General features: G+C 37.1%; 2 protein-coding genes across 5 annotated transcripts; one reads left to right on the forward strand and one right to left on the reverse strand.

The window, feature by feature from the left end:
• Window positions 1-13,032: 13,032 nt before the first annotated feature.
• Window positions 13,033-21,134, reverse strand: LIG4 (DNA ligase 4). Of its 4 annotated transcripts, XM_003270168.4 has the most exons (3): window positions 21,056-21,134; window positions 20,127-20,199; window positions 13,033-16,893 (listed from the first exon to the last, which is right to left on the reverse strand). In XM_003270168.4, exon 3 carries the CDS (start codon window positions 16,863-16,865, stop codon window positions 14,130-14,132), a length of 2,736 nt encoding a protein of 911 aa, XP_003270216.2. In that variant the 5' UTR covers window positions 16,866-16,893; window positions 20,127-20,199; window positions 21,056-21,134; the 3' UTR covers window positions 13,033-14,129. The 4 variants fall into 4 exon arrangements, with proteins under 4 accessions (XP_003270216.2, XP_003270219.2, XP_030669540.1 ...); XM_003270171.4 differs by lacking the exon at window positions 20,127-20,199 and having other exon boundaries at window positions 21,056-21,133; XM_030813680.1 differs by lacking the exon at window positions 21,056-21,134 and having other exon boundaries at window positions 13,033-16,813; window positions 20,127-20,394.
• Window positions 21,135-23,982: 2,848 nt separating this feature from the next.
• Window positions 23,983-39,884, forward strand: ABHD13 (abhydrolase domain containing 13). Its single transcript, XM_003270173.3, has 2 exons — window positions 23,983-24,263; window positions 34,799-39,884. The coding sequence occupies exon 2, from the start codon at window positions 34,819-34,821 to the stop codon at window positions 35,830-35,832; it is 1,014 nt and encodes a 337-aa protein (XP_003270221.2). The 5' UTR covers window positions 23,983-24,263; window positions 34,799-34,818; the 3' UTR covers window positions 35,833-39,884.
• Window positions 39,885-72,089: the final 32,205 nt, after the last annotated feature.

The raw sequence follows: 72,089 nt of genomic DNA on the forward strand, positions 1-72,089 counted from the left end.
TTTCTACAGACCCATCTGACCTCTCCCCTCCTCCCCAGGCTGCTCCTCGCCAGGCCAAGCTACTTCCCCATTCTTCCTCAGCCTCCGCTCCTCCACCCTATAATCTTTTTATCACCTCCCCTCCTCACACCTGGTCCGGCTGACAGTTTCGTTCTGTGACTAGCCCTCCCCCACCTGCCCAGCAATTTACTCTTAAAAAGGTGGCTGGAGCTAAAGGCATAGTCAAGGTTAATGCTCCTTTTTCTTTATCCAACCTCTCCCAAATCAGATAGTGTTTAGGCTCTTTTTCATCAAATGTAAAAATCCAGCCCAGTTCATGACTCGTTTGGCAGCAACCCTGAGACACTTTACAGCCCTAGACTCTAAAAGGTCAAAAGGCCGTCTTACTCTCAAAATACATTTTATTACCCAATCTGCTCCCGACATTAAATAAAACTCCAAAAATTAAATTCCGGCCCTCAAACCCCACAACAGGATTTAATTAACCTCGCCTTCAAGGCGTACAATAATAGAAAGAAGTTGCAATTCCTTGCCTCCTCTGTGAGACAAACCCCAGCCACATCTCCAGCACACAAGAACTTCCAAACGCCTGAACCGCAGCGGCCAGGCGTTCCTCCAGAACCTCCTCCCCCAGGAGCTGGCTACAAGTACCAGAAATCTGGCCACCAGGCCAAGGAATGCCTGCAGCCCAGGATTCCTCCTAAGCCGTGTCCCATCTGTGCGGGACCCCACTGGAAATCGGACTGTTCAACTCACCTGGCAGCCACTCCCACAGCCCCTGGAACTCCGGCCTAAGGCCCTCTGACTGACTTGTTCTCAGCTTAGCGGCTGAAGACTGACGCTGCCTGATCGCCTCGGAAGCCCCGTAGACCATCACGGACGCCGAGCTTTGGGTAACTCTCACAGTGGAAGGTAAGTCCGTCCCCTTAGTCAATACGGAAGCTACCCACTCCGCATTACCTTCTTTTCAAGGGCCTGTTTCCCTTGCCTCCATAACTGTTGTGGGTATTGACGGCCAGGCTTCTAAACCTCTTAAAACTCCCCAACTCTGGTGCCAACTTAGACAATACTCTTTTAAGCACTCCTTTTAGTTATCCCCACCTGCCCAGTTCCCTTATTAGGCCGAGATATTTTAACCAAATTATCTGCTTCCCTGACTATTCCTGAACTACAGCCGCATCTCAGTGCCGCCCTTCTCCCCACCCCAAGGCCTCCTTCGCGTCTTCCTCTCGTATCCGCCCACCTTAACCCACAAGTATAGGACATCTCTACTCCTTCCCTGGCAACTGATCACATGCCCGTTACCATCCCATTAAAACCTAATCACCCTAACCCCACTCAACGCCAATATCCCATCCCACAGCACGATTTAAAAGGATTAAAGCCTGTTATCACTCGCCTGCTACTGCATGGGCTTCTAAAACCTATAACTCTCCTTACAATTCCCCCATTTTACCTGTCCAAAAACCGGACAAGTCTTACAGATTAGTTCAGGATCTGTGCCTTATCAGCCAAATTGTTTTGCCTATCCATCATGTGGTGCCCAACCCATACCGACTCTTTTGTCCTCAATACCTTCCTCCACAACTCACTATTCCGTTCTCAATCTTAAAGATGCTTTTATCGCTATTCCCCTGCACCCCTCGTCCCAGCCTCTCTTCGCTTTCACTTGGACTGACCCTGACACCCATTAGGCTCAGCAAATTACCTGGGCTGTACTGCTGCAAGCCTTCACAGACAGCTCCCGTTACTTCAGTCAAGCCCAAATTTCATCCTCATCTGTTACCTATCTCGGCATAATTCTCATAAAAACACACGTGCTCTCCCTGCTGATCATGTCCAAGTAATCTCCCAAACCTCAATCCCTTACAAAACAACAACTCCTTTCCTTCCTAGGCATGGTTAGTGCGGTCAGAATTCTTACACAAGAGCCAGGACCGCACCTTGTAGCCTTTCTGTCCAAACAACTTGACCTTACTGTTTTAGCCTAGCCCTCATGTCTGCGTGCAGCAGCTGCCGCTGCTTTAATACTTTTAGAGGCCCTCAAAATCACAAACTATGCTCAACTCCCTCTCTACAGCTCTCATAATTTCCAAAATCTATTTTCTTACTCACACCTGACGCATATACTTTCTGCTCCCCGGCTCCTTCAGCTATACTCACTCTTTGTTAAGTCTCCATAATTACCATTGTTCCTGGCCCGGACTTCAATCCAGCCTCCCACATTATTCCAGATACCACACCTGACCCTCATGACTGCATCTCTCTGATCCACCTGACGTTCACCCCATTTCCCCATATTTCCTTCTTCCCTGTTTCTCACCCTGATCACACTTAGTTTATTGATGGCAGTTCCACCAGGCCTAATCGCCACACACCAGCAAAGGCAGGCTATGCTATAGTACAAGCCACTAGCCCGCCTCTTAGAACCTCTCATTTCCTTTCCATCATGGAAATCCATCCTCAAAGAAGTAACTTCTCAGTGTTCCATCTGCTATTCTACTACTCCTCATGGATTATTCAGGCCCCCTCCCTTCCCTACACTTCAAGCCCAAGGATTTGCCCCCACCCAGGACTGGCAAATTAGCTTTACTCAACATGCCCTGAGTAAGATAACTAAAATACCTCTTAGTCTAGGTAGACACTTTCACTGGATAAATAGAGTCCTTTCCTACAGGGTCTGAGAAGGCCACCGCAGTCATTTCTTCCCTTCTGTCAACATTTTCAGTTAGTTTCTTCCCTTCTGTCAGACATAATTCCTCAGTTTAGCCTTCCCACCTCTATACAGTCTGATAACAGTCCAGCCTTTATTAGTCAACTCAGCCAAACATTTTTTCTGGCTCTTAGTATTCAGTGACAGACCAAAGGTCTTTTAAAACACACCTCACCAAGCTCAGCCACCAAATTAAAAAGGACTGGACAATACTTTTACCACTTTCCCTTCTCAGAAGTCAGGCCTGTCCTCAGAATGCTACAGGGTACAGCCGATTTGAGCTCCTGTATAGATGCTCCTTTTTATTAGGCCCCAGTCTCATTCCAGACACCAGACCAACTTAGATTGTGCCCCCAAAAAACTTGCCATCCCTACTATCTTCTGTCTAGTCATACTCCTATTCACCGTTCTCAACTGCTCATACATGCCCTGCTCTTGTTTACACTGCCGGTTTACACTGTTTCTCCAAGCCATCACAGCTGATATCTCCTGGTGCTGTCCCCAAACTGCCACTCTTAACTCTTGAAGTAAATAAATAATCTTTGCTGACAGGACTATGCTGAATTTCCTTAGGCACTCTAATTAAATGTCCTAGGTCCTCCCAATTCTTAGACCTTTAATACCTGTTTTTCTCCTTCTCTTACTCCGTTTAGTTTTTCAATTCATACAAAAGCGTATCCAGGCCATCACCAATAATTCTAAATGACAAATGTTTCTTCTAACAGTCCCACAATATCACCCCTTACCACAAAATCTTCCTTCAGCTTAATCTCTCCCACTCTAGGTTCCCACACCGCCCCTAATCTCGCTTGAAGCAGCCCTGAGAAACATCGCCCATTCTCTCTCCCTACCATCCGCCAAAATTTTCGGCATCCCAACACTTTACCACTATTTCATTTTACTTTTCTTATTAATATAAGAAGACAGGAATGTCAGGCCTCTGAGCCCAAGCTAAGCCGTCATATCCCCTGTGGCCTGCACGTACATATCCAGATGGCCAGTTCCTGCCTTAACTGATGACATACCACCACAAAAAAAGTGAAAATGGCCTGTTCCTGCCTTAACTGAAGACATTGTCTTGTGAAATTCCTTCTCCTGGCTCATCCTGTCTCAAAAGCTCCCCTACTGAGCACTTTGTGACCCCCACTCTGCCCGCCAGAGAACAACCCCCCTTTGACTGTAATTTTCCTTTACCTACCCAAATCCTATAAAACGGGCCCACCCCTATCTCCCTTCGCTGACTCTCTTTTCAGACTCAGCCCACCTGCACCCAAGTGAAATAAACAGCCATGCTGCTCACACAAAGCCTGTTTGGTGGTCTCTTCACAGGGACGCGCATGAAATATATAGTAATAAAAGGAGGTGCATTAGAGAAAAAATGCATTTGTCCTTTCTTGACTTGTTATGCTTTACTCTTTCAAAATCCAACTATGTCCTCTTTCCTCTATTGAAATGCCTTTTTTGAGTACATGCCATGGCAGTCCTCACACTTCTAAAAGCTATTCATCTCTAAAGTCACAGATCATATGCCATTTTTGGTTCTTTTCTTTTCATGAAAGAAAGCAAATGTTTGCAGCTGAGTGGTTTTCTGAGACTGCTTCCCACCAGTAGAATTTTTATGGTCCCTCAGACTCCTTTTATTTTATAGTCTCTCTGTTCTTTGTACTCCAAGCTGGTAGTGTTTATGCTAAAATAATTTTCTCAACAATATTGGCTCCTGAAGATTTTAATTGAGTTTGTTCCACTAAACAAAAGCTACACAATAGATCAGCGCAATATAAGTCTTCTTCTACTTCATCTTCTTGCTGAGATGGTGCATTAATCTGTTCTCATGCTGCTAATAAAGACATACCCAAAACTAGGTATTTATTTTTAAGAGGTTTACTTGACTCACAGTTCTGCAGGGCTGGGGAGGCATCAGGAAACTTACAATCATGGAGGAAGGGGAAGAAAACGTCCTTCTTCACATTGCAGCAGGAAGGAGGAGTGCCAAGCAAAAGGGGAAAAAGCCCCTTATAAAGCCATCAGATCTTGTGAGAACTCACTCACTATCATGGAAACAGCATGAGGGTAACCGCCCCCATGATTAAATTACCTCCCACTGGGTCCCTTCCATGACATCGGGAATTATGGAAACTACAATTCAAGTTGAAATTTGGGTGGGGACACAGCAAAACCATATCAGATGGCTTAAAGACAACATACTTAACTTTCCTACAGGCCCCATAGCTTGCTTGTGAAGATCTAAGAGGATCTCTTGAAAGGATTCTGTGAAATTGAATAATCTGATCTTTAGGTATATCTGAGGTTATAGCAAAGTTTGCACAATCATACCTCTGGAATTTTCTGCATACCATATTTTTGGAAGCAATTTCTTAATTTCAGCAGTTTTTGCTTTCTGGGGATGCTGAGAATTTTCAATATCATCAACTTGCAGTTCTTTTTTGTTTAAAAGACAAAAACAGATTTGTTTAAATCTTACCATATTTTATAAGCAACAAGAAACCAGCGCTTTGCTTGAAAATCTCTGTGGCTCTATAACTGAGTTTGTCACCTACAAGTTCTGATTTTTACATAACTACAGGAGACAATTTGCCTAAGGATTTTACCACTATATAACAATGATCCCTCTTCCCTCACTTTCCAATAATATATTCCTTGCTTCCTTTTGAGACTTCACTGGCAGTGACCTTGAAATCCAGACTTCTAATAATAGTCTGCTTAGTAACTTACCCTTCTTGTGTTATACACCTCAACGTTCCTTCTGACTCTACCATTTACTCTTTTCCCAAGTCACTTTTTAGGTATTTGTTAAGCAGCACCCCACTTCTGGGACTAAAAATCTACATTAGTTTTCTACTGTTGCTTTCTCTTCTGAAGGTTAAACTAGGGAACTATTACTGCCCTACTCTCATGACTGTTGCTTGAACTCAGTTCTTGGAGACCGTGAGATCCATGTTCTGTCACATCTTCAAAGCCAGCAAGGAGTGAGAAGAAGGTTACACCCAGCTAAGTCCCCAGACATAATAGAACCATGTAAGACATTCCTGCTATGAACAAACTTAATACCTGACCATAATTAAAATGGCTTTTTATACCACTAAGTTTTGGATCAACTTGCTGTGTAGTAATAGTAACTGGAACAATATTCATAAGTCCAATTTTTGTTTCTTTAATAAGCAAACTCAGTTGAATTCTCTTTAAATAAATTATGAAAGTAGCCATGCTTTGTTGGAAAAAATTTTAAAATAGCATACTATATCCTCTTGCATATTTAAATATATGCTAAACATTAACTGTATGTTTCAGCACCAAGAATATATTAAAATACTTTAATTTTCTGATTTTTAATTTTTGCAAATTGGACTTCCAAAAAGTCAAGTGGACTAGATTTTTGAAAAAGGTCATGGTTTTTCTCTAAGTGGCTAGAAAAAGAGAATGTTTGGAGTTCTTTGTAAAAACAACTCTACAAATAAATACATTGAGGTTATGAATGGTGTTCTATTACTAAAAAGTAAAAGGTAAACTGGATATGATTACCAATATAGTTTCTCCTTTGTGTAACATTGCTTTTGGAACTGCTAGGAAAAATTTGATATGATATATAAGAATTTTGATCAGGTGAATACAATTTATTAATCTGGTGACAATTATCTTGGTATGTATTTGTAATATTATGTACATGCTCTTCATTAACTTGTGTTGTCTTAATGTACCTTACTTTTCCTTCTTTTATTAAATATATATTATGAGACAAATTAAGTTGTATATGATTAGGAATAAAAACTATTCAAAACTGAATAATGGCCATAACCTCTATGTCAGCATGGGATGTTCAGCTGAATGATGATATGATTCAGTAAATGAGTCATTCGCCACTTGTCAGCCTCAACTATTACAAGTGCTTACTGAATTTCTACTAAGAGGCTTTCAAATTACTCAATTTTGAAGGAAACATTATTAGTTATTTATCAATTTATATAAAAAGCCAAAGATATTAAAACCATTACTAACTTTAATGGAAACTTCTTTGTACACCCTTGAGGTTCCCAAACTATCTGTTGAATAATGATGCTCTACCCCAAAGCCAGACACACTATAAATAGCTTGTTGTCACTTAAGACTAAATTACATAACTCACAGCATGCTCTACAGCTGTTACCACTACCAACTTTCCAGCAGAAAGGAAATAATTAACAGAATGAAATAGAAAAAAAGTCAGTACACTTCTTTTGGTAATTTAGTTTCAGAAACCCCAAAAGTCTTGCTCCAATAATTGTAGAAACCACTGTTAGAGTCATAAGGAAAGAATGTACCTTACTCCCTTAAATTATATAAGGTACGAATTTCAGGAATTCATAGTGCTGAATGATATTTTTGTCCTTAAATACTAAGACATATATTTTGTAAGAATTTGAAGACTCGTATTAGTCACTGAATTCAATTTCCTTTTATATCTTGCAAGGGTACCCCTTAAATCTAACAGTAGCTGCCAGATGTCTATCTATTCCTTAATCAGCAAGTAGAAAAATCTAAGAAATGCTAGTGCTTTTCACTAAGAGCATCAAGAGCTTTGGCCATTTTACCATCACTATTTCAAACTGGGTAATTAAATTCCAGCTCATCAAGAGTCTCAAGAATTCATGATTTTTGTTTCATTTATTTATCTTATCCCATAACAGAAAGCATGTTAGCACTAATATAAAAACAAAACTCAGTATTATTTGAGCAACAATCCTCTGCCAGCGTTATGTAAGTAAGGTTTGCCTTTTAATCACTAGGCAATGCTGCTCCTGAATTTTTATACACAGTCTCTCTACAAAAGGGAGAGAATTCCATCTAATTGTATTCTGGGGAAAAGGACATGATTATTTGTCTCAAAGGTGCATTTGTTTAGGAAGTGGTTTGTTCATACATATATTGATGTTAGAGATTAATGAAAGTATCAAATCTATGAAAGACATTTTATTTACATAAGATAGAAGAATCTCGTGTATCCAAACCAAAGGTTGATGGAAATGAAGAGCCGTTCCTTGGAAAAACCATGACTTGAAAAAGCCATTGCTAGATGCATGTATACAGATTCCCTCACCTCCCCAAGATCACTCTATCAGCTGGCCACCCAGTCCCATCTCCCAAACCAACCATGGATACTAGCTCAAGATCTCACCATAAAAATAAAAGGTCAGGCAGCTGAGGCAGGAAGATTGCTGAAGGTCAGGAAGTTGAGATCAGCCTACACAACATAGCTAGATCCCATCTCTACCAAAATTTTTTTTGAAAAGTTATCAGGGCATGGTGGCATGTGCCTGTAGTTCCAGCTACTCAGGAGGCTGAGGTAGGAGGATCGTTTGAGCCCAGGAGGTTGAGGCTTTAGTGAGCCACGATTTCAACACTGCACTCCAGCCTGGAGGACAAACCAAGACCCCCATCTCAAGTAAGTAGGTAAATAAATAAATATAAAAGGTGCATTAATAAATTAATTCAAGGTTGCCAGTAAATGGTTCTTGGATGTACCACAGTGTTAAAGTTGGAAATGACCTCAGAGATCATCACATTTATGTCCTACTGAACTACCAAGGACCAGGAGGTTACGTGCCTTTTAATGGGTTAGATTTAGGGAAGGGTGATGTCGGAAGAAGGCAGATGTCCCAGACCTCTTCTTGCTCCACCCCCGCCAATGCTGACTTAATGATATTTTATGTGGTTCAATATTTTATGTAGTTTAATATGTTTTATGTTACATATATTAATTACTTCTATGGGTTTAAGTTTCCAATAGCACATAGATTTTTTTTCTTTTATATCTGGTTCCTAAGTTCTGTCAGCTAATTTCTGAGTTTTTCCAGTTCTGAAATAATACGTTGTTCTTTCACATCTTGTATTTAAAAAAAAAATCTTTCAGATGTTTTGAAGCTACAGGTTACAAATGCTTTAGGGGCATTTCTTTCTTATGTGAGTTCATTCTCTGTGGAAATGTATTCTTTCAATTACACTATTTTCTTCTTATTTGTGTAAATTTAGCCCCCATATCATTTGGTTCCTCGTTTTTAGGTTAGCTTAGCTCCACTGAACATCTGGAAGGAAATGTAGTTAATGGTAATTTTTCTAATGTCACAGAATTCCTACTTGTGTTGCTTTTCAGAACCATAATGGTTTGCTTCCTAAAATGTTGGCTGCTTCCTCTTCACCTTCATGTGGACCTTCTATTTCCTTTGTCTTTCTGTTGCCCCTATTTTGCTCACCTTTTATTCCGTTCCCACCAGTTTTTCTTCATTATCAGCTCCTGACTTGGAAAGCATCAATGGTGGCTCAGTTCTGAGAATTCATAGGTACCTTCAGATTTACCCAGGGCTCCTTTCCCTCACCTGCTATTCCACTGGACAAAATCCCTCTTAGTTTCAGGTGCTGCTCTCAGTCTTGCCCACTGTGCTTTCCAGTAAATCCCTGCTGACTAAGGAGTTTCTGCTTTTCTCAGGTCCGTCTGTTTTCTTCACACACATATGCATGCCATGCAAGTATTATGGTCACCTGTCTGTTTTCATCTATTCATCACTTAGTCCTATTGTAAATGTTGTTCACGGGTTTTTGATTGCTATGCAGTTGTGTTTCATTCCTGTGTGGGAATTTATAGGAATTCAAAAACTATGATGCCACTGCCACCATCATCCTAAAATCCCAAAAGCTACCGGCTTTTTTTTTTTTTTTTTTTGTAGCATTATCTCTTTTAAGAATTTTTATTTAAATTATTTTTGCTCTTATTGCTTAAAAAAGAATGCTTTTGAATTTCATATACCAATTTTTTATTGCTGCATTTAGTCTATTAATACAGCTACATGCCATAATATATATATAATATTGTATTATCCTCACATTTCTTAAAACATTGGAAACATTTTCTTGCTCCTCTAACTGCAATATTAATTAAAATACATTATTGGGATGTTTTATCTATGTAACTATACAATCAATAGTTGTTTCAAATATTTATTTAAATAATTTTTTGAAGTACAATTTACTCAGAGTAAAATGAGCAAGTCACATGTTTAAGAGTCTCAGAATAGGTATATCACTTTAAAAATCACCAGTTTTCCAAAGTGGCACCATTGCATGTTCCCACTAGCAACATATGAAAGTTCTGGTCGCTCCACATTCTATGCTATTTTTGATAGAGGGTGATATCAAGATTACTAAACCCTAAGAAATGATTTTGGAAGGCTTCCATGTTTTTTCTATGCTCCGAAATTTTTCAAATATCAAAGGAAGCATGTGTTCCATCAAAGGCAACCTCCTCATGATGTCTATCAGTCAGAATTACTAACGCTTATTTGGTTCATCTAGCTGACTAGTTGGGTGGATTATCTTTTTCCTTCAATGTTCACTCCAAATACATAACTTCAGAACATGATTATCATTTCTTCCTGGTGAACGCTATGTAAGTGCCTGCGTTCCTTTAGTGGAACACCCAACAAGCTCTTTAATGTTTATGGGGTGTATCAATGAAGAGGTCAAAGACTTTGTTAGAACATTATATATGTAATTTTAAGAGTGAAAAGCCAGAAAGTGAAACTAGAAGTTTAGACAATTCTTAGAAATGCTTGCATGTGAAAAGAAACAGCCAGAAAATATATGGTTTTGAAATGCTGAGGGAAATAGCCTCCAAAGAGGAAGAATCAGAGAGAGAAGGAAACATGAATTTTTCTCTTTCCTCTCTTTATCCACTAAAATGTAAACTCAGCGAAGGCAGGAATTTCTGCCCACTTTGATTACTGCTGTTTGTCCAGGACTAGGACAAAGCCTAGAACTCAAGAGGCACTCATATTTGTGAATCATTAAATAACAGAAGGCAAGGTGGGGACTCAGTCAATAAATACTGGGGAAGAAGATAACTTTTGAAGCTGATGGATAAGTTTATGGCCTGAATGTGGTGGTCTCACAAGGTGTATACTTACCTCCAAACTCATCAAGTTGTATACGTCAAATATGTACTGCTTTTTGTATGTTTATCATACTTTAAGTGGTCTAATAAACAAAAAAAATGATATAAAAAAAAGCCTTACACGAGAGGCTAAAATGTCTTGCTTACAATTCTTCGTGCATTTATCTTGAGCATACTACATATTATGTAGTGTGGCATTTCAGACCTTTCAAAATCTACCCTAGACTACTTTAACCTCTCTCTCTCCCCCACCCCTAAATCTCAATGCTTTACAAGTATTTCCACACACTTTTGTATCCCCTATGGCTTTATTTGTAATCTCTCCTCTGCCAGGAAAAACCTTCCATACCACTATGCCTGATGAAATTCTACCCATTTTCCCCCAGTTACTCACTTACTAACCTGGGTGTGGGTAAGAATAGCAGGTAAAATCCAGAGTCCTTAGTATGTGCAGGGGGCTATGGTTCTGTCCTCAAACATTCTAATAAGACAGGTGTCATTTGCATTTGAAACTTGAGAAACTAAGTTTCAAAGAAGTTGTGATTGCTCAAAATAACAGATAATTGGTGGCTGAACTGTAATTGAGCCTGGAATGACTTGATTCTAAAGCTTGTGCTCTTTCCCCTATACCATATGACTTTCCAGGACAATCCATCATTCCTTTAACCAGGAATACACTTACCTTTTGTATTCCAATTATCTTTATCTGTCAATACACTGTGAGTTCTGAGGGCAGGGATTGCTTTATCCCTCTTTTTACCCAAAGGGCTACTAATGAGAGTAAGAACTTATTCTACTGAATGAAAGTGAATTGTAGTGTTGTTTACAGGATACATTCTGGGGCTCAAATAATTCCATGTCAGACATTTTAAACACAATGTATTTTCCCAAAAGTGAGAATTCCAAGGGGCCAAAGGAGCCCTGTTCACGTAGATCCCAGGTCAAGCACATGAGTATAAGGCAGCTACTCTAGCCACCTTACTTTCAAAGAAGTTGCCATCAGCCTGAAATGAACTCCTTGAGGACACTTCTAAGTCATCACATACATGGAATAGGGTGGAGCGGTTCTTGGTAAATCTGCTGTCCTGTTTTCTGGCAAGAAAACCATAGCCCCATAGCCTTGGAGAATTAAGAACCAAGTGTGTTTCTCAGTTGGCTTCAGAATAGTTATCCTGTAAATAGTTGACCTAGTGCCTTTATTCATGTACTTTATTCTAGTGGCCCCTGTAATCCCAGCTATTTGGGAGGCTGAGGTGGGAGAATAGCTTGAATTTAGGAGGTGGAAGTTGTAGTGAGCTGAGATCACACCACTGCACTCCTGCCTGGGAGACAGAGTGAGACTCTGTCAGAAAAAAAAAAAAAAAAAAGGAAAAGGAAAAAAAAAAAGATGGGGGTGGCATGGTGAAATAGTCTAAAATTTGAACAATAATGGGCTACATAAAGGGCATTCAATGAAATATTGCACAACAATTTAAAATGATGGAGCTATATTTTAGTGAATTGTAAATATTTTCAAAATTCATTGAGAAAAGCTGATTAAATGAAGCATATACTTTGCTTTATACATATGTGTTACACTAAATATTTATTTTGTACTTTTCTTAAGTTTAAAATTTTAAATACAGCTCATGGGTAATGTGAAATACAAAGGCTCTTAAAGAGGAAATAGATTGGCACCAGTCAAAAATTTTACTGACACTGGGCCAGGCACGGTGGCTCACGCCTGTAATCCCAGTACCTTGGGAGGCCAAGGTGGGCGGATCACGAGGTCAGGAGATCGAGACCATCCTTACTAATATAATGAAACCCCCATCTCTACTAGAAAAATACAAAAAATTAGCCAGACATGGCTGGGCGCGGTGGCTCACACTTGTAATCCCAGCACTTTGGGAGGCCGAGGCGGGTGGATCATGAGGTCAGGAGATCGAGACCACGGTGAAACCCTGTCTCTACTAAAAATACAAAAAAAAATTAGCCAGACACGGTGGTGGGTGCCTGTAGTCCCAGCTACTCGGGAGGCTGAGGCAGGAGAATGGCGTGAACCTGGGAGGCAGAGCTTGCAGTGAGCCGAGATCGCGCCACTGCACTCCAGCCTGGTGACAGAGCAAGACTCTGTCTCAAAAAAAAAAAACCTCGCCAGACATGGTGGTGGGTGCCTGTAGTCCCAGCTACTTGGGAGGCTGAGGCAGGAGAGTGGTGTGAACCCAGGAGGCGGAAGTTGCAGTGAGCCGAGATTGCACCACTGCACTCCAGCCTGGGCAATAGAGCGAGACTCTGTCTCAAAAAAAAAAAAAAAAAAAAATTTTTTTTTACTGACACTGAAAAATCTGTGTGATACAACTTATGAATTGTTTTAAAAAGAATAGAACATAAGAAATTATTTTAATAGTATGTTAAATATTTTATTTAAGAAGTATAACAAAATCACATACATTTGTTCCACGGTTTGGATAAAATTTCCAATAACTTTCAAATAATGCACACATAGTATCTCACGGATCAAATTCCATTCATTTCAATATGGTCATGAGATAGGCTGTATTCCAAAATTCGGTACATAAATCCATACATAATATATACTATATACATTGACTTTAAATAATCTAACTATAAAAGTCATTTTTAAAAGTCAAAGCAATTTATTTCTAATGAAAGTTACAATATGCATGCCATACTGACACCTATTCAATAGATAAAATCTAGGAAAATCTCTTTTTTGTGAATACTATTTATACTGGAATGCAAATTCACATAAAAATACTTCCTTTAAAGCATGTTCTATTTCATGCAAGATAATTAAATGTGAGCTTTTAAAATTGCAAGCTTTATTTTTAATCAAACCCATTCAATTTTAAGTTTTTAGATCATTAAGTCTCATACAACTTCCTCTAATTTAGCTAAAACCATCATTGACAGGGTTTTATTGTTACATTTGGCCTTAACTTTAAAAAACAAATTTGTTTACATTTCACATTTAAAGGGACATTTTAAACCCTGAGTAAAAAGACATATTTTTACAAGTCCAACTGTAACAATTCTACCCTATTTTCTTGCAATGCTTTTTTTAGATAAAAACTATTATTAAAGTTTTGATTTTTTAGAATATACTGTTTAGAAGGTTAATGCTTTTCATGACTTTAAAAGTTTCTGAATGTATTTTATTAGTATCTAAGTAAAAATTCTAGATTTCTATATGGATATTCTAAAAACACCTCTTCTTTAGACTGTTTAATTATTTCACCTTAATCATAAGAAATCATTGAATACTACACTCTTAAGATAATTTTTCTTTCTTGGCTTTGGGCTATTGTCTTTTCAACCTTAAAAATTAAAATTATTGTTTTCCTATATCTAATGATACTTTTTAGGCGTAGATTTTTAAGATACAAAAATAAAATGTAGTTTAGTATTTTATCATTACCACCTGCTGCAATGATTCTGCCAGATCAGAGGCTTTCCTCACTAGGAAACCTAGCTTTAAATCAAATACTGGTTTTCTTCTTGTAATTCACACTTGTCTATTGAATCAGTGACCCAACTTTCTTTTAGGATTTTAAACTTCCTCTTAAACGTTCTTCTAAAAGCTTTAAAATCTGCAACACGACTATGATCTTCCCCAATGATTACATGAGACACTCCCTCAGCTAAACAAGAAACTACTTTTGCTCCATGAAACCGAAGCTCCAAGGCTTTAACAGCTAACCTTGTCCCCTCATTTTTGGTACTCAGGTCATTAATAACAGCATACAAGTCCAAATAAACGGTGTGGCGTCGAAACATACTGAGAGGACAGCAATCCCAGGAATACCGACATTCTAAATCAGCAATCAGAGAAGTCATTTCTTCAGGAGTCTGCTCATTAGAATTTTTAATTCCTGAGAATACTTCCTTCAGTTCGTTCAAGTCTGTATTAACGAAATAACTATCACCATAGCAATCATATTCACGGGCAAAATGTTCTTTGGTTGATGGGCACATATGAATCATAAAGCGAGGCTGCCATGGCACAAAGCTTTTGGTCTTAAAACATTCTAAAAGCCATGCAGGCTTGACAACATCATGTTTATTTGACACAATTATGTTTTTCACTCTGATGTTCTTAGACCCTGCAATTACACAGTACGTGTCTGGGCCTGGATTTTGTACTATATAACCACCAAATTCTGCAATTCTGTTCTCCAGGTCAGGCTTTGGCTGGCTATCTGTTCCACTCATAACACAAAACTCTACATCTTCAAATATATTAGAAATTTTGTTAACGTTGGTAAGGTTAGGTGCTTTTAAGTGCTCAATAATTCCAATAACTTTCTTCATCTTTGGGGCAGCTTTCCGCTTTTTTTCTTGTGGTTCATCATCACCACCTACATAAAGGTGTTTAGATGCGAGCTTACCAGATGCTTTCCCCCTAAGTTGTTCTAGGTCGTCCAGGGTCATGCACTCATGCCACTCTTTGTCATCTCTTATCTTTTCAATTCGTGGAAAACGCAAGGTGCAGCCAGTTTTATACATATCACTGGGTACGATCTCTGCTGCCTTAATCTGAACAATGACAGAATTACAAGGTTCAATGTACACTTCTGGCTTCTCTGTTCCACATAAAATGCTACTTGGTGGAGCTTTTTTATGAAAAGGCTTCCAATACTTGGCCAATTTCAAACCCAGATCATACAGTTCTTTCATGGTGTAGCCAGAGCCAACACGAGAGAGAGTATGAAACACAGATGGCTTCTCACCAGGAGGGGGCTTCTCTGCTACTGCACACAAAAAATGAGACATCATTCCACCCCGTGATCCTTTACCCCAATATCCTCCAACAATTAAAATGTCCAATTCATCTATTAGTCCACTGACATACTCTGGTTTAATTTTTAACCACCCTTCACCTCTTTTGTCTGGCTTGTAGATGGATAGAGGTTGTTTTATCATAATTCCCTCTTCTCTTTTATCTATTGCTTCATTCAATGCATCAATTACCTCATTCTTAGTATGAGCTTGTGTTTTCTGCACTATTTCTATTCTACCTGGAATTGGTGTAAAAATATTACTGAGAATCTCATACCTCTTTCTCAGAGTCTCATGCCCTAGCTTTTTATTATTAACCATCAATACATCAAAAACACAATAACAAGTTTGTAGATCAGAATCCTCTACCATTCTTTTAATATCAAACTTAGTTCCCTTTTGCATGAAAGTTTGTGTATTAGGATTATAGGCCATCATCTCACCATCAAGAATACAGATTTGTATATCTGTTTTGAATGCATTATGAATGAATGGGGTAAGAGAACCTTCTGTAGGAGAAGCACCAAACTGATCAGTATAGTTATATCCATTTCGAGAGAAGTATTTATATACATCTCCATCTTTGTGCATTTGCATACGTTCACCATCTAGCTTGGTTTCTATGTAGAAACTCTGATGTTTCATATCCTTCTCAATGTGCTCAATATCTGCAATAGCAGCTAGCATTGGTTTAAAGGCAGAAAATAAAGTGATAGAAATATCACTAAGTCCTACAGAAGGGTCATGCAGTTGCCTACAGACTTTTTCCAGATCAGTAGTGACATTATGCAACTCAGCAGCATCATTATGAAAAACAGAAAAGATAGTTTGCTGACTAACACCAAGCTTTAAATCCTTTATGATCATCCGTATAAGCCACTTTTGCTCAAGTGCTGAACTCTGACTTATAAGTTGAAGAAGGCTCTTTTTTATTAGGTCTTTTCTTTTAGCAGAATTATTGCTGGCAATTGAGTCTAAAAGGTCGTTTACTTGCTGTATGGTTAAACTTCCTTTCTGTAAACATCTTGGCTTCAACACAAAATATGCAATCATTGCAAAGTCTCCAGCATCTCCATGAGTTCCAGTGGGTGTTCTGTAGTTTAAAAGTTTGAGGGCATCTTTTCCGTCTCTAGGTAAATTAAGCAACTCAATATAAAACTTAGCAAGCATAGTTTCTTTAATTCCATAGGCCATTCTCTCTCTTTCTAGCTGAGGAAGAATTAGTCTCATTGCTGGATAAAAAGAGTCTGTGACCTCTTTTTGGTTCTTATGAAGAGCATCATGAAATTTTCTCCAAGAATCTAAAAATTCCCTGAAGTGTCTGATTTTTTCTGCACGTCCTTTACTTTTCTGTATTCGTTCTAAAGTTGAACACAAATCTGCAAAAGGAACATGAGATGCAACAGTTTGTGAAGTTTGTGAGGCAGCCATCAAAGCGGTGACGAATCTTCTCGTTTAACTAGTAAAGCAAAAAGAGAATAACTTTAAGTAAAAGATAAGATTCATAAATATTTAATGTAAAGATCTTACAAAGATCACTGAGATCATAATAAATGTTTATTAATGTTTGCTAAATAAAATAGACCAATGCTCTAAATGATGTATATTTTCAACCTCTACATTTAATAACCATTTTGCTCCAACCCTAATTTGAAGTTATTATGAAAAGTATCATCAGCTGTATAGCTGTATTTCCTGTATTTATAATACAGAAATCATTTTAATTTTCTCCTTAAATTCCAGTTATTCTATAAATTATTTAGCACATAATACAAACAAATATTGCTAACAGTGGTGACAAAAAAAAGTCATCAGGCTTAATTCACTTCACTTCTGAGCTCCTGAGGGAAAGCCTTTCATGTATGTCTCTTCTTTCCCTGTCAGACTACCACATAGCACCAGAAATGAACTAGATCTTCAAACAGATGTTTTTAACAAATTACCCGTTTGCTGAATTGAAATTTGACTTCCTAGAAATCCTAATCATAGGCAGGGCCCTTGACCAAAAAACAAAACAAAGGAAAAAACTGGTACCTTCTTCTTCCAGCCAAACAAAGCCTACATCTATGTTTCCTTTCACTTCTTCACTGCTAGCTATGCCAAATCACACCAGCATTCAGTCCCAACTCAAAATGCCCTACCCAAAAAATCCTCACTTTATCTATTTTACCATAGTTACTTACTGTCTTATAAGTATAAATGTATTAGTATGCTTCTTTTTTCATATTTCCATGCCAGTTATTCCCTAAGTATTTAATGACTACATATGAGATGTGCTACATACACTGTGCTAGGGGAAAATACTTCATGTTTCTGCTTTAAAAGAACATATATTCTGTAAAAAAAAAAAAAAAAAAAAAAAAAGAAAAGAAAAAAAGGTGGGGGAGTGTAATGGAAACTGAGTATAATAAAATGCCAAGTGCTTTAACAAAATAAAACAAACGTAAAATGTCCTGAAGGGAGAACTTTTCCCTAAAGTATCTGCTAAAGTCAGAGAACAAATAAAGGGTACCTTGCAGAGCTAGGGCTAGAATGTTTCCTAAAATTTCACAAGTGTAAATTTCTTTACTTTTAAATATTCATACAAGTTCTACTGGAAGATAAATATATTAGAGTAATTTTAATATGGTTTAAACGATGTAAAAACGTTAAAATAACTTTCCAAAAAAAGATTTTAAGTAAAATGTATGCTCCATGAATGGAAACTATGTTTTATCCTGTGGTTTCAGACACCTCCTGGCACACCACCATGTATCCCAGTGGAGTCAGAGAAGTGTTGCTGGGAGTGGGGAGATCTATTACAGTGCAGAAAACATGTGACTCCCCATCTTCCAATTCTCCATCACAGCAAACAAATGAGCAACACACACATGCACAAGGCTACATTATCTAGTATCCAGTAAAATAAATCAAATGGCTAATTACAATACTACATTTACTATACTGTCAGTCTCTAGAGGCCAGAAATTGTGCTGTAATTTGTGCTACCAGTGGCAGACATGTAGGAGGTTTGCTGAATGAATTACTGAACAACTAGAGTTGACTCCTGGATAAGCACACTAGGGAAAGCTATGGTCTGGTTACATACCACACACTCATGCACGCAGACACACAGTGGGTGAGATTCAGTTTGGTTAAAAATATTTAGTAGCTCTGACTGCCCTGGCAATGGTTCACAACAGCCATTTGGTGGCCTATAGAGAAAAAAGCTGCACTTCTCAGTCTAATTTCTGACAAAGGAAACCCAACTTCTACTGAGTGGGTTAGATCGAAGGATAAGCGCATGAGAGACCACTTTCCTGAAACTTTTATCTTTGAATATACTGTTGTTTCCTCTCTCTGAATCTGGTTTGCATAACTGACTGTAACACCTGGTTATGTATGTTCACTGCCCTATCTCTCAAAATATGCTCCCTCAGGGGAGTACATCATGGTACACAATGCTATATCTACAATTTCTATATAAACTATGTAAAATGAAGTAGGTTAACTAATATTTCTTTAATATTCAAATATTGGTATACAGTTTCTACAGATATATCTATAGATTCTATATGGTCTCAAAGTTAAAGTTTCGCTCAACAAATCCCAGGCAAGGACTTAAATTACTTTATAATGACAAAATGTAGGTAATGGTGTGGATACACATGTATCCTAAAATGGCTACACAGATAACAAGGATTCCAAAATTGCTATAAACTAGGCATAAGTACTTTTGCTCATTACAACAGCATAAAAAGTCAAAGATTAGGACTTCCATTCATTTTTACATGCTAATTTTGTTTTTTGGATTCTGAAGATTTTAGCTGATTCATTCCATTTGCAGTAAGACAAATGAGGAGGTTCCTGGTTAGGGCTCAGGTTTTAGACTCTAATAAATCGGAGTTTAAATGTGGATGGTAACACTTAACAGCTGTGTGATACTGGGCAATGACTTAATTTCTCTAAGCTTCAGTTTCCTAAAGTATAAAATGGGGTTAAAAACTATGCAGAAATTAGAATGAAAATAAAATCAGATAATCTATAAAATGTGCTTTAAAAAGTAGTAAGTCTTGATAATTTTAATACTGTAATGCTTGCTGATCCAAGCAACATTTAAAATATAAATATTGCAAAATACTAACGAGATAAAAAGGTGGGAAGAAGCTTCACTCTTTAACAATAAGCAAAGCTGTCAGGAGAATGAATGCAAACAATTAGTACACAATAACGATTCATCATTCATTCAGTTGCTGACTAAATTGTCCTGAAGTGACACATGAAAATAAACCGGCAGGTTTTATTCAGTGACTGTGGAAGGTGATTAAGTGCTATGTTATTGCACTTAAAAAAGAGAGAGGAAAAAAAGGAGAAAGTGAGTAATGCAACTGAAGTATCCTTCATGCAACCCTTGACAAGCTGTGTTTCCCTAGGAAACAAAGGGTTTACAGTTGCCTATCTTCCACAGCACTTAGTGACAATTTGGGACAATCTCAGCAGAAAGAAATGAGCCGACAAAGAGGCTAGAAGGGCTCTGGGATCCCAAAAGTTAATGAAAGACCAAGTGTAAGAAGAGAAATAAAGTAATTCCCTCCAAGGTTTCCCGCTCCAGTGCCCCCTGTACCCTCCCGGAAAATCCCGAAGGAGTCTACATCATTCCTCTCTCCGTTCCCCCTACTCTCCCCCAACCCTTAAGGGATTCCCAGTGAATACCTGGCCTCGGGCAAGCTCCGCTACCTCTGTGAACCAGAGAATCCCAGCGGTAAAATGAGATCTTGATGCTTTCCTGCGGGGTTGCCATGAGAAAGAATCAGCATGTACGCAGGTAAAGCAGGCAACATAGTTCCAGGGAGTCGAAAATGGGAGAAATAGTCCCACGACCTGGGGCTTGGGTCTAGATGAAGAGCACAGCATCAAGAGGCCAGGCTTCTAATGCGGCACAGTCTACAGCGCTGTGAACTCGGCAACCCCTACCACCTGCCTTCCGCTGCACAAACACCTTGCTTGCCGCCCCATAGACCGACCCCCGCCTGACGCCCCCCAGGCCCGCCGCCTGACGCCCCCCAGGCCCCCCGCCTGACGTCCCAGACACCCCCACCAACCGATCCCCCAGACCCTCAATCTGACACCCCACTTCCCCTACTTGACTCCTCACACAACCTCCGCCTGACGACCCCCCGTCCCCCGCCTGACGTCCCAGGCACCACCCACCTGATTCCCCAGACCCCCAACCTGACGCCCCACACCCCTCACTTGACTCCCTACACACCCCACACCTGCCACCCCACACAACCCCCGCCTGACACCCCACAGACTCCCTGCCTGACGCCCCACAGACCCCCAACGTGACGCCCTACAGACCCCAACCTGACGTCCCACAGACACCCCGCCTGACGCCCCTCAGACCCCCAACGTGACGCCCTACAGACCCCAACCTGACGTCCCACAGACACCCCGCCTGACGCCCCACAGACCTTCCCCCGGTCTGCTGCCCCACAGACTTCCCGCCGCTTGCTGGACCACACCCTCCACTTGACTCCCCCCACACCCTCAATCCGCCACCACCCACCCCCACCTCACCTGCCAACCCCCCTCCCCCACCTCCCAACCCCCTCCCACCTGCCATCCCACACCCTTCCCACCTGACGTCAAGCCTGAGGCTCAGCCGCTAAGCCGGAAGCCGGCGCCAGAAGATGCCGGTTCCGCCAGCTGCTCGCCGCGCAGGCGCAGGGGAGACCCGGGGGCTGTGTAGTCACCCTGCTCAAGCACGCCGGCGCAGCCAGGCTCGCGATGGGAAGTGGGAGGGCCGGCAGCCCCTCAGGGCTGCGGAGGCGGGACCTGGAGGATCCTGGTTAGGGTCTTGAGTACACACGGCTCCCATTGGCCTCAGCAGCAGATGCTCTTTGCAAGCAATTGATCCACAGGCCAGTGGATTTTGTCTTGAGGGAGACCTAAGATCACTTTCCGCCCTGGCTGGTGATAGCATCTAATTCTTGTTCTCTGTACGTAAAACAGTGGTAACTATACTGATTTCGCTGGTTGTGAAAGCTCCCAAGAGAGAACAGGGCATCCCCCCAACTCAAAACGTTGGTTGTTTCATTTAAACTTTTAAAAAATAGGCTTTTGCAAACTATATAGAGCTGTTTTTTTTTTTTTTTTCATGATGTTTGCTAGTGTGGTCTGAGTTCTCTTAATACAGAAATAATACATAACAATACATAATTTACAATACAGAAATAAACCGTTGCATGACCAGAAATCAACTATGGACTCTTCTAGTATCTGTTTAAGGTTTAAAAATAAAGTTATTTAACAAACCTTTATTGAGCACCTATTATTATATAGTAATGGTGCTAGATATTCAGGCTGGAGAGATTAAAAACAACCCCAGTTTTTATGTTCCAGGAGCTGTTGGCTTCCACCGAATTTTTGCTGTGGTCCGTCCTCTTTCGCCATGGAGAAGTGAGAAGTTATTCATAGAGTGGTGGAAACAACTTCTAGAACTATTTTATTTTAGCATAAAATATTGCTTTACGATATAACAAATTTTGCTGCAATGGGCCCTGATAAAACATATTGGAGCTGTTAAGTGCCCTTAGAGGTTGCATAATGTATAAAAACCTCGTTTTTCAAAACTGACACATTTAATTCAGGGCTAGTTTGTAGTGGAGCTAGAACTGAGGGTTCCATCTAGCCCAAGAACATTCAGTTGTTCGCTTTGTATGTCTAATTGACCTAAGATGCCTGAATATCTAAAATCATCTGTGATGTTGTAAAGTCTCATGATATTGTTTTGTGAGTATCTACTCTTCAATTTAGTTATCAATTTATTTTGGAGGAAAAATGAATAGTGTTAAGGTAGAGGAGCCTCCACTTGCCCATCTTACGAGAGGGTACCTATCCGTGTACATTTGTAGCTTGTTCAACCTCTACTGAACTCCTACAATGTCAGAAGCTGGACTTTGTATTAGTTACATGAGAGGAACCATGAATTATGAAACCAGGCAAACTCCAAATTGATTCAAAGCCCAGTCTCCATTTTATCATGTTATTTTAGTTGCTTGGTTCAAAGACAGTCAAGGGTTTTTTTCACTAAGTATCTTCTAGAGTTGCCATGATTATTAATTTATTTATGCAAATGGTCTACTTTATATATGCTTAGCACTTATTCCGTGATCAACATTAGGAAGCTATGAATCAAGAACCCAGCTTTGACCTGGAGCTCTCGATCTGGTAGCAAGACACATATGTTCAACAAAAACAACAAAAACAAAATTAGCCACAGGCCGGGCCGGTGGCTAATGCCTGTAATCCCAGCACTTTAAGAGGCTGAGGTGAGCGGATCACTTGAGGTCAGGAGTTTGACACCATCCTGGCCAACATGGTGAACCCCTGTCTCTACTAAAAAATACAAAAATTAGGCCGGGCGCGGTGGCTCACGCCTGTAATCCCAGCACTTTGGAAGCCCGAGGTGGGCGGATCACCCGAGGTCGGGAGTTTGAGACCAGCCTGGCCAACATGGTGAAACCCCGTCTCTACTAAAGAAAAATACAAAATTAGCCAGGCGTGGTGGCGCATGCCTGTAATCCCAGCTACTCGGGAGGCTGAGGCAGGAGAATCGCTTGAACCCGGGAAGGGGAGGTTGTGGTGAGCCGAGATTTTGCCATTGCACTCCAGCCTGGGCAACAAGAGCGAAACTCCGTCTCAAAACAACAACAAAACAAAAACAAAAATTAGCGGGGCGTGGTGGAGGGCACCTGTAATCCCAGCTACTTGAGAGGCTGAGGCGAGAGAATCGCTTGAACCAGGGAGGCGGAGGTTGCAGTGAGCCGAGGTCACGCCATTGCACTCCAGCCTGGGAGACAAGAGCGAGGCTCCGTCTCAAAAGGAAAAAAAAAAAAAAAACACCCACAAATTTATGAAATATCCTCCGTATATATAAAATAGGGGACATAGAATAAGGAAAGCCCAAGGGAGGGGGAGGCACACATCTGTAAACAAGTGTGTACACTTCAGTGCGTAGGGGGGTTGACAGTGAAGCTAATGAAGCCCAAGTTTTAAGGGCCCATTTTTGTGGTGAACACTTCCAAGGCCTTGAGAGGGGCCCTAACGAGGTGTCCCTATGGTCGTGTACCTCGGTAAAATTTGCAAACATAAGATAATTTTACATTATTTTTCTTTCAAAGGGCTCTCCAAATGGCACAAGGTTCAGGCCTCACAAAACCTGCATTCGCCTTTGACAGTCCACTCTGGTAGAGGTAAAAGGAGAAAGTTACGGAAGCGCTTTAAATCCGGGACCTCATTGTGACACCCCTAACAACCCTATTAGGCAGAACAAATTCCTCCGCAAACCTGCGGCTTGCAGAGCGGTGGTGGACAACCGAGCTCATCGGGTCCGGCACCTCTTCACCCCGGAGGCCTCGGGTACGGAACTGCAGGGAGTCCTGGTGCTCGGAGAAGGGCGCAAGGTCAAGATCCCCAGGTCCTGGAGCGGGGAGCCGGGCCCACGCCGCCGAGGTATCTTTTCCGTCCGGGCCACCGTCGCGGGGGCTCCCAGGCAGCGGCTTCTGCGCATGCTCAGGAGACCGGGCAGGGTTCCCACTCCGGGAGCGGAGACAGAGAACAGGTTATGTGGGAGCCGGCGGGGGCATTTGCCGGCAACACCCGAGCGGGGGCCGGAAGTGGGGCCACAGCTCGCCGCAGGAGCTCCGGGCTAGACCGTGGCTACGGCAGCGGCCCCTGGGGTGGAGGAGGATGATGAGGAGATACGGAAGCGACGCGGGGGTACGCTGCTGCGCGGCGCCCGGTTTCGTGCCCGCGGCCGACTGCGCAGCCTGTCCGCAAGTCTGAGTAAGTGAGGTTCGGGGACCTCGAGCCCGCGGGGCCCGAGCGCCGGTCCGCGCCTTCTAGGAGGGTCGCGGGGAGCCGCCGGCTCCTCCAGGCGGGCGCTAAACCCTCCCGGGAGGCCGTTGGGGGAGCCCCGGGGCTAGTGCGGCTTCCCGGGGAGGGGGGGGTCGTACGGGGGCCGAGCGCCGGGGGTTGTGGAAGACCAGCCCGGGGCGCCGTGTCTGTCCGGGTTGCAGCCCTGCCGGCCGCCCCGACTCCGCTCACCCCTCACCAGGGGCAGCCAACTGAAGCCACATACCTGTTTTGGAAACTAAGGTGCGCGCGTTGCCAGAGGCTCGCCGGGTGTCGTTTTGTAATTGGAACCTAAAACGTATCTTAGTATTCTATGTCTATTGTATTTCCAGTAATGTGTACAAACCTACGATCCTTAAAATCCAACCCACCGCTCCCCCACCCTCCCGCACAGACAGGAAAAGTAAAATAGAATAATTCCAGCTACTAGGTTGGAGAGAGGGAGAGCCCCGATCTAATCACGTCAGTGACAGGTTTAGACCTGTGAATATCATGGCAGGAAGTTCTGGGGTATTCAGGAAACATCAAAAAAGCACCCCATACAATCGAAGTCAATTTTGCTGTAGATTTTAGTCAACATTTAAGTAAAATGAGTTACTAGTATTACTGCCCAAGGTATCAAAACCAAAAGAAAGTCCGTCCCCATTTAACAACTCTTATTTGTGTTTACTATGTGATGGTAACTGGATGGAAAGATGAGTATATTGGCTTTGTGTGTTGATATTGGATTTTCACTGATCTCTTTTGACGGGAAAGGGTTCGTGGATCAATACTTACTTGTATGCATGCTTAGGGAAATCACTCGTCTTTGACTAAAATATCAAATTTTATTTTACTGTGTAAGATTTCATGATTGCCCATTTAGTGTTAATGTCATGATATCCTAAGACATCAGCTGCTCAATTAAATAATTGTTAATAGAGGCCCACTATGTATCAGGCACTGCTGCGTACTGAAAGTGTTGGGTTGAATAATAGGGTGAGGTCTCTGTCATTGAGGAACTCACAGCCTGTGTAAGCAGCTTAATTACACTGTAATAGTAACTTCTGCCACGTAAGTTTGCACAAACTACAGAATATGGAATGGATGGCAGGAGGGAATAGGGGTCCAAGGAAAGCTTTCTAGAGGATCTACTGCCTGAGTTTGGTCTTAACAGAAAAAGAGTGCATTGCTCTGATTACTTCCTGTGTTCAGATACGGTACCTCTAGGGAATCATATCCATTATTTAATCCAGGACTAATAGGGCTTCTGGTTGTCCTTCCTTTCACATACTCTGCTATAGTACATAATTAAGTAATTTAAATTTTGTCTCATAGAAGTAGCTGCACTTAACACACTATTACATTTTATCTCAACAGTAGTTCAGTTTAATCTTTCATCCTTCTTTTACATATGAGGAAATATATAGAGAGGCTAAGTGAGTTGGCAAAAGCTACCTATCTATTAACAGACCATGACCCCAAAGACTGTCTCCTTTCCATTGCACCACACTGCCTCCCATTGATAGTTAACTTGGAGTGATGAAAGCAAGCCAGGTACCTACAGGTAGCTCTTGGCACGCTGACCTCTTCTTGGGCACATCAAAGACCTCTTGGCATGTGAATAAGAGGGTTTACTAACCAAATTGCCCTGGGCTGCCAATATGACTTAGTGATAGGCACAGGAAACTGTTGGATCTAATATTTTCCCATGACCTCTCCTCATAACTTATCTCAGGGGAATCTATTTCTGTTTCTCTGTTTAATGTATTACCCAGATTCTGAAATCTTTCTAATCCTTGTTTAGTTGCCCCAGGAAAGTCTTAAGACCTTTAAATAGCCTTTCTTCGTGTAGACTTAAAAAATGCTCTAGTTCTTCTAAGTAAGATATTTTTCCTCAAATGACAGATTTTGTAATACATTATTACATTTTATGTTTCTGTTTCACATGGTGTGAACTCCTACAACAGTGTATTCTGCTGAAATCCCTTGCAAAGATGTAGTATTTCCAGTACATGGACTACATGCATTTATGAGCTAGCCTGAGAATCTAGATACTTCTAGTGAGGCTTCTAGTTGTGCTTACTTTCACATGCTCCATGTTATATAACACTGGTTTTATACAAAACAAATATTCTAAGTTTCATCCATCTAGTTTATAGGTAAAGTTTTAGAACATTGCCCGTTTATAAATTGGAAACTTTGTGAATTTCATTATCAGTCTAGCATCACTACAGTTTTAGCTTGTGGATTTTTTTCTAAACATTTCAGATATTTATAATCCCAGAACAAATTGTGGTTGGCTTCCATAGTAACAACAATAATCTCTCATTTTACTTCTGCCAGAGTTGACTCTATTTGCCAAGATTTTCAAGCACGAGAAAGCTACTAAGTTGCTGCCTGGTATAATTTTTGAGCTATCTGCTCATACAGATTTAAATCCTAGTTAAAAATGCTGTCTGAACTATCCAGTTATTATCCAGCATCTCCATAGGCACTTACTGTTCATTTGTCCCATAGGACTATTAATACACACTTTTTCATTATTGATGGCATGTGGGTAACCATTAGGGAAATAGATAATTCATTCTGTGGTGTCTCCAACACCTTGATAGCAGCTATTTGTGTTTCCATTTCAGCTGTGCAGCTGGCATGGTTTCTTAACTTCCCAATGCTTAACAGAAGAGGAGAGAGATTGATATGAGAATACTGAATCTGAGTTCCACCTTACTTCACATGTGATTGGAAGCTGTGATTCACCCAGAGTAATTAATGAGCATCATGGGGTGTGGGGTCCTCATTCTCTGCTGGGATGTGGATGTCGGCATTGACACACGAACTCCCTTTCCACTTTTTACAGTCTTCACTTGAACCTGCACATTGTTCTTTCCACTTGTAGGCATCTTTTTTTTTAAAATATAAACAGTTTTTATTTTTAAACAAGCTGTTCCCAAAATTATCAATTTAGGATGGACTTAAAGATCTTTAAAGAAATAATAGTGCATTTATGACTTAGGAGTTTTAATTGTATTTGAAATTGTTTAGCCTTTTGCCACATTGTTTTTGGGAAATTCATTGTAATTCACCTATGGGTAATGCACTTTTATGTATTTTTAAAAGACTATTTGCTGGTGGCAGAATCCGTAACTCGATATACAATATGCAATACAATGCACACTTTTTTTTTTTTTTTTTGAGATGGAGTCTCACTGTGTCACCCAGGTTGGAGTGCAGTGGCACGATCTCAGCTCGCTGCAACCTCGACTTCTGGGTTCAAGTGATTCTTGTGCCTCAGTCTCCTTACTAGCTGGGATTACAGGCACGCGCCGCCATGCCCGGCTAATTTTTTGTAATTTTTAGTAGAGATGGTGTTTTACCGTGTTGCCCGGACTAGTCTCAAACTCCTGAGCTCAGGCAATCCACCTGCCTTGGCTTCCTAAAGCACTATGATTACACGCATGAGCCACCACGCCTGGCCCAATGTACACTTTTTAATTAAAAATAATTAGAGTAACTAGAATTTAATTTGTAGGGCAGTTCTGACCTTCATTAAATGTTATCTATGGTATAATAGATTTGTCTAGTTTACTCTCCTACTAACCTTACGGCAATAATTAAAATGTATTTACTCCTATACTTTTGAGTTTCAGTTCTTGATATATATGAGTTTTTATTTTTAATTTTTGGAGCAAATATTACTGGGTAAAATCCTTAAATATATTTATATATGTTATAATGCAGAAAGGATTTAAATAAATGTAATATATCTTTCTTAATTTGAAGAAGGCAAGTCTCTGGGGCATAAGGTGCAATACAGTTATATGGTTAAATAGTGTGGAACCGTGGATCTCAAGCTTTTTGGTCTCAGACCCCTTTACATTTTAGAAATGTAAAGATCCCAAAGATTTTTTTGTATGTATGTGGATTATATAGATATTTATTGTGTTAGAAATTAAAACTGGAAGTTTATAAAGTGTATAAATTAAAACTGGAAGTTTTAATTCATTTAAAAATAGCAGTAGTAAGTTCATTACATACTCACATAAATAAAATTTTATATAAAACAATTGTAATTACAAAAAATAGAGGTGTGGGATTATATTTTTGTAATTATCTTTAATGTCTGCCTCATAGAAGACAAGCAGATTATTAGGCTCTTTAAGTGAAACGTGAAGAAAGTTAGGCTCACACAAATTTGTAGTTGTAAAGGGAAGAGTATTGTAATAGAGAATTGTGGATACTCTTTGGTACGGCTCCATCACCCAACAGGAGGCACTTCCTTAAAGGTCAGTTATATCGTGCCATCTGAAACCTACATCAGAGAAATTTTTGTCTCTTGTTACATCAAAATCTGTTGGTTTGTAGTGAATTTTTTACTCATGTTTGCTTGATTTTGTGACACCATTCACTGGTCATTTGGAATATATTGGTTTATTGAGTTATGCAGATTCTTCCAAATGGTGACACATTTAATATTAATAGATTACCACAGTGCCATCAAAAAGGTCTCTTAAGTGTCTAGGAGCTATTAGCAACCTCATTCATTTTCTAGTAAATATCTGCCAGACCTCTAAGTCTGAACAACCATAGTTTGTCAGTTGTCTTTTTAAATAAAAATGTTGTCACCTGAACAAAGCAGCTAGTTCAGCTCACAATTCAAATATATTTCAATACACAGCACAAAATGCTTTATGTGCACTTAAGTGTTGTCACACATTTGTCACGCAATGTGTTAAAAAGATATGTACTTGTTAATTGAGATAAAATAATTTTTACTGCTGCTTCTTTGACATTATTAGGTAAAACTGGATTATTCCCTTATTTACTGTCAGCTCATGGTGATAAAGAATACAGTGACTCCCAACACGTGAGGCTACTACCTTGATTCTTGTAAAGGCACCAGCAATTTTACCCATCATTGCTTATGCATCATTAGTGCAAATGTCAAACAGTGAAAAAAGTAAATGATATTTTAGTATGATTATGAGCATAATATTGATCTTGTGGACCCCATTAGAGGGTCTTGGGGACCCTCAGGTTTCTGACCACCTTTTGAGAACCACTGGCATAGAAAGATCTCAGATTTAATAGAGCCCTCAAAGTTCATCCAGTTTAACAGCTCTAAATTCCTCTATGCTATCTTTGCCAAGTATTTATTTAGATTATGCTGAATACTTGCAGTTTCTGTGAATAATTGTGCTAAATGAATAAAAATAAGTGTCACAGACAGCTGTTTGATGGAAAGTAATAGAGATTCTTAATCCTGGAGTTACATTTTGTCCTGCTTTTAAAACATTGCATAAGTTTCCACTTGGTTTCTCTAAGTAATCAACCTTGATGAAATCCAGAGACTACTAAAATTATGTTGTGAAGGAAAGATATGGCTAAGGTTTTGATTTTCCTTTGCTATATGTAATGACAATTGTCATATTTCTTTGATTTTTCTTTGCTCTATAATTAAATGAACTTATGTTAGATATGTAGTTATTTATATCCGTATCTGTCTCCCAAGTACCTCAAGAGTTGCTTGAACATTACTGAGTAGATCACAAGCTACTTGAGAGCAAGGACTGTATAGTTTACTAGGATGCATTGGAATCTGATGACCATCTCTTCCGGAAGAGGCTGGGAAATCAACTATAGGCCTGCTTCAGTGGTCCACGCTGGGTTTCACAGCTCCCCTGGGAGCCTGCAGTGATATTCTGAGGATTCATACCATTCGTAGTGGGCATGACTTCAATATTGATCTCTTTTTTTAAAGAATCAGTTTATAAAATAGTTATTTAAATGAAGTATTTTTCCTTAAAAATAGAACCATTTGTGATCCTATATGAACACAGGAGATGATTAGTAGACATCAGATAAGCATGGCTATCACTCATGCCATTAGCTGACTTACCATTCAGCTAACACTGTTAGCCAGCAAGGTGGTCTGAGAGCTTTACAGTTCTAGATTGGTCTTATTTTTAGTCTCAAATTGTTTATTTTATACCCGTAATGGACTTAAATTTAGAGACAGTAAGTAGGGAGCACTAGAGGTGACTACAACAAGCCAATTAGACCATAAATTCTCAAGATGAGCATCATATATTAAATTGCATCAGATGATCAAACTACTTATGTAGTATAGCAGGATGTCACTAATACTACAAAACCATTCTTGTAAAAGGAAAACAATCATATCTAATTTATACAGTACATAATAATAAAGATTAGTCATGCTTTCAGTAGATTATTTTTTGAGACACACTCACTAATATCAATGTGACACCTCAAACCACTTCATTTAGAAAGCACAAAAGTTGTTTCTAAGATTGATTTTTTTTTCATTCAAATACAAGACTGGTACAGGTTATAATAAACTGTAATACTTAAATCTTAGCTACATATCCCGGGTTTTTAAAAAAATATTTGTTTACACATCATGCTTTTTTTGTGTATAATTAATATAAAGCCCGCAAAACGTTGGGAAGGGAGCAGGATGTGTTTAGTTTTAGATAAGTTTGAAATATCAGTGAAGCATCAGGTACATGAGGAACAGGTAAATTGAGATTGTAGATGAAGAGTAGACTTGTAGATTGGGAATAATTCGTACACAGGTGTGATAATTGGAGCCATGAAAAGGAATGAAATCACTGAGGGAAGGAACATAATAACCTAAAAGAGTGGAGAAGACCTTGGAAAATGCCTGCTTTTCGGGGTATAGGGCAGAGAGAAACAGCAATTTGAGTATAGAGGAGAAGCCAACAGCAAATGACACTTTGGGGGTCTGGTGTTGCAGTGTGGATTGAGAAAAATCCACTAGATTTATTTTAAAGTGAAGTTTACATTTTATGAGAGATCATTATGATAAGTCAGTCAGCAAGTTCCAGATAGTAAATGGTTAAGGAGTTACTGGGGGTGATTAAAACCACAGATTGGTGGGTTTTAGAAATGTTTGACATGTAATACCAGATCTGATAAAATAGCAAACAGAAAATTGAGAAATGGGACTGTCAGGTATTCATTTAAGATGTAGACATAAGGTTAAAAATACATACAATAATGATGTAAAAGAAGACTGGAAGATGAGAAGTTATTGATTATCTACATTTCTATATTCTACATAGAACAGATCTAATCGGCTCTCCCACTCAGCAGCCCTTCTAGTTGGTATAAGTTTGAGTGTATTAAATGCATTCTTTTTCCTGATTTTTGTGATGCTAAGATGTTACCAGCAAATGCATTTCACATGCAGAAGAACCCGACAAATAATACATCTCCTCTGAAGACACGTTTTATAGGTGTTTTACCACATAGAACATACTTGATTGCTTCACTCATTCTTCATGACTAGAAGCAGTGTTCTTGGGGTCAACGGGACATTGATACTCACAAGACCCAGTAGACCATAGTGGACCGTACTGTGCATCAGCCTCTCTGCTTGTTTGAAAACCCAACATGTCAGTGTTAGGTATATTGTTCCCAGATGATAGCTCAGGTCTAGTAGAAAATGATACAAGGGTGGGAGTGAGTGCCACCCTGGCTTAGTTGCTTCATGCTCCACAGGAAACAGTGTCTTTTTATGACAGCATATGAGTATAGCATCCAGGACTAAGCAAATGACAAGCCAATTACAAGTCATATTCGATTCAGAAAAGCCCCTGTTTACACTTCCCACTGGGCATGTTTAGCCCTGCTCACTGTCCTCTCAGTCCAGATGTAGCTCATCAGTAGGAGCCATTTTTACTACACTGTTGCTTAGAAACACAGCTGATATCCCACCTTTATCAGGTTTCCAGGGAAACAGTGCAGGAAGGTTAAGGAGAGGTCATTTTTTATCTGAAGAGGGAGAAAGGTTTTGTTAACTGTTTACTCACACTAATTTATGGACAAAATCAATAGAAAACATAATGCTGGCTGTAGGATCCATGCAGTTGACTTTAGTAGAGGCAGTGTTTGTTTCTATTGACTGTCATAACATCTGGGTATGAAGTTGTTTTTACATCTCAGCAGATGGCGCATGGTAATTGTGCTTTTCCGATACTTTCAGCAAATTCAGTAAATTAAAAATCCTTCCTGATATTGTTCACTTGTCCTGGTTCCTTTAAGATTATCTTTGAGATGGAAATATATATCATACAGACTAGGGAACAGAGATTATTAGCAAGTGGGGTTAGGTAAAAATAAGGCTATCTGTGAGGGGAGTTCTTACTCTAAACCAGCAATATAAGAATATCTTAAGGAGAAAAGATGCCCATGCCCACGCACTCCACTACCCCAGAGCAATTTTTATTAACCTGTTCTTAAAAATGACTTTCACTTGATATTACTCAAGATGAATGGACTTTTATTCCGACTTCCATAGTGCAACAACTCATTGTAAGATTATGATTGTTTATCACAAAACAGTTTAGTTAATGTGACTTTTCAGGAATGTTTTGTGGAAAACTGTAAGTTTATCCCGTATTATTCCTAGGCAGTAATAGACCCAAACAAATATGCCCATTTTTCTGATGTTGTTTGAAACATATATGCCCACTGCTCAGAATACTTTTTTAAAAAATAAATTGAATAATTCATATATGTAATTAGATTATTTAAAAAATGTTTTAGTCAAAGTATATATAAAGTGCTGTACTAGACATTAGAGATGCAATAGTGAAAAAGAGAAATACACTTCCTAGCCTTATAAATTTTAATTCAGTATTGTTTGCTAAAATTAGATGTTAGAGGCTACTAAAACAAAAATAACTTTTCAAAGTTCATTAGTTGAAAATTTAACTATGTAAATTGAGATAAATGTAAATATAAGATTCAAATTTTAAAATATGCTTTATTCATGTATTTGGAGCTATTTTATCTGGTTTTATAATAGTTTTTAAAATAAGAACTAATTTGAACAGAACACAGTAAGAAAGTAGTAGAGCCAGAAATACCAGTCACAAAAGCAAATAAAATTAACATGTCTATAACATTTATGAATGATCTCATTATTAATCTTACTTGATACTAATAGATATCTTACTTGATACTTATAGGTAAGCATTTTAAAAATTCTCATTCTACTGAAAAGGCAATTGAGACTGGAAATAGGTGATAGTTATTCAGGGAGGATGTGATACTGTAATAAAACTTGCTACCACTGGGTGGCAGTGTTGATTTCTGGGAAATCAGAGAAAAATTTTGGTTTATGTTCATAAAGGTTCAGTTCATTTGAATAATAATTCAAATGTAAAAGTCTATGTTTAGTGAAATAATAGTAAAAAATCAAATTTGTTAAATCATCCAACTCATTATTTGTATAATCAATCTATAACTTCTTTGTAGCAGTTTGGTTAGTGGGAAAGAAGGAAATGTAATATTTTTAAAAGTTCAGTAAATAAGCATAAGTAGACGAATAGTACATAAGAAAATTTGTAACATATCTCAATTCTTTTGCCTTTTTAAGACAACATGTATAAACCTTTTGATAAAAAATTCTCTTTTAATAGTTTTTACTTTCTTTGTATCAGTTACATATTTTAGTAATCTTTTTAAAAATTGTTATCCAGTGAGTCATTTTACTTTATTTATCTCTGGTTCTCAGAGGATTTCTGTGTATTTGTTTCACACTGAACTCTCAAGTATTTATTGCCTTATCAATACATTTTAGCAATCTATTGACCCCAGGACGTGAAACTTCAATAAAGAGTATATAAAAGATACTGCCGATCTCATGACACTAGCAATATGATATTTATTTTTAATTACATATGAAAGATAAATCATTAATCTTTTTTTAAAACTAATACAATATTAGAATCTAGTGTTTAAGCAAATTATTTAAGTTTAGTATTAAAACTTCGAGGTAGAGGGGGGGATACTTTTATTCTTTCTTTCCCTAATTGTTTTTTTTATTTTGCTTTATTTTGCCCAACTCCTTACCCTAGTTTCTTTAGTTTTTGCTACAGTATATGAAAAAAATTGACAAAGTATATTAGATTGGTCTTGCTATGTTAGAATTTCTGAACTGCCTTTTCAGTGCAATTTGCCCTGGACATACGTAACCTAACAGCAGATGTACCACGATCTCTAGAATCATGCTTCTTTGCCTCCCAGCTCATCTACATTGAGAACCAGATGATAGCCAGTCTACTTATGCCCCTGAGCTTCTGTTTTCTCATTTAAAAAAAAAAAAGGCACTATCACATCAACTTTTTTGGGGGTCAAATCAGTGAGAACATATAAATGAAGATAGCCGGCAGTAAATAAGCACTTTTTAAAAATAAATTAATTTGAAGAATATTAGTGTTTCATAAATATGACAGTGGAGGGATATGGTAGAAAGGAAACTGTTGAGAACAGAAAGGACAAGGGAAATTATAGCAGCTACTTTTGTGGATGGACTGTACCTATTACCATATTTAACAATTACATGTGGCCTAGTACCATAGTTTATTTTATTACGGATTTTTAAAAAAATAGATAGATGTTGAATTATTGATATTCTCCCTCTCTCTCTCTAGGATACTTACAGAGAGCTACCATGGAAAAGTCCTGGATGCTGTGGAACTTTGTTGAAAGATGGCTAATAGCCTTGGCTTCATGGTCTTGGGCTCTCTGCCGTATTTCTCTTTTACCTTTAATAGTGACTTTTCATCTGTATGGAGGCATTATCTTACTTTTGTTAATATTCATATCAATAGCAGGTATTCTGTATAAATTCCAGGATGTATTGCTTTATTTTCCAGAACAGCCATCCTCTTCACGTCTTTATGTTCCCATGCCCACTGGCATTCCACATGAAAACATTTTCATCAGAACCAAAGATGGAATACGTCTGAATCTTATTTTGATACGATACACTGGAGACAATTCACCCTATTCCCCAACTATAATTTATTTTCATGGGAATGCAGGCAACATAGGTCACAGGTTGCCAAATGCATTACTTATGTTGGTTAACCTCAAAGTTAACCTTTTGCTGGTTGATTATCGAGGATATGGAAAAAGTGAAGGAGAAGCAAGTGAAGAAGGACTCTACTTAGATTCTGAAGCTGTGTTAGACTATGTGATGACTAGACCTGACCTTGATAAAACAAAAATTTTTCTTTTTGGCCGTTCTTTGGGCGGAGCAGTGGCTATTCATTTGGCTTCTGAAAATTCACATAGGATTTCAGCCATTATGGTGGAGAACACATTTTTAAGCATACCACATATGGCCAGCACTTTATTTTCATTCTTTCCGATGCGTTACCTTCCTTTATGGTGCTACAAAAATAAATTTTTGTCCTACAGAAAAATCTCTCAGTGCAGAATGCCTTCTCTTTTCATCTCTGGACTCTCAGATCAATTAATTCCACCAGTAATGATGAAACAACTTTATGAACTCTCCCCATCTCGGACTAAGAGATTAGCCATTTTTCCAGATGGGACTCACAATGATACATGGCAGTGCCAAGGCTATTTCACTGCACTTGAACAGTTCATCAAAGAAGTCGTAAAGAGCCATTCTCCTGAAGAAATGGCAAAAACTTCATCTAATGTAACAATTATATAATGTTTCCCTTTTTGATTATTGCATTGTATTTTAATTTGTGCAGAATGATAAAGAATGTTCCTTTTAGAAGTGTGTTATGTCTGTACCTGTCTGAAGAGTGACATTAAACTTTGAAAGGACTTCACTGCTCCTTTACGATATTCCAAATAGTTTTTTACATTGGAAAAACTATAATTATTGGGATTATTTCATACATTTTCATCAAAACTTTCAATGTGGTTATGCATTCATATCTTTAGTTTAATATGTCAGTATAATAGATATTGTTCAAAAGTTTCTTGTTGCTAAAGTGGTATAATCTGTTACACAGATGAATAGCTAGATGTGGAAAGAGATATGTAAACAAGAAACCTTTGGGTATTATTTCTTAAGTAAATATTGGGACAATCATGGTAAGCAAACTTAGTTCTGTAACTGCATTTTTCACCTTAAAAGTTAAATGAAATGCATGACGGTATTTTATTCCTTGAATTATGCAATGCAACATTTTACATGTAAATAGCACTGGTCATATACTGATGTATATGGTTATCCGGGTTATATCTATTTTTATGTAAACTCTATTTTGATTTTTGGCAAGAAGTGAAATTGAGACTTATGTGCAGGTTGCCATTGAATTTTGCTCTGGTGAATGCTGAGATCCAGCTTTTTCTTACAAATAAATGGGACCCTGTTTTCCAATATAAATGTACCGTGTTTTTGTTAGGTACAGTCTGGATCATGGCATGCAGAAATAGAAATTTAGAATTTTACTGCAGCTTTGATGTGCATATTTGAACTTTTTAACATTTGTAACTTTGGTGGCAAAGAGAATTTTAGCTTCTATCGATTTTGTAAGTCTTCAGCTGAACCACTAATAGCAGTCATAGTGAAGATTAGCACTACTTAGAATTAAATTAGGAAGTCTTTTATCATTACAGGATTGTACATACTGCTTTATAAAAATTCTCACATTTGATTTTGAATCCCAGTACCTAGTTATATCTAACCTATCAAAGGAAAGATATCATTTATTGGACTTCTTGAAAATAAAAGTTACAAAATCCAACAACAACAGCAAAAACACAATGTTCTTGGTTTTAATGTTCCAGTTGCTGTGAAATAGAACTCCTACAATCAAAAGACAGTTTTAGGAAGTCTTATTTATTTATTTTAAAAGTTTTACATGTAGGAGTGTGGATGAAGGAATTCTGGAGCTTTTTGACACAAAACCTATTACCACATTTAGCAAGTAAATGGCTATAGGTGGGAAGTAGGATTTAGATGTATAGAAAAGAAAGAAAATCTTGCTTAGAAAAAAGCCCCTTGAAACTTGCAGGATTTACCTTAATAAAAACACACGCTATGAGTCATAATTGTGCCAGGTTGTTTCATGCAGTCCTCAAAAATTAGATGTAATTGAGCTTTGTGTAATATTATGTCGGCTTTAACATATAATATTTTGAATATTTTAGCTATATTTAGTGGCTTTCTGCAAGCAACTAGAACAGAGAAATAATGGGTCAGTAATCTTGACCTCAATTTAAAACTTTCAATGGAGATAGGGCTAGAAATACTTTTGCCAAATAGCATTCTTATTCACTTTATGCCAGTATTTAGAAAAAATAAATTATAGCAAGTAAGATTTCTAAGAATAATGTTTTTCTATAAATTACTAATTGTAAAAAGTCTTGCTTTTTAAAACAAGTTGGTAATGCATATCATGGAAGGCATATTTTGTATGTATAAATTCACCACAATTAAAGACTATTCTTGTCAGTCCTTGCTATGTAGAATGACTAATCTAAATATTAATGTATTAAAAAGAAAATACAACAAAATGTATATTTAGACATGAGCTTACATGGCATACCTTATATTTGTATCATTCTTTAAAGTTTACAAAAAAACACCTTATGTTTTTATGCAATCAGTCATTACACTATGGAGAAATGTATCAGCTTTAGTTCTAAATATGCTGATGAGGTATAAAAGCTATTTCTTCATCAGTATTTTGCTTTTATGCTGCTTTTTCTTTTTGATACTCCAGGTTTATAAACTATCTTTTTAAATTTTAAGCTAGGACTTCAAAAATTGTAGAGTACTTGTTTGCCGTCCCCTACCTTCATTCTCTTAGGGTTAAGGAGCCTTTCTTTCCGCAGCTAAGGGCAGAGGTTGTGCCTAGGGCTATACCATGTCTTTCTTCACTAGCGTCTGTATTTGAGACTGTTGGGTAAGAGGTGGAAAACAAACTTAGTATCAGGGGTCCGTGAAGCCCATGGCATCATTTTTGAAAATATTTCTAGTTTTGTAGCCAAAGCAATTGGTTTAGTAAAATGAGACTTCTTCAGGAGTCACTCCTTCACTGTGGACCCATTGCTTAGTGAGAATGGAAGTATATGTATCTATCTTGTGTATTAACTTCTGACGTACTTATACAAGAGCAGCTATAGGAGTTTACAAAGGAACTTTAAGTTATTAAGTTACTATAAATTTGGAAATCCTAGAGTGATCTTAAATATGGCAAGATACAGCTCATTTAGAATAAAATCTCACATCCATTATTTTAAAGGGAATGATTGGGGGGGAAAACTGGTGAAAAAGAAATATAAAAAGGACCCTAAAAAGAATTCTGCAAAATAAGACAAGAAATAATTTGTGACAGGTAATAGAATACTAGTAGGATAGAAACAACTAGAAAGGAAAGTGTGACACAGTTTTTAAATTTAGATATAGAAAATAATGAGTTAATGAGATTGGTGAAAGGAAATCGTGCAAAACATTTGAATGCAAAGCATTTCTAACAAAAAATGACTGGAGCACTTGCAACTGCCCTGTTTTTGCAATTATGTTTTTGACTGTTAAAATGGATATTTTCATAAAAATGGTGTTCTGAGTTTTGCTACAGGGCTGCTTAAATTTATGATTACCTGTAGACACTTGATAATTACATAGATTACAGCTTTGGTAATATGTCACTGGAGTAATTACGCTGTAATACCTGTTGAGAATTCATACCATCTGATGCTTATATATTAATTTCTTATGTTTGTAAGATTTGGCTTTGTGGGAATAGGTGTGGGGGAATTAAAGAGTGAAGGCCATATTTCATTTTTTATGAATTATCTTTCAAGCTCAGATAGCTTAAGAGCAGTTTATATTAAGGAGACCCTTTTCTCCTTGAGGATAGGGATAGGTAAGGTAAAGTTGTAAAAAGAATGTCACAGAAGTCACTTTTTAATTTAAGTCATGATTGAGATACTGAAATCTTCCACTCATTCTTCTCCTCTCCCATTTTCCTATTATGTTTGATAATTATATGTATTTTTAAAAACTGTGAGAGGAAAAATTAGTCATAAATAACCCCTTTGAATTATCCAGTTAAATTTATGTATTTTCATATTACTCAGGTAAAGATGGAAATGACAGAGCACAGACATTTATTTTTTAAATTGATAGGGTAGAAAATGAAATGTACTTCCGTTTATTCTTAATACTATATATATATATATATACACACACATCGTTTTAGCAAATTGGAAATAATATATTCGTTTGTATGGCAAGATAAATGCAGTCATCTTAATACTAGTCTACACATTTTTGCCAAATGGCACAAATATACCTCCATTTATATTTTGTATCTTAAAATGCAGTTTAAAAATAGGACTATGTATTAGACACTTTTTTACAAAAAGTGCCGTATATACATATGTAACAGGTGAGTTTTATGTTTAACATATTTTATGTTTAACATAATTTATAATGATTTCTGTCAGTACAGCGTATATGGAAAATTCAAATGGTTTTTAACATATTCAAGTATGTTCAGTATAAAATAAGTTAATCCCATTTCATAATGTAAATCATATTTTTGTTATTTGCCATATTTTATTTGAAGTAATAAAATTTTATAACTCAAATTTGAATGTCATAGTACATTGTGTGCTAACCATGGCAAGCAAACATTTAATTTGTTTTTTACAATAAATTTCTTTTAAAATACACTTTCTATTTTTCTGTACTGACATATGCAATAAATTGGTACATTAAAAATTTGATTAATGTCTTCAGATAGTTTGTATTCAATCTTTTTTAAAAAATTGTTAATCTAGAATTTTATGGTAGGACATTAAAGCTTCCTCAATGGTTATGTAAAATTCCTGAATTTGCACTGAAATTAATGAATTTTATTCTAGTAATGGTGTGGATAAAAAATAGAAGTTAGATTTATATTTCCTTCCCCAGAGAGTATTATCCTTTTTACATTTTAATATTAAAACTATACATGAACCACTGGTGAATGACTAATCCCTAATGCTTTAGTTAATTGAATCTAGGAATGAATACATTTTAACTTCATAATTATGTTGCCTTCAGATTTCATAAAATGCTTTTTAAAAAAGTTTCTGCTTTTTTTCCCCCTCTTGTTTGTGTTTTAGTTAATGGTTTTTAATGATCAAATAATGGCCTGATACTAACTCAGCCTTTAGGGGCCTATACCTTGCTTTTCCTAACAAGAAATGTGCATGCTTGAATATGTCAGAATGAGTTGGATAATAGGAAGTGTATGATGAATCTTAAATGGTCCCCTGAAAGGGAAGATGAAGAATTCACATATTGGAGTCCATCTTTGTATGGGTAGATCTGGGGGGACCTAGGGTGTCTCATGTACTACCCTGAAAGATCGCCAACTTGAATCCCAGGGTGAAGTCGTTTTTAGATTACTATTCTTAATTTTGAAAGATAAGTTTTTCCACATTCCCATTTCACTGTCCAACTCTTTCGTTACATTCTGTCACACACTAAAAAGCATGAACAATTAGATCTGGCCAGAGACTATAACTCCTATCTTACTAAGGGGAGAGGAAGGTAAAGAAATTTTTTGAGTATCTTCAAATATAAGGCCCAGGTGCGGATCACGAGGTCAGGAGATTGAGACCACGGTGAAACCCCATCTCTACTAAAAATACAAAAAAATTAGCCGGGCGTGGTGGCGGGCGCCTGTAGTCCCAGCTACTCGGAGAGGCTGAGGCAGGAAAACGGCGTGAACCCGGGAGGCGGAGCTTGCAGTGAGCCGAGATCCCGCCACTGCACTCCAGCCTGGGTGACAGAGTGAGACTCCATCTCAAAAAAAAAAGAGTGTGTGAATATGATGTATTTACAAAATTTGTTTATCACATTGGTTTTTTTTCAGACTTGTGGTCTCCAGAATGACCAGAGAATGAATCCCCATTGTTTTAATCTTCCAAGATTGTGGTAACTTATTACGGCTTTCATAGGGAGATAATACAGATTTTGGTAGAGGAAATGGGGAAATAGCTTTGGAGTTAGTGAATAGGGCTAGAAGAATTTTGAGAAATGCACTACGAAAAGTGTAGATTGCCTTAAAGAGACTGTTGGTAGCAATGTGGACATTAACTGGGCTTCTGGTGTGGATTCAGAAAGAAGTGAGGGACATGGTAGGAGTGCCTCGATCATCAGCATTTTGGAGAAAGCTGAGGCCTATAGTCCGTCTGGTAACATTACATGGTTCCTTTGAATATCACTGGACTCTCACCAAAGGTGCTGTGCTTCTTAGGTCCAGTAAGAGGAAGACAAGCTGAATATTAGATTAGATTAGAATTACCTTGTAAGATGTCAACAAGTATACTTTACACAGAGGAACCCTGAAATTAAAGAGCCCACAATCTAATCTTCACTGTTCCACATATAAAATGAGAAATTTAAATAGAATATATGGTGAAGGAGCCTTGTATTTTTCTCCTCCTTTTTGGATTGTCAAAATAGTGACGCGGTTAACAATTTAAAGTCAAGCTATATAAAATGTTTATTTTTTGCCTACAAATGTGGTTTATATTTCTATCAAATGTCACAGTTTTCTCATAAAAAGTCTCATTTATTGAGCTTGTAAATATGATTGAACTGCTATTGAAAGTGATTCTTCTATAATTTAAGAAGTTGTGTGATCTTGGGATGATATTTCTACCTTTCAGGGCCTTGTGAAAAGTGGGCATTTGGCCCAGTTGGTTCCAGTGGCCACATCTAGCAAGGGCTTTCTTTTTTTTTGAGATGGAGTCTCGCTCTGTCCCCCAGGCTGGAGTGCAGTGGCGCGATCTCAGCTCACTGCAAGCTCCGCCTCCTGGGTTCACGCCATTCTGCTGCCTCAGCCTCCCGTGGCTCGGACTGCAGGTGCCCGCCACCTCGCCCGGCTAATTTTTTGTATTTTTAGTAGAGACGGGGTTTCACCATGTTAGCCAGGATGGTCTCGATCTCCTCACCTCATAATCTGCCCACCTCGGCCTACCAAAGTGCTGGGATTACAGGCGTGAGCCACCGCGCCCGGCCGAGCAAGGGCTTTCTATGATTCCTAGTATATAGAAATCAAAAGCTATTTTAGATTTCCATAAGGTTGATCAAAAGTATAGGATGTCTTCTTTAAAGTACATGAATTTACTTTGAATAAGAATGCTCATTGTAGTACATTATGGATAAATGCACATTCAACTTTTGTTCACCTGGTTCTTTATCTAGTCGTAAGGAAAAAAAGACAATTTGTCAGCAGTGTTTAAATGTATGTGTCTTGGATCAATTTAAATGCTATAGATACTCCAGTTTTATAGTCATATTCTAGAGCAAAGTAAACACTTGGAAGATGACTATGGCATGGGATAATTTCCTTTTTGTAAAAACAGTTTTTACATCAAATGGTTTTACATCAAACTGTCTCTGTTTGTCTCATCAGAGAAGTATCAAAAGAGATAGAAATTATTTTAAATAATGAACTAACTGGAAATTCTGATGTTGAAAAGCACAATCACTGAAATGAAAAATTCACTAGACAGGCTTAACAGCAGAATCAAACTGGCAGAAGTAATCAGCAAACTTGAATATCAACTTCATAAAGTTTATATAAACTTGGTCAAGACTAGGCAATCTGAAACACAGAGAGCAAAGAAGAATGAAGAAAAATGAGCAGAGCCTCAAAGAACTGCACCAACATATGCATAATGGTAGTGCCAGAGAGAAGAGAAAAGAGCAGAAAAAATATCCAAAGAAATAATGATCAAAAATCCCCCAAATTTGATAAAAAACATCAGTCTATACACCCAAGATCAAGGAACTCCAAGTAGGATGAGCACAAAGTGATCCATACCTAGAAACAGCAAAGGAAAAATGCTGAAAAACAAGAGAGAAAATATTGAATGCAGCAAAAGTAGAGCAACTCATCATGTATAAGGAAATCCCCAGTAAGATTAACAGCTGACTAATCTTCAGAATTGACTAGCGGAAGACAGAAAGTAGTGACATTAAATATTCAAAGTACTGAAAGAGAACTGTCAAACAAGATCTTATATTCGACAAAACTTTCAGAAATGAACATGAAACAAAATATTCCTAGAAACAAAAACATAATTTTTGTGAGCAGACCCACCTTGCGAGAAATACTAAAGGAAGTCATTTACACTGAAAGTAAGTAATCATATATGGTAATTTGAATCCACACACAAAAAAACAAAAAGCACTGGTAAAGATAATTATGTAATTAGAAAAGACAGTATACATGCATATTTCTTCTCCTTTTCTTAAATTATGTAAATAACTTGCATAAAATATATTTGCATAATTGTATTATTCAGTCTACAACAAATAAATGTGTAATTTGGTAATAAAAACAAAGGAAGTGGGTAGGAGCAAAGCTGCCATGGAATAATGAAATGACGTCAGATAGTAACGTGAATCCACAGGAGAAAAAAAGTGGACCTAAAATGGTAAGTAAGAAGACTATTATAACAAACTATAACTATACTTGCTTTGCTTTTATCCCTAAGTCTCCTTAGTAAATATAAAATTGTATAAAGTAAAATTATAAGAATTTATTTTGATTTTGGTTTTATAATATGCATAGATGTTTACATGTATAACAATATCATCAAAAGAGGAAAGAGGGAAGAGAGCTATGTAGAAGTTACATTTCTGTATCTTACTGAAATTAAGTTAGTATAAATTTGAAGTAGATTCTGATAAGCTATGATAAGCATGCTAAGTCTTAGAGAAACCAATAAGGAAATCACTTAAAAATATATTGTGAGGCCAGGTGTGGTAGCTCTTCTAGCCCTTTGAGAGGCTAAGGCAAGACGGTGAATTGAGGCCAGGAGTTTGAGAAAAACCTGGGCAATAGCAGGTCCCCATTTTCTACAAAAAAAAAAAAAATTAAAATTTGCTGGGCATGGTGGTGTACACCTGTAGTCCAAGCTACTCAGGAGGCTGAAGCAAGAGGATGGCTTGAGCTCAGGAATTTGAGGCTGCAGTGAGCAATGATTTTGCCACTGCCCTCCAGCTTGGTCAACCCGGTTTAAAAGAAATATATATGTATATTAATACAGTAAAAATAGTGAAAAAATATATACATAGTGAAAAAATTATTAAAGGAATTGAATTAAATAATGCTACACTCAGAAACATTAATGCAAAGTAAAGCAGTAAAGGAGAAATAGAGAAAATAAAAGATATGAGACATATAGAAAACAAAAACTAAAATGGCAGATATAAATATAACTATACCAAATGATAACATTAAATGCAAATGGATTAAATAGTCCAATTTAAAGTCAGAGATTGCTGACAATCAATTAGGGTGGGCAATCGGATTCAGCAATGTACTCTCTAGAGGACATACTTTGTATTGAAAGATACAAATAGGTTTAAGGTAGAATAATGGTAAATGATACAACAAATGCAAACAGTAACTATAAGAAAACTTAAGTGGCTACGCTTCTATCAGACACTGTGTTAGGATGACTGAATATTCCCCAGATGAGATGGGGAGATTATGCTGGATTATCAAGTGAGCTTCATGTAGTAACGAGAGTCATTATGAGGGTACCAGGATGTCAGAGTGATAAGTTAGAGATATGACAACAGAAGCAAGAGATTGTAGAGATATGAGGAAGGAATTACAAACCAAGAAATGCAGACAGTTACTAGAAGCTTAAAAAAGGCAAGTAAACTAATTCTCTCAGAGTTTGCAGGGGAACCAGCCTACCAACATCTTGAATTTAGCTCAAGAAACAGATTTTTGATTTCTGACCACAGACAAGTAAGAGAAGTAAGAGAATGAATTGATATTTTAAGCCACAAAGTCTTAAAAAATTTGTTAGAGTACCAATATAAAATTAAGACAGGCAGGATAGATTGTAAAAATAAAATATTACCAAAGATAAGGAGAGTTATTTTATATTGATAAAGGGTCAATCCATCAGAAAGATATAACAATTGTAAACATATGTACACCTAACCATAGAGCCCTATAATACACAAAAGAAAAACTGACAAAAGTGAAAGAAAAAAATAGACAATTCAACATGTCATAGACTTCAGTACTACACATTCAATAATGGACAGAACAGATCAGCAGAAGACCAATAAGAAAATATAAAACTTATACAAACTATAAACCGAATAGACTTCACATACACAGATAAAATACAAAAAAGCAGCAGAATACATATTCTTTTCAAGCGCACATGGAAGATCTTTCAAGATTCCATAGGCTAGGTTATAAAACCAATCTTAGAAAATTTAAAAGGATAGAAATAACAAAGCATATTCACCAAGCAGAATGGGCTGAAACTAGAATTCAATGACAGAAAGAAATTTGAGAAACTCTCAAATATGTTGAAATTCAAGAACACACTGCTCAGTAACCAGTGGGTAAAAGAATAAATCACAAAGAGAATTAGAAAATGCTTAAAGATAAATAAAAATACATATGCAACACACCAAAACTTAGTATGCAGCTAAACACAGTCATACAGCTTAGTGGGAAATTTATAAATGTAAAATACTGTATTTTTCTAAAGTTGTTAAATTGATGAACCAATATTCCACCTTGAGACACTAAAAGAATAGCAAATTGAACACAAAGCAAGCAGATTAAAAATAATAAATGTTAGTGTTGAAATTAATGAAATAAAGAATAGTAAAACAATAGATAAAAATCAGGGAAACAAAAAGTTGGTTCTTTGAAAAAGACCAATAAGGTTGAAGAACGTTTTACTAGACTGATGAAACGAGAGAGAGAGAGAGAGAAGAATTATGTTAATAACATCAGGAATGGAGGGGACATTACTGCTGAAATTAAAAGATTTAAAGAAATGTAGTAGTAACGACTTATCTGTGGGAGATATGTTCCAAAATCCCAAGTAGATGCTTGAAACCACAGATAATATTGAACCCTTTTATATACTATATTTTTTCCTTGTCATACATACCTGTGATAGATTTATCAATTTGGCTCAGCACAAGATTAACAATATCAATGGTTGGATGTCAGATTGATCTGATAAGCAAGACAGCTACTAATTGACTAATGTGTGGGTATAATATGCAGCACAGGGGATGATTTATGTCATGGGCAAGATGAAGCAGAATCGACTAGGTGTGATAATGCACATTTGTAGTCCCAGCTACTGGGGAGGCTAAGGTTGGAGGATCACTTGAGCCCAATAGTTCAAGGCTGCAGTGAGTTATCACTGCACTACTGCACTCCAGTGAGACCCTGTCTCTGTTAAAAAAAAAAAAAAGTGAGGCAGGATGACATGATATTTTATCACACTACTTAGAATGGTGTGCAATTTAAAACTTGTGAATTGTTTATTTCTGGTATTTTCTTTTTAATATTTTTGGACTGCAATTTACTGCAGGTAACTGGAACTATGGAAAGTGAAATGACAAGGGCAGGACTGCTGTACCACCAACAATAAAAAAATTAGATAATTTAGATCAAATGGGACAACATTTATGGAAAGACACAAGCTCTCAAAACTGACTGAAGAAGAAATAAAATTCAAAATAGACCTGAAACAAGTAAAGAGACTGAATAAATAATCAAAATCCATCCAACAAAGAAAATTCTAATTCCAGATCCTTCATTAGTGAATTGTTCCAAACCTTTAAAGAAGAATTAACAGCAATCCTACACAAACTCTTCCAAAAAATAAAAGATGAGTAAACATATTCCAAATTATTCTATGAGGTTAGTATTAACTCTGATACCAAACCCAGACAAAGAAATTACAAGACAGAAAACTAAAGATCAAGCTACCCATATAAATATAGGTACGAAATCCTCATAACATACCAGCCAACTGAATCCAGCAATACATAAAAGAATCAATTGCCATGACCAAGTGGCATCTATCACAGGAATGCAAAGATGGTTTAAAATCTAAGCATTAACTAATGCAATACAACATATGTTTTAGTCCACTTGGACTGACATGACAAAATACCACAGACTGACTAACTTAAAAAACAGACATTTATTTTCTCACAGTTCTGAAAGCAAAAGTCCATGATCAAGGTGCCAACAAATTCAGTTTCTGGTGAGGGTTCTCCTCCTGACTTGTAGTTGATCACCTTCTCACTGTATTCTCACATGGCTTTTCCTCTGTGTATGCATATATATATATATATATAGTCTCTTACTTTTTGAAGGACACCAGTACTATGGGTTTACAGCCCACCCTTATGCCTTCATTTAACCTTAATTGCCTCCTTAAAGGCTCTATCTCCTTAAAACAAAACAAAAAACAGTTAAAAAACTAGGAATAGACAGGAACTGACTCAATATCATAATAAGCATTTACAAAATACAACAAACATCAGACCCAATGATGAAAGACTGAAATATTCCCCCTAAGGTCAGGAACAAGACAAGAAAATATACTCTTGTCATTTCTATTCCACATTTTACTAGAGGTTCTATTCAGGACAATTAGGAAAGAAAATAAAATAACAAAGCACATATGTAAGAAAGGAGGAAGTAAAACTATATTAGCAGATCATATGATCTTGTACATAGAAAACCATAAAGAAATCCACTAAAAAACATTGGAACTATTATACATATTCAATAAAGACACAGGGTTGAAGATCAAGATGGAAAATTAATTTTATTTCTATATATTATTAATAAAAAATCCAATATAATGGGAAGTATTGAGGGTTGATTTGTTTATGCCAAAAATGATATATTGAAATTCTAATTTCTGGAACCTATGTGTGTGACCGTATATGGAACTAGGGTCTTTAAAAATATAATTAAAATGTAAGTTGAGATCCTACTGAAGGATGAGCCCTTAATTCAATATAACTGATGTCCTTATAAATAAGAGTAGAAGAGACATGGATACATATGCACATAAAGAGTGGAACACCACATGAAGACACATAGACATGCACACACACACACACACACACACATGATCACCATGTGACATTGGAGGCAGAGATTGGAGTTGTGCAGCTTCAAGCCCAGGAACTCCAAACATTCCCATGAATCATTTAGAAACTACCAGTGAAAGTATGGCCCTGTTTCCACCTTGATTTCAGATTTCTCTCATTTAGGACTGTGAGAGAATAAATATCTGTGGTTTTAAGTCTCTCAGTTTTTGGTTATTTATTATGGCAGCCCTAATACAGATAAAGGAAGACTACTATACTCTCCAAAGATAGATCAATATGTTCCTCTATCAAAATCTAAGCTGGTGCTTTGTTTATTTTTCTAGAAATAGACAAGCTGATCCTAAAATTTATACACAAATGCAAGGGATCCAGAATAGGCAGAATGATCTTAGAAAAGAAGAACAAAATTAGAGACCTTATCTATGCTTATTTTAAAACCTACTGCAAAGCTACAATAATCAAGACATTCAGGCATAAGGATAGACATAAATCAATGGACCAGGGTCGAAATTCTATAAACAAACATACATTTACATTCAGTTGGTGTTTGGGCAAGAGTTCCAGGACAATTCATTGGGGAAAGAAAGGTCTTTGCAATAAATAGTGGTAATGTTAACATTCATGCAAGAGAATGAATCTGGATTTCTACATCATACCATCCAAAAAAATTGAATCAAAATGGAGCAAAGACCTAAATTTAAGAGCTAAAATGATGAAACTTTGAGGATAACACAGGCATCACTTTGTGACCTTGGGTTAGACAATGGTTCCTTTGATATCATGACAAAAACATAAGTGACAAAAACAAAACAAAGAAAAACATAAACTGGGCTTAATTTAAAAATTATGCTTCAAAGGACACTATCAAAAGTGTGAAAAGACAACCTACAGTTTAGGAGAAAACCTGTGCAAATTATATATCTGATAAGAGACTTCTTTGTAGAATATATAGAGAACACCTACAACTCAATAATATAAAGACAAACAAACCAATTTAAAAATGGGCCAAGGACTTGAATACACATTATCCAAACAAGACCTACAGTTGGCCAATAAACACACAGAAGATGTACAATGTCATCAGTCATAAGGAAATGAGAATCAAAACAATGAGATGCTATTTTTATACCTATTAGGATGGCCATAATAAAAAAAAACACTAGCAAATAACAACTGTTAGTGAAGATGTGGACACATTTTGAACACTCATGCACTGCTGGTGAAAGTGTAAAATGGAGCAGTCACTTTGGAAAACAGTTTAGCAATTCATAAAATCTTAAAAATGCAGTTAGCACATGACCCAGGATTTATACTCCAGGAGAACTGAAACATGTCCACACAAAAACTTACACCTGAATATTCATAGCAGCATTATTTGTAATAGCAAAAAGTAGAAACAACTCAAATGCCCATTAACTGATAATAGGATAAATTAAATATGGTAGATTCATATGCTGTAATGTTACTTAGCAATGAAAATGGAGTAATGATAGATGCTGCAACATGCATGAACGTTCAAAACATTATGCCAAGTGAAAGAAGCCAGTTCCAAAAGACCCATGCTGTATGATACCAATGATTCAAAATGTCCATAATAGGTGACTTTACTGAGACAGAAAGTAGATCAGTGGTTACTTAGAACTAGCGGCATCGGGAGAAATGAGAAATGATTGTTAACGGACAAAAGGTTTCTTTTTGGGGTGATGAGAATGTTCTAAAATGAACTGTTGTGATGGTTGCACAACTCTCTGAAAATACCAAATATTGAATTGCACTTTGGAAAGATTAAATAGTATTGCATGTAAACTCTATCTCAATAAAGCTGTTATAATGAATGAGACCATTTAGGGATATTCTAGGTTAAAAAACAGTTGAAGTGAAATGATAGTAGCGGATCTGGGGAGGTGTAGAAAGATTCAAGATATACTTGGAATGTAACTGGGAGTGGTGAAGGAAAGTATAAAATTAATACTTCTATAATTCTGCCTAGGAGAACACAAGGATTTGGGAGAAAGATGAGAAGTTCAAATCAGGTTTATGATGAATTTGAAGTGCCCACAAAACAAGGTAATGAACTTTTTTATTATTTAAAATGGTCAATTCTTGTCCTCTGCTTTGGCAATTATTCCACATAATGGGTCAGAGCCCATCTCCCACTATGGGATGCCCCTCTCATTGATAAGGCCCAGGTTCCTTACGTGACCTAGATTTCTTATTAACTTTCATTTCAGGTTCAGGGGTAAATGTGCAGGTTTGTTATACAGGCAAATTGCATGTCACAGGGGTTTGATTTACAGATTATTTTGCTACCCAGGTAATAAGTGTAGTACCCAATCGGTAGTTTTTTGATCCTCACCCATCTCCTTCCCTTTACGCTCAAGTAGGCCCAAGCACCTGTTGTTCCCTTCTTTGTGTCCACGTGTACTCAGTTTTTAGCTCCCATTTATAAATAAGAACATGTAGTATTTGGCTTTCTATTCCTGTTCTAGTTGGCTTAGGATAATGGCCTTCAGCTCTATCCGTGTTGCTACAAAGGATATCATCTCATTCTTTTTTATGGCTGCATAGTATTTCATGGTGTGTATGTACCACATTTTCTTTATCCAGTCCACAGTTGATGGGCATTTAGGTTGATTCCATGTCTTTGCTATTGTGAATAACATGCATGTGCATATCTCTTTATGGTAGGATGATTTGTATTTCTTTGGGTATATACTGAGTAATGGAATTCCTGGGTAGAATGGTAATTCTGCTTTGAGTTCTTTGAGAAATTACCAAACTGTTTTCCATATTTGCTGAGCTAATATGAATTCCCACCAGCAGTGTATAAGTGTTCCCTTTTTTCCCACAACTTCACTAGCATCTGTTATTTTTTGACTTTTTAATGATAGCCATTCTGACTAGCATGATACAGTATCTCACTGTGGTTTTGACTTACATTTCGCTAATGTTTACTAATGTGGAGCATTTTTTTCATATACTTGTTGGCTATGAATCTGTCTTCTCTTCCAGATTTTTTATAATTTTATGTTGTTCATTTAAGCCTTTAATCCATCTTGAATTAATTTTGGGTTATACTGTAAGGAAGTGGTCCAGTTTCAATATTATGCATATGTCTAGTCAGTTATCCCAGCACCAGTCATTGACTAGAGAGGCCTTTTTCCCATTGATTGTTTTTGTTGACTGTCAAAAATCAGATGATTTTAAGTGTGGGGCATTATTTCTGGCCTCTCCATTGTGTTCCATTAGTCTATGTGTCTGTTTTTGCACCAGTACCATGCTGTTTTGGTTACTGTAGCCTTGTACTGTAGTTTGAAGTCAGGTAATGTGATGCCTCCTGCTTTGTTCTTTTTGCTTAGATTGCCTTGGCTATTCAGGCTTTTTTTTTGGTTCCATATGAATTTTAAAAGATTTTTTTTCTAATTCTGTCAATAATTTCATTGGTAATTTGATAAGAATGTCATTGAATCTGCAATTGCTTGGGGCAGTATGGCCATTTAAAAAATATTGATTATTCCTATCCATGAGTATGGAATTTTTTTTATTTGTTTGTGTCATCTTTGATTTTTTGTGCAGTGTTTTGTATTTCTCATTGTAGAGATTTTTTTTTCCTCCCTGGTTAGCTGTATTCCTATGTATTTCTTTTTGTGGGTAAAGTGAATCAGATTACATTCTTGATTTAGCTCTCAGCTTAGATGTTGTTGATGTATAGGAATGCAATTGATTTTTGTACATTGATTTTGTATCTTGAAACTTCATGGAAGTGGTTTATCAGATCTCAGAGCTTTTGCACAGAGACTGTGGGTTTTTCTAAGTATAGAATCATATTGTCTGAAAACAGTGATAGTTTGATTTCCTCTCTTCTTATTTGGATGCCTTTTTTTTTTTTGTCTTGCCTAATTCTTCTGGCCGGGACTTTCAGCACTGTATCAAATAGGAGTGGTGACAGAAAGTATCTTTGTTTTGTTCCGATTTTTAAGAAGAATGCTTCTAGGTTTCGTTCATTCAGCATAATGATGGCTGTGGGGTCATCATAGATGGCCCTTATTATTTGAGGTATAGTCCTTCAGTACCTAGTTTATTGAGAATTTTTAACATGAAGGCATGGTGAATTTTATCAAAAACCTTTTCTGCACCTATTGAGATAATTATGTGGTTTTTGTTTTTAGTTCTTTTTATGTCATTAATCACGTTTACTGATTTGCATAGGCTGAACCAATATTGCATCCCAGGGATAAAGCCTACTTGATTGTGATGGATTAGCTTTTTGATGTGCTGCTGGACATGGATTGCTAGTGTTTTGTTGAAGATTGTTGCATTTATGTTCATCAGGTTTTCTCTTTTCTATTTAATTTCTATTGCCTGAAGTTTTCTGTTTTTCATCGTGTCTCTGCCAGATTTGGTGACAGTATGATTCTGGCCTCACAGAATGAGTTAGAGAGGAGTCTCTCCTCCTCAAATTTTTGGAATACTTTCAGTAGGTATGGTTCCAGTTCTTCTTTATACATCTGATAGTATTTGGCTCTAAATCTGCCTAGTCCAGGGCTTTCCTGATTGGCAGACTTATTACTGATTCAATTTCAGAACTTGTTATTGATATGCTCAGGGTTTCACTCATCCTGGTTCAATCTTGGGAGATGGTATATTTCCAGAAGTTTATTGATTTCTTCTAGGTTTTCTAGTTTGTGTGCATAGAGGTGTTCATAGCACACCCCAAGGGGTTATTGTATTTCTTTGTGGTCAGTGGTAACACGTGCTTTGTCATTTCTGATTGTGTTTATTTGGTTTTTCTCTCTTTTTTCTTTATTAGTCTAGCTAATGGTCTATCTTTCTCATTAATTCTTTCAAAGAACAAATTCCTGGATTAATTGGTCTTTTGTACTTTTTTTTAACATCTCAATTTCCTTCAGTTCAGCTCTGATTTTGGTTATTTCTTATCTTCTGCTAGCTTTGGGGTTGGCTTCCTCTTGTTTCTCTAGTTCCTCTAGTTGTGATGTTAGGTTATTAATTTGAGATCTTTCTAACTTTTTGATGTAGACATTTAGTGTTATAAACTTCCCTCCTACAATGTGTTAGCTGTGTCCCAGATTTTCTAGTATGTTATATATTTGTTCTCATTAGTTTCAAAGAATTTCTTTATTTATGCCTTAATTTTATTATTTACCCAGAAGTCATTCACAAGCATGTTGTTTAATTTCCATATAATTGTATGATTTTGCATTTGTTTAAATGCAAATATAATTGTACGGTATAAAAATCAGTACTATTAGTAGTATTGTACTATGGTCTGAGAGTGTGCATGGTATGGTTTTAGTTTTTTTAAAACTTTGCTAAGGAGTATTTTATGTCCAGTCGTGTGGTGAGTTTTAAAGTATGCGGATGTGCAGATGAGAATAACGTATATTCTGTTGTTTTGGGGTGGAGAGTTCTGTAGGTTATTTATTAGGTCCAATGGGTCAAGTGTTGAGCTCGGGTTCTGAATATCTGTTAGTTTTCTGCCTCCATGATCTGTCTAATAATGTCAGTGGGGTGTTGAAGTCTCCCACTATTGTTGTGTGGTTATCTAAGTTTCTTCGTAGGTCTCTAAGAACTTGTTTTATAAATCTGAGTGCATCAGTGCTGGCTGCATATACATTTAGGATAGTTAGGTCTTGTTGAATTCAGCTCTTTACCATTATATCATACCCTTCTTCTTATTTTTTGATTTTTGTTTAGAGTCTGTTTTGTCTGGAATTAGAATAGCAACCGCTACTTTTTTCTGTGTTCCATTTGCTTGGTAGGATTTTCTGTATCCTTTTACTTTGAGTCTAAGAGTGTCATACAGGTGAGATGGGTCTCTTAAAGACAGCATGTATCTTGCTTCTTTATCCAACTTGCCACCCTATGCTTTTTAATTGGGGCATTTAGCCTGTTTACATTCAAGGTTAGTATTGATAAGTGAGGATTTGATCCTGTCATGTTAGCTGACTACTACGCAGATTTGTTTGTGTGTTTGCTTTGTAGTGTCACTAGTTTATGTACTTAACTGTGTTTTCAAGTAGCTGGTAGTTGTCCTTCCTTTCCATATTTAGCACTCCATTTAGGACCATTTGTAAGGCAGGTCTGGTATTAACAAATTCCCTTAGCATTTACTTGTCTTTAAAGGATCTTATTTCTCCTTCATTATGAAACTTAGTTTGGCTGGATATGAAATTCTCGTTTGGAAATTCTTTCTTTAACAATGCTGAATAGATCCCTAATCTCTTCTGGCTTGTAGGGTATCTGCTAAAAAGTCCACTGTTAGCCTGATGGAGGACCCTTTGTAGGTTACCTGCCTCTTCTTTCTAGCTGTCTTTAACATTTTTTCTTTCATTTTGACCTTAGAGAATCTAATGACTGTTTGTCTTGGGCATGACATTCTTGTTTAGTATTTTACAGAGGTTCTGTGCATTTCCTCAATTTAAATGTTGGCCTCTCTAATGAAATTGGGGGAATTTTCATGGATGATAGCCTGAAATACTTGTTCCAAGTTGCTTGCTTTCTCCCTGTCATTCAGGAATTCCAATGAGTCATAGATTTTATCTCTTTATACAATCTCATATTTCTCAGGGATTTTGTTCATTATTTATTTTTTTATTTTTGTTTGAGTGAATTATTTCAGAGAACTGGCTTCTTAGCTCTGAGATTCTTTCCTCAGCTTGGTTAATTTTGCTCCTAATACTTGTGAATGTATTCTGAAATTCTTGCAGTGAATTTTTCAGCTCTATAAGATCAGTTTGGTTCTTTCTTAAAATGGCCATTTCATTTTTCATCTCCAGTATTGTTTTATTGTATTTCTTAGAATCATTGGATTGGATTTCAACTTTCTCCCGAATCTCAATGATCTTCATTCCTATTAATATTCTAAATTATATTTCTGTCATTTCAGCCATTTCAGCCTGGTTAAGAACCATGTCTGGGAACTAGTATGGTTATTTGAAGATAAGAAGACACTCTGACTTTTTGAGTTGCCACAGTTATTGCACTGGCTCTTTCTCATCCATGAGTAGATGTTCCTTCAGTTCTTGAAGTTGCTGGCCTTTGGATGTATATATATATTTTTTATCTTCTTCGACATCCTTGGGGATTTGATTGTGATATAAGGTGGGTTCAGTAGACTGGCTTCATTTCTTGAAGATTTTAGGGGGCCAGGGCTAAGATCAACACTGCTTGGCAATGTCCTCTAAATCTTGGGGGCTGGTATCAGGCCCCCAGCTTTGTTCTCTGGCCCCTTGAGGTTAGAAACCTGCTATGCTGGAGGAAGTGAGGTGTTTCTGGACCACTGTCCACACCATGACAATGGGTGTTGCCAGACAAAGTGCTTTGTTGGGTGGTGGTAGCGGGACTTACGCTTGTTCACTTGTGCCAGCAGTTGCAGCAGCACAGTGTGGTGCATGCTCATAGGCTGGGTCTGGGCTGCTGGCAAGCACAGGGCTTCTGGCGGCTGTGAGGTTTTCCACAGCACCAGCAGTTGTAGCCCATCGGGGGGCTGTTGAGGGCAGGCACCTGGTGTCCATGTTCATATTTGCACTGGTGGCAGTGTTGGTGCAGCATTGGGGAGCTGGCTAGTGTGGGGCTGATGGCCTCTGTGCATGCATTCACACTGGCAGTGGTGGTGGTGTGGGGCAAGGGGGTGGGCCACTGGTGCATGACCTAGATTTTATCAGTCAGAGACACTTGCTCTGGAATTTGAGAAGGAAACTGGTGACATGCAGAAGGAAGGCTACATAAAGTCTATGTTGAGGCAAGCAGTAGCCATAAGCAGCAGCAGAAGTTCTATCTGGATTACAGAGCCTCTAGCTCCTGAAAGTTCAGCAATAGGTCTCCAGGGGTATGAATGCAAATGGTGGTACAGACTGAAGGATCTGTGCCTAGAGATAACAGCTGTGGTATTTTTATAGGCTCACCTTTGCACTGTGATTGGGAAAGATTTCTTGGTAATAATTATGTCATCTTGGAGCATGCATCTCCAGTCCTTCCAAGAGATTCTGGGCATCACCCCAAATCCCTTTAATAAAATATTTTTCTATTTAAATTAGGTAGAGATAGTTTATGTTGCTTTCATCCATGAGAAAGCCGAATGATACAATATCCAATAGGAGATGCTGAATAGACTAATAGATTTTGGGAGAGAGATCTAGGCTGAAGATTGGTTTTCGGTAGTTATCAATGATACCACAAGAATGGATGGGTACACAATATGAATATTCTTAATACTACTGACTTATATTTTGAAAAGTGGTTAAAGTGGCAAATACTATGGGGTGTGTGTGTGTGTGTGTGTATTTCCACAATAATAGGGAAAATAATGCATAGGAATGTTGAAGGCAACAGTATGAAAGGAAAGGATAATATAAGAAATAACCTAAGCATTTGAACCTTAAAGGGTGAAAGAACAGAAGAAGATGTTCCTAAAGAGGAATGAGAATAACACATTATATTCAACTCTTCACACAGTAGTTGGCACTTGATAGTTTGGATCAAGCCATGTAATGTTGCTCAAAATTTGAATGAATGAATGAGCTAAATGCTCAAATAGAGAGCTTCCTGAGCTTGTTGAGTGTTAATTCCTCATGTAATTACACATGGCTTATAAAATTAGTTATATGGAAGCATGGTGAAAAAGGTTAGCAAATCAGTGCTACTGCAAAGAACAGTCTTCTTTTATTACAGTGCAGAATCCACAGGAAAAAATGGAGGGAAGGGGAGATTCTCAGTACATATTTACTTTACATGCAACCAAAAGCAATTGACTACTTTCTGAAACACTTCTGTTAACATACATCTGTTAACATACAATTTAATTCAATTTTTTTTTTCTTTCAAGTAAGATTTGTTATTTTGGATGATGGATTTTGGTCATGTTTATTGACAGGTATTATCAACAACCTTTATTACTATTGGATTTCTCCACCTTTATTTACTTAATAATGTCAACTCCACTAGGTTCAAAATAAAAATAGCAATAGACTTAATCTTTATGTTTTTTTCTTTACCTTAGCTTGATCCTTAGAAGTGGCAGAGGTGAACATATTTATGATAAAGATAAAGATTAAGCTAGAGAGGGATTATGGCATTTGTAGTTAGACTTTCTGTTACTTTTAATTTTTTTAGACTTGGAATTATAATCACTAATTGTGACAGAATAGTCTAAAATGTCATATACATAAAGTGATATATATATACTATGTATACTGTTATATATAGTTTATATAATATATAGTGTGTATATACTATATATTAATATTTTATATGTAATATATAGTATAATATAGTGTATATACAGTATAATACAATATACTGTACATTAAATATATGCCTATATATCCAATAGTATTTATATATTATACATAATACATATGCAACATGTATATAAGTATATATATCATATATACTATGGTATATGTTATATAGTTATGTTATATACCATATATTATATATTACATATACTATAGTATATATATACTATACATACATAGACTCTATAGTGTATACATACTATATATACATAGACTATATGGTATATATAGAACATATACTATTATATATTATATAGGGTATATGTACATTATATATTACATACATTATATATAATATAGCATATAGAGTACATAGTGTGTGTATTTATATATTATACACTACACACACAGACAAAAACATGAGGGAACTTCAAGAAGTTCATGGAAAATGGAATTTAAAAATAAAAATTTAAAAACTGTAAACTATATTTTTAAACATAAGTTCCATCAAAAAGATTTTTGTAAGCTATTATTACCAGTCATTTAGTCCATTCCTAAAAAGCTGAGGGTCCTTGGAATTTAACCATTTTAATACAATCTTTTTTTACATTATTAAGAAGAAAAATAGGTGCTCTTTCCAGAATTTTTTAGATTAGAAAACAAAAAGGAAGCCAAAAAGTGCCAAATCAGGACTGTAAAGTGAATGCTAATGATACTCCATTGAAACTCTTGCAAAATAGCCCTTGTTTGTGAGAGGAGCGAACAGAAGCATTGCTGTGGTGGAGGAAGACTCTGGTGATTTCATGCTAAAGCTTTGGCTAACTTTTTCAAAAACTCTCATAATAACCACATGCTACTGTTTTTTTGGTCCTTCAGAAAGTAAGCAAGCAAAATGTCTTGAGTACCCATCAAAACTGTTGCCGTGACTTTTGCTCTTTATTGTTCTCCTTTTGCTCTGAATGGACCACTTCTACCTACCTCTTGATAACCATTGCTTTGATTGCATTTTGTCTTCAGGATTTTACTGGCAAAGCAATGCTTTATCTACTTTTACAATTCTTCGGAGGAGTGCTTGAGGATCCTGATCCTGCTTGCTTAAAATTTTCATTGTAAGCTCTGCTGTTGTCTGCAGCTGATCTGGGAATAACAGTTTGAGTACCCATCAAGTGGAAAGTTTGCTCAACTTTAATTTTTTACTTAGAATTTTGTAAGCTGATCCCATTAAAATGTCTATGGTGTTGGTTACTGTTTCTGCTGTAATCATCAGTTCTCTTCAATTAGAGCATAAACAAATTCTCACAAATTGTTGTAAATAGTCTGCCATAGCAGGCTTTATCTTCAATATCATCTTGTCCCTTCTTAAAGTGAGTTATCTATTTGTAAACTGCTGATTTATTTGGGGCCATTATATTAGTCCATTCTCACACTGCTAATGAACACACACCCAAGACTGGATAATTTATAAAGGAAAGAGGTGTTTTCTTTGTTTTTTATTTTTTTATTTTTTTATTTTTTTGAGATAGAGTCTTGCTCTGTCAGCCAGGCCGGAGTATAGTGGCATGATCTTGGCTCACTGCAGTCCCCACCTCCTGGGTTCAAGTGATTCCCCTGCCTCAGCCTCCTGAGTAGCTTGGATTATAGGTGTCTGCACCAAGCCTGGCTAATTTTGGTATTTTTAGTAGAGATGGGGTTTCACCATTTTAGCCTGGTTGGTCTTGAACTTCTGACCTCAGGTGATCTGCTTGTCTCAGCCTCTCAAAGTGCTGGGATTATAGGTGTGAGCCACTTCACCCAGCTGGAAAAGGGTTTAATTGACTCACATTTCAGCAGGGCTTGGAAGTCCTCAGGAAATTTACAATAATGGTGGAAAGGGAAGCAAACATGCCCTTCTTCACATGGCAGCAACAAGGAGAAGTGCAGACTGAAGTGGAAGAAAGGCCCTTAAGAAACCATCAGATCTCATGAGAACTCACTATCACAAGAACAGCATGGAGGTGACCACTCCCATTATTCAATTACCTCCAACTGGGTCCCTCCCACAACACATGGGGATTATGGGAACTGCAATTCAAGATGACATTTGGGTGGTGACCCAGCTGAACAATATAATCCCACCCCGGCCCCTCTCAAATCTCATGTTCTCACATTTCAAAACGCAATCATGCCTTCCCAACATCTCCCCAATCTCTTAACTCATTTCTGCATTAACTCAAAAGTCCAAGTCCAAAATCTCATCTGAGACAAGGCAAGTCCCTTGTACTTATAAGCCTGTAAAATCAAAAGCAGGTTATTTACTTCCTAGATACAGTGAGGATACAGGTATGGATTAAATACACACATTCAAAATGGGGGAAATTGACCAAAACAAAGGGGCTACAGGCCCCATGCAAGTCCAAAACCAAATAGGGCAGTCATTAAACCTTAATGTTACAAAATGATCTCCTTTGACTCCATGTCTCACATCCAGGTCATGCCAATACAAGAAGTGGGCTCCCATGGCCTTGAGAAGCTCCACCCCTGTGGCTTTGCAGCATATAGCCCCCCAACTGGCCGCCTTCATGACTGGTGTTGAGTGTCTGCTGCTTTTCCAGGTACATGGTGCAAGTTGCTGGTAGATCTACCGTTCTGGGGTTTGGAGTTCTTTTCACAGTTCCACTAGGCAGTGCTATAGTGGGGACTCTGTGTGGAGGCCCAAACCCCACATTTCTCTTCTGCACTGCCCTAGGAGAGGTTCTCCATGAGGGCCCCGCCCCTGCAGCAAACTTCTGCCTGGACATCCAGGCATTTCCGTACATCCTCTGAAATCTAGGCAGAGGTTCCCAAACTTCAGTTCTTGACTTTTGTGCACCTTCAGGCCCAACACCACATGGAAGGTGCCAAGGCTTGGGGCTTGCACCCTCTGAAGCCATGGTCTGAGCTGTACTTTAGCTCCTTTTACCCATGGCTGGAGCAGCTGGAATGCAGAGCACCAAGTCCCTAGGCTGCACACAGCATAGGGGTCCTGGGCCCAGCCCAGAAAACCATTTTTTCCTCCTAGGCTTCTGGGCCTATGATGGGAGAGGCTGCCATGAAGGTCTCTGACATGCCCTGGAGACATTTTCCCCATTATCTTGGTGATTAACATTCATCTCCTTGTTACTTATGCAAATTTCTGTAGCAGGCTTGAATTTCTTCTCAGAAAATGTTTTTTCTTCTTTTTTATTGCATCATCAGGCTGCACATTTTCTGAACTTTTATGTTTTGCTTCCCGTTTAAAGATAAGTTCCAATTCCAAACCATATCTTTGTAAATAGATAAAACTATATGCTTTTAATGGCACTCAAGTCACCTCTTGAATGCTTTGCTGCTTAGAAATTTCTTCCAGCAGATACGCTAAATTCTCCCTCTCAAGTTCAAATTTCCACAGATCTCTAGGGCAGGGGAAAAATGCCACTAGTCTCTTTGCTAAAACACAGCAAGAGTTACCTTTATTCTGGTTTCCAACAATTTTCTCATCTCCATCTGAGACCACATCATCCTGGACTTCTTTGTCCATATCACTATCAGTATGTTGGTCAAAGCCATTCAACAAGTCTCTAGGAAGTTCCAAACTTCCCCACATCTTCCTATCTTCTGAGCACTCCAAGTCTCTAGAAAGTTCCAAACATTCCCATATCTTCCTGTCTTCTTCTGAGCCCTCCAAGTCTCTAGGAAGTTCCAAACTTTCCCACATCTTCCTGTCTTTTTCTGAGCCCTCTAACCTGTTCCAACCTCTGCCTGTTACCCAGTTCCAAAGTCACTTCTGCATTTTTTGGGTATCTTTACAGCAGTGCCCCCTCTCTGTGACACCAATTTAGTGTTCTCATGCTGCTAATAAAGACATACCCATGACTGGGTAATTTATAAAGGAAAAAGGTTTAATTGACTCACAGTTCAGCAGGGGTGAGGAGACCTCAGGAAACTTACAATCATGGTGGAAGGGAAAGCAAACACGTCCTTCTTCACATGGTGGCAGCAAGGAGAAGTGCAGAGCAAAGCGGGGGTCAACACCCATTATAAAACTATCAGATCTCATGAGAACTCATTCACTATCATGAGAACAATGTGGAAGTAACTGCCCCTGTGATTCAATTACCTCCCACAGGGTCCCTCCCATCACACGTGGGGATTATGGGAACTGCAGTTCAAGATGAGATTTGGTTGGGGACACAGCCAAATCATATCAGGCATTGTCCCCATAAACTTTTCATAAAACATCATCAATGATTTCACCATCCTTCCAAAACATCAGTGATTTCACCATTCTTCCACCCAAGCTTCACCACAAATTTGATGTTTGTTCTTGCTTCAATTTATAGAATTCATGTTGCTCTGACTGAGCTCTTTTCAAACTGATGTCTTATTCTTCTTAGTGCCTCAAACTGGATCTTGTTTAGACATACTATAACAAGTTAGTGTAAGTTTATTTTGATACAAAAGAAATTTGAAATCCATGTAGTTTCAATATATATTTTTTGGAAACAGGATATTATAATACTAGTTATAATAGATTATATCTATGCTAAATCACCTTAAAAAGTAGAATAGTTCATGAAACAAGAATAACAAATCCAAAGGAAAGATCATGTTTTAATTAGAGTGGGGTTGGTCAGTAAAAGTGGCTTAGTAAACAAAAATCAGATTGACAGACTATTTCGCCCTGTCCTTGTGGAGGAAGTAGGTTTATCAGGATAGCTTGGTTGATGATAACTATGAAATTAATCCAACTAAATCCCCTGGTCAAGTCAGCAACCTTGTACTTCTAATTTTTACCCCACTAGTATATTTGCCCATGAATCAGCATATTTGAGAAAATTTGCCGATCAGTGAACAAGAACTTGTTGTCTATAAGGTCTACAGCTTTATTTTACATTGTAGATAAAATAGCATTTGTATTACACTTAAGAACAATTTTAAAGATCTTTTCTTTACATGTCATGATTAATCACTAATTATTAGGGAAAATACAAATCAAAACCACAATGCAATATCACCTCAAAACCATTAGGATGGTAAACGTAAAAAAAAAAAATAACAAATGTTAGTAAGAATGTGGAAGAAATTGAAATTCTTGTGAATTTTTGGTGGGAATGCTAAATGATGTAGCCACTATGAAAGACAATATAGCAGTTTCTCAAAATATTAAAAATAGAATTACCATATGTTTCAGCAATTATACATCTGGGTATATATCCAAAAGAATTGAAAGCAGAGCCTCAAAGAGATATTTGCATACTCATGTTCATAACAGCATTATTCACAATAGCCAAAAGGTGGATGCCGCCCAAGTGAACATTGATGGATGGATGAACAAAATATTATTTTGATTAGTCAGAGCTTTCCAGAGAAAAAGAAAAAGCTGGAGATATGGGATATATCAGGTATTACTAAATATATATATATATTTTTTTACTATATATATGGTATATTTATATAAATATATATATTTACTATATATAGTATATATAAATATATATTTACTATATATGATATATTTATATAAATATATATATTTACTATATATATTTATATAAAATATATATTTACTATGTGTATTTACTATATATGGTATGTTTAAATAAATATATATATTTACTATATATGGTATATTTATATAAATATATATATTTACTATACATATGGGGAGTTGCTAATTCAGTGGGCATAGAGTTTCATTCTTGCAAGCTAAAAAGGTTCTGGAGATTGATTGCACAACAATGTGGACATACTTTAAATGACTGAACTGTACACTTAAAATGGTTAAGATGGTAACTTTTAAAGTTTTGTGTTTTTAAATCACATTAAAAAAATCGAGGGCTGAAAGAGACGTTGTAAGCAAAGAAGACAGTCCTGGGAATCCAAACACTTTTCTCTGCCACCCGTTAGAGTGGAAAAGACCTTAAAGAAAAGATATCTTTTCACAAAGAATATATAGATAAAACTCAAGAGTCAAATGACTAAATGTAGTCAAACAACTGAACCAGAACACATTTTTTCCTGAGTGCTAGTCCAGGACTTTGTTTCACACACTGCTGTCCTTTTAAGCCTTCAACAACACACAGATCCTCTTTGAGGTGCAAAATTCATGACCTGCAGAAGTTTACAAAATGTAATAGGTTTCCTTGTTTGGGACAGAGTGAGAATTATAAATTCACAAGTCAATGATATTAAAGAGAAATTGCAGAGTGACTTTAAAAATAACGAAGGTGGTAAATTGTATAATATATGTGTATTTTACCACATTTTTTAAAGTCAAAAAATGCTTTTGATAAAGGATTGAAGATTAGTGTTCTGAAATGCTGAATTTTCAATAGTCACTAGTAGAGTACAGTTTATACTTATTTGATTTGACTTGTTATCCTTGGTTAATTGTTGCTAGTGTTTGTGGTTGATAGTGATGAGATTTTCACATGAATTTTACACTGAACCACTTGTCCTGGGTGTGGAAATATCAACATTGGTCTCGATTGTGTTTAAATTTTGAAATTGTTGAAAGCTCATTATTCAATTTAAAGTATGTAAACAGCTGTTGCCATGAGATAACAGATTATGCTTTTGGTTAAAATTCTGGGAATCACCCACCAGTTTTTGTTTACTTTTTAATAACCAGAGGCTTATATTTTAAATAGACAAAAAAATTAGCAAGTACATTTTAAATTTAGTAAATTTAGAAGTAACTAACGACAAGTGCAATTATGAACTCATACTGTCTCCACTACTAGACATGTTTTATGACTGTCTGAAAGTATCTAAAACAGATTTTGTGAGTTTTCATATAAAATTATATTTCTGTTTTAGCAATCAGTCGTGGTAATAAAACAATTTGAGGACAAGAGTCTTTATATTTGAGTAGCAGAAAAACGAGAGAAATCTTTGATCTCTAATAGAGTACTAAACAAAATAGAATTTAATTTTACTTGACGTCATACACACACACACACACACACACGCACACACACACTCTTTTTCTATGTTTTTTTTTCACCATGGATACTGTGGATAAATTCTCAGTAGTGAGACTGTTGAGTTGAAGTGTAGATATGTTTTTAATATTTCTAGTATCATTAGATTGGCTTCCAAAACAACCTTATTATTTTACATTTTCAAGCAAATGACCATGGCACGTGTATACCTATGTAACAAAACTGCACATTCTGTACATGTAAGCCAGAACTTAAAGTATATATATATATATATATATAATAACTTTTACTCACATTTTAACTAACAATATATAATTAATCATCAGTGTTAGCTATCTTTATTTAATTTCATTACCTGGATTATTTTGGCTTATTCCTTTTTAAATTTCTTTGGATGAGTATCAATTCTTTTGAACATCATTGTGTTTATATTGTAGGTTTGTTTTCAATGCTATAATTTTTTTAATGAGTACTGCTTTGGCTCATATGTTTGATATCATTGAATTTTACTAAGCAATGCTCTTGGGAAATTTAATAGCCTATCAACAAATAAGAAAGGAAATTAGTGTTTGAACACTCAACTGAAGAAGTCAGACTAAAGAAAACAACAAAACAAACTTAAGTAGAATGAGACAAATCATAATGATAATAAATAGAACCATCTGCTGATTACTTATTTGACACTAACAAAACAGACAAGTTTTAGCTATTCTTTCAAGAATAAAAGGAGAAATCATATGCAGATAATTTTTTTAAAAAATGCTTAACCACAGATACAAAAGAAATGGAAAACCAGATGAGAAACTATTTTGTATAAATTTATCAAGTAAAAATTGAAATCGTTTAAAATAATCTTATACAATAGAATTTAACTCCATGACACAGGAGTTTTCTTTTTTCTTTCTGACTTTTTTCTCTCTGTTTTAATTTTTGTATGCCTAGTACCTAGAACAATACTGAGAAAGTGGATGGTGAATATCCTTCCTTTGCAATTGGTTTACCTACTTTGTTATTTCATTTTTTTTTGTACTCAAGAGAAATGCATGTATACTCCAATTTCCCCTTAATTTTACACACAAATTTATTCATAACATCCTCTTACCTGTTTAGGATCTGTAATAGCTCTAAAATGTCCCGCTTTTAAAATTTCTGTTATCGAAATTTCATACTTTCTCTCTTTGTACTGTCTTACTACAAATTATTAATTTTATTTATTTCAAATGACCAATTTTTAATTCTCTTTATTGTATAGTTGTTATTTATTTCATTAATCTCTTTTATATTTTTTACTCCAATCTTTAAGCTTAATTTGTTTTCACCTTTTAACTTGTTAGGGCTTTGTGAGCTATATGCTCAGATTATTTCTTTCCATCTTCTTTTTAAAACATGCCATCAAAGATATCATTTTTCTCATAAAAATAGCTTTAAATGCATTTTACAAGATTTTATATACTTTATTTTCATCCTATCCGAACAACTCTTTCTATATTCAGTAATACCATCAGACCTTACTTGGGTCGATTTTTCTCAGCACCTTTCTTTTCTTTCTCTTTCTCCCTTTCTCCCTTCCTTCCCTTCCTTCCTTCCTTCCTTCCTTCCTTCCTTCCTTCCTTCCTTCCTTCCTTTCTTGTTTCCCTCCTTCCCTCCCTCCTCCTTCCTTCCTTCCTTCCTTCCTCCTTCCCCTTCCCTCCTTCCTTCCTTCCTTCCTTCCTTCCTCCCTCCCTCCCTCCTTTTCTTTCTTTATTTTTTTATTTTTTATTTTGACAGAGTCATGCTCTGTCGCCCAGGCTGGAGTGCAATGGCGAGATCTCAGCTCACTGCAAGCTCCGCCTCCTGGGTTCACACCATTCTCCTGCCTTAGCCTCCTGAGTAACTGGGGCTACAGGCACCCGCCACCACGCCTGGCTAATTTTTTGTATTTTTTTAATAGAGACGGGGTTTCACCATGTTAGCCAAGATGGTCTGGATCTCCTGACCTTGTGATCCACCCGCCTTGGCCTCCCAAAGTGCTGGGATTACAGGCATGAGCCACCACGCCTGGCCTACTTTCTTCCTTTTCTTTTCCAAAAAGCTACCCATACAGATTTTCTCAGCATTTTAACCTAGGACTTGTTAAGCAATTTCAAACTGTAGTTTCAGGTCTTTCATAGATTAACGAGCATTATTCTTTTCTCCTGTAAGTTTTTATGTCATTGCCTCTGTTTAATCTATATCCTCTCCCTCCTTTTATGTTCCCATTTTTCTTGCATGTGAGTTGCAAAACACTCTTGAGTTTAGAGATTTTACTTCTATTTGAGCCTGCAGGCCAGTAACTCAGTGCTCAAAAGTGACCATCCTTTTCTTCAATGCATGTATTAAATTGTTTAATTGAAAACTATAGAGATATTTTTTAGTTCCTAAAAAATTTCTTCAGTTGAATCTTAAGTCCTCTATTAGTTTTTAAAATTCAAGTTGTCTCTATCCCTTTGCGTTGTGTGTATGCTGGGATGTTCTGTGCTCTCCTTCTTTGATGGCTTATCTCTCTCTCTTTTTTTTTTTTTAATTTTCATTGGAAGATGTTTATTTAGTCAGCATTTAACAGAGAATAACAGAATCCATGAAGGACAAGTGTTCCAGGCACTAGAGATACAATAGGCTAGAAACCACACATTTCTGCACTCATGGAGCTGAACGCTCTTAGTTTATCATTTCTTTCTATACATATCTTCCCTACTTCCACCCTACCCTCTGCCATAATCTTTTTTTAAAAAATATATAAATGGCTTCATTTTCACATTTCACACCACCATAGCTGTGCATGCAAAAACACTACAGTCTAGCTATTACTTATACATCCAGCCACTTCTTGCATCTCTCCCAATATCCCAATTTCCAGCTTTCTCTCTTAAACACCTCCTATGTTTGATTGATGGCTCAGCTGGGGTAGTCTAGCCTCAGGAGATGGGAAATGAAGTCCTGTCTAACCCTATGAGCCAGGATTGGACTAGCAGAGAAACTTCCAGTCTACTCTGAGGCATCTGGGGGAGGCTTTTGTTTCTTGTGATCCCCTGATAGTCTTTCAGCTTTAGGGACAGGGAGGACTAACCCTAAGCACTTACTCCCTTTGTGGTGCTCAGAGGCCCAGGAAACTTGGCATATTCCTGTGAGACTGATGTTAGCCACTGCCTGGGGCCCACAGATTTCTGCTCAACCATTCTATCTAAGACCCACTGAGACTCGGGTCTCACATATAGTACTGCAAATACTCTGGAGAAATAAACCTCAAACGTTATTTTTCTCTGTCTAGGGCCAATTAGAGCAAAAAGCCCCTCGCTAACACCCAATTACCTCTAGGTTCTACTGCAATTTGGCTCAGAGAAGAAAGATAATTTACAGTTGTTGGTAAAGGAGAAGAAAGATGCATTCATGTTGCAGTTTTCTCAGAATACACTATATCTCTCTTACTTTTTCTTAGTTTGAAATTATTCCCTTCTTACATGGAGATACACAAATTCTAATTTTGCATTTTTTTTTTTTTCTGAAAGAGTTGACTACGTTTATTTTGGTTCCACATAGAAAAGACAGATTCATTAAACACATCTTCACATAATAGTACTTTTTCTTAAGATTCCTAACATATTAAACAGCTTAAATTATTAACAAATAACTTTATATTAAAACTGGAGGTAAGACTCTTCTTAACAAATGAATTAGTTTTTCTAGCTTGTGGGTGTTGACCTTTACTCTTTACGCCACAGTTTCAAAAAGTGGATGTTTGGAAAAATTCTGAAAGAACATTTAAAACTCTCTTATACAAAGTTCTTTGGTTGTAAGAATACAATTCTTACAGCTAGCAGAATTAGTATGTCTTTGGATACTAATCAACTGCTAATCTAGCAGATTTAGGATGTCTTTGGATGAATTAACACCTAATCTTGTCTCACATTGGCATAAACAGTTAGGAAATAGTATGATCCAAATAACAAGCATGAGGAGTTGAGTAACCCAGCAGGACAATTATGTCCTTACAGAGCCGGGTTCCCTCCAGAATCCTGTTCTCGCTGTCAGTGTTTCAGTCTGGGCCTGACGGCAGTTGCAGGATGGCAGTTCTCGGTGATCACGGACAGGCTTGTAATGTCTAGTGGAAGAAGAGCATCTCTTTCTTGTCAATCTCTTTAAGAATGAGGAACTCTTTCTTAGCAGTCCCCCCAGGAGACCACCTCACAACCAACTGTAAAAAGCCTCTCTCACTTGTCCACCCTTAGCAATCAGTGGTGATGTGGATGGAGTCATCATGAGTAGATTTCATGATTAGGACTTCCCTAAAGTGTGAGATTATGTCAGCATCCCACAGAGATAGATACCTAAACAAAGTCAGCTTCTAGATTTGGGGCAAGAAAGATTCTGTTAAGATGGTGAAGCAAAATTGGGCATACAGACACTTCTGGCTTCAGAGCCTACACTCCTAACTGCATTCTCTTCTCAAGATTTAATAAGCAAAATTTCAAATAAGGCATTAAAATATTTTCAGTCCATTTATTTAATTTTAATTTATTTGTTTTATTGATACAAAACAGATGCACATATTTTCAGAGTATATGTGATAATTTGATACATCATATAATATGAAAAGAACAATTCAGAGTAACTGGGATATTAATCACCTTGAATATTTATCTTTTTGTTTTGTGGGAACATTAAAATGATTCTCTTCTAGCTATTTTGAAATGCACAACAGATTAATGCTAACTATCGTTGCCCTACTAATCGATCAAGCATTTGGTTTTATTTTTTCTAACATTAATCAACGGTCTCCATCCCTCCACCCTTCTTCCTACTCTTCCTGACCTCTGGTAACCACCTATCTACTCTCTATATTCATAAGACCTACCTTTTTAGCTCCCACATATGAATGAGAACACGTGATATTTGTCTTTTTGTGCTTGGCTTATTTCATTTAGCATAATGACCTCTAGCTGGTGAGAATGTGGAGAAGGGGAACGCAGGTGCCCTGTTAGTGAGAATGTAAATTAGTACAGCCACTATGGAAAACAGTGTGGAGGTTCCTCAAAAAACTGAAAATAGAACTACCATACTTGAGCAACTCTATCACTAGGTCTATATCCAAAAGAAAGCAGTCAGTGTATCAAAGAAATATCCCCATGTTGATTCAGCACTGTCCACGACAGCCAAAATATGGACTCAACCTAAGTGCCCATCAATAGATGAATGAATTTTTTAAATGTGGTGTAACACAGTGGCCTACTATTCAGCCATAAAAAATAAAATCCTGTCATTTGTAGCCACCTGGATGAGCCTGGAGGACATTATATTAAGTGAAATAAGCTAGGCACAGACAAACACTGTGTAATCTCACTTATATGTGCAATCTTAAAAAGTTGATTTTATAGAAGTAGAGAGTAGGAGAGTGGTTACCGGAGGTGTTGGGGTGGAGGTTTGTCACCTAGTACAAAGTCCGGGTTAGATAGGAAGAATGATTTCCAGTGTTCCGTTGTATAGTAGGGCGGCTATAGTTAACAATAATATATTGTATATTTCAATAGAGCTAGAAGACAGGATTTTCAGTGTTCTCACCAGATAGAGATGATAAATGTCTAAGGTGATGGATATGCTAATTTTCCTAATTTGATCATTACACATTGTATACTTATATCAAAACATGACACCGTATCTCATAAATATATGTTATGTGTCAATTAAAAATTTTTAAAATTAAAAATTATACAGTGATTAACATTTAGCCTTTCAAATCAAGTTTAACTATAACCATAATAACTTAATGCACAGACTCTCTCTCTCCATTATATATGTGTGTATATATAACATATATAATTATATATTATACATAACATATATAATTATATGTTATATATAACATATCATATATAACATATATGTTATATATCATATATAACATATATAATATATGATACATAATATATATGTTATATATCATATATAACATATAAATATAAAATATACAAATATTTTATATATATAATATTTCTACTGGGATACAGCATATTTTCCTGAAATGCAATACTTAACCTATATCATACTATTTTCTATATTCTGAGTGCTTTAGGACACCAATTTTATGTAGATATAATTTTAGGTACATTTACAGATGTAGTACATTCACAGATCTAGAAGAGCTGTTGTCGCCATGCTTGACTGGCCTAAATCCTTGTTAAAAACACCCTTTTCCTCAAAGAAAAGAGGCAAAGGAGAGATTCCTCAAACCTGTAATTCTTTATAGCACTATTTAGCCAGAAATTTATAATTGATTTAAAAAAATATTTTTGAGGTTGTCAATGTAAGAACATAGTCAGAGAGTGAGTGTTTATTTTCTGCTGTTTCTGACTCCGGGACAAACTCACAAGTTATATTCTTTTCAATCCTATCTGCCTATTTCTGAGTAGATAGAAAGAACAGTTTCGTCAATCACAAAGCCCTAGTGTCTCAATTTGTTTATTGAATGACAGAAGAATGCTTTACACTTACATTGAGAAAAAATGTATGTAAAAGGCAGCTAAATACTGACAGTAAACACTGAATGTATAGTAAGATCGCTGCACAATCTGTGGCTCAGATACAGTGGCCTTTTGTCTCTGAATAAACTTGTGGTGTGGTGTATTATTCAATGAATGTGAACATGCTTCTTGTTTAACAGAATTTCTGTTAAATTATTGCCAAACCATTTCCTCTTCAGGAAACACATTCTTGATTTATGGAGTAATAACTTCCTTCTGTTCATCTAATCAGAGATTCAAGAGTCATGAATGTCACTTCGTTTTCTACCTGTCTTTAGAGAAAATGCAACTGTCAGATCCCTGTGGAGGACGTGCACATTGCCATCCCTGCTTGTTGTCCCTCTAGCCAGAGGGACACGATGGCTGCCCTTCGTGGAAGAAGCACTTGCCCATTTTATGCATGGCACGGCTCATTGCCACAACAAACATTGGCCACTGGTTTAAAAATGGCTGAGTGTAGGCTGGCCAGTGACTCTCTTTTGAAACGGTCAGGCGTGAAAGGCTCTGCCCAACAGAGTGACGAAGGCAGAGGGAATTCCCTAAAGCGGTCAAATCATTCCCTGTCTTCAGAATTGTCTCTGAGGGATATGGAGGGGAATGACTCACCAGAAGTGGGAGAATGTCCATGGACGGAGAGAAGCAGTGGCTACAGGAAACGCTGAATGAAACGCAGAGAGAAATTGCTTTCTAGCACTGCCTTGCCTCCTTTCATTTCTGCATGTATTTAAGTCATGAGAATACACAAATACATAATCTAAAGGATCTCAATTACTTTCAATAAGAAGGCCTTCATACAATCCCCATATGAATTCCATTTTTTATGGCAAGGTTACTCCGTATGACTCACCCTCATTGATCTGGCACAAGAACTGACAGAAAAGAATTGTACTGTGTCATTCCTGATGCAAAAGGGTTTACAAACATCCTTATAAAAGAAGACTTCCACCTGAGAAGGTTGATGGAGGACCTCTTGTCTATGTACCTGTTAGACTGGGGCACAGTCACCTTATTGTGGGAGTTATAGGTAAGGAAAATTAGAAAGCAGCTTATTTTGGGGGCCAGGATAATAACAAGTTATTTTAAAAAGGTCTTGGAAACTTGCAGACGCAAAGAGAAAAAAGGAACAATCCTAATGGTAAAAACAAGTAAGTCTGACTGCGTCATTTTGTAGTAAGACAATGAGGAAATGGGAACTCATCAGAGGGTAACTGGGTGGTGCCTGTAAAAGTGAAGATGTGCTTCTCCCTCAGCAGGCATTTGCTGGGAAACCCTTGCAGACGTTACAAGCACAGTTGTAG

Source organism: Nomascus leucogenys, chromosome 5, assembly GCF_006542625.1.
Source record: "Nomascus leucogenys isolate Asia chromosome 5, Asia_NLE_v1, whole genome shotgun sequence".
Taxonomy (NCBI): Eukaryota; Metazoa; Chordata; class Mammalia; order Primates; family Hylobatidae; genus Nomascus; species Nomascus leucogenys.

Excerpts from the sequence above, each read along its gene's own strand:
- ABHD13 (XM_003270173.3), top strand. The coding sequence starts at position 34,819 with ATGGAAAAGTCCTGGATGCTGTGGAACTTTGTTGAAAGATGGCTAATA.
- LIG4 (XM_030813680.1), bottom strand. The coding sequence starts at position 20,214 with ATGGCAACCCCGCAGGAAAGCATCAAGATCTCATTTTACCGCTGGGAT. Across the intron at positions 16,814-20,126 it reads CGGAGCTTGCCCGAGGCCAG|ATTTGTGTTCAACTTTAGAA; the intron begins GTATTCACTGGG and ends TTCCTTTTGCAG.